General features: G+C 39.8%; 1 protein-coding gene, 1 long non-coding RNA gene and 1 other non-coding gene across 5 annotated transcripts; 2 read left to right on the forward strand and 1 right to left on the reverse strand.

The window, feature by feature from the left end:
* Window positions 1–15,461: 15,461 nt before the first annotated feature.
* On the forward strand, window positions 15,462–19,720 carry LOC138921715 (uncharacterized). The gene is made up of 2 exons (XR_011434540.1): window positions 15,462–15,594; window positions 18,448–19,720. It is a non-coding gene; the product is annotated as an uncharacterized lncRNA (long non-coding RNA).
* MIR223 (microRNA mir-223) lies at window positions 18,493–18,596 on the forward strand. The gene has a single exon (NR_033081.1). It is a non-coding gene; the product is annotated as a microRNA mir-223 (primary transcript).
* Window positions 19,721–21,334: 1,614 nt separating the features above from the next.
* VSIG4 (V-set and immunoglobulin domain containing 4) lies at window positions 21,335–45,975 on the reverse strand. 3 transcript variants are annotated; one of them, XM_070256722.1, is made up of 9 exons: window positions 45,707–45,934; window positions 39,652–40,008; window positions 38,616–38,917; window positions 28,786–28,891; window positions 27,792–27,854; window positions 27,202–27,267; window positions 24,626–24,730; window positions 22,424–22,445; window positions 21,335–22,083 (listed from the first exon to the last, which is right to left on the reverse strand). In XM_070256722.1, the coding sequence occupies exons 1-9, from the start codon at window positions 45,759–45,761 to the stop codon at window positions 21,846–21,848; spliced, it is 1,314 nt and encodes a 437-aa protein (XP_070112823.1). In that variant the 5' UTR covers window positions 45,762–45,934; the 3' UTR covers window positions 21,335–21,845. The 3 variants fall into 3 exon arrangements, with proteins under 3 accessions (XP_070112823.1, XP_005614287.2, XP_070112824.1); XM_005614230.4 differs by lacking the exon at window positions 28,786–28,891 and having other exon boundaries at window positions 38,636–38,917; window positions 45,707–45,975; XM_070256723.1 differs by lacking the exon at window positions 22,424–22,445.
* Window positions 45,976–72,089: the final 26,114 nt, after the last annotated feature.

A 72,089-nucleotide genomic window follows, 5' to 3' on the forward strand; every position in this document is an offset into this window, starting at 1 on the left:
CTACACCCAATTATAACCCCAGGTTGAGGCTCAGGTTTGTGCTAGCACTGTTCCTAATATCTACCCAGCTTGAAGGAGAAAATAGGAGAAGATGAAGGAGAGGAGGAAAGAAAGAAGAGAAGAGAAGGATGAGTAGATGAAGAAGAAAAGACGAGAGGAGAACAGGGAAAAGGAGAGGATAACCCCTCTTTTTGACTAGTAGGCTCACCAATCCTGCCTCACCATGAAAGCAACTACTCTGGGGCCTAAGGCTTTTTCCATGAAATAGTATTTGACCTTGATAAGAAATCAGCACTTTAGTTACCAAGCTCCTCAAGTCAATAACCTCAACAGAAATAAAGTGTATCTGCAAATACCCTGAATCTTTCAGAGTCCCTCAAGCCCACTCCTATTCCTACCAGAGGAGAGGGCAGAGCTCTTTGTACATAATAGTAGAAGCAAAGTGAGACCCTCCTCCTCCTCTCCCTCTACCTGAAGCAAAAGGTTACCCTGAGATTTCATCCAGTAAAATCAGCATATAATAGATTAGCCATCTGGAAGAAGTCCTTAACTGGACAGCAGCTTTCACTAATCAAAGTAGGAAAGAACAGGGCCCCACAAAAACCAGAAATTTTATTAAGGTGGAATCTCAAGAGGTCTGACTGTTAAGTGAAGCTGTAGAAGCCTCATCAACAGGATTAACTAATCTGCAGAAATAATGTACAAGGATGGGTGAGAGTTCTTCATGAACACTGGAAAAAAAATAGCAGCAAAAGCTGAAAGTTGTCATTGTATTCATGGTAGTATCTAAGGGACAGAGTAAAGAAATAGGTGAGCTTGACCTTCCTTTTCACCCCATCTTAGTTGAGGAGGTTTGGGGAAGGGGAGAATTGAACAAACTCATCTAATCTTTTTTGTCCTGTTTGTGTTCTCCTCAAGCAACTTTCTGATTAATTTAGCTTCCAGAATAGATTTTTCCGAGCAAGAGAGAAATTATTGTTCAGCCAACATGAGCATTCTCAGCTATTTGGGGGTTACATTTGCTCTGGAATTAAAACCAAAAAGCAAAATTAAAGAAACCCTCTGTATGACATCTGTTTCTTGTGAGTTTGACATGCATGAGTCAGTTCACGGAATATGGTCAGGTCATCTCAACGATGGAATTTGGAGGTCATATAAAACTGAACTCTGTGCCCTATGGTGAGAGATCTCTGCTTGAGAAGTAAGCCCACATCCTTAGAAGGCATTTCTATCTCACTCTGTAATGTCAAGGAGCCAAGCTTTTTATTTTACAGATGGGGACATTGAAGTCCAGAGATGGAAAGAAACCTGCCCAAGTGGATCAGTGGCAAAGCCAGTATCTAGGCCTAGGTCATAGCCTTGTCCTACCTAGGCTCTTGTCTATGTCTAAATTCTGTACTCTCTCTCTTAACTCTTATTCAGGATCAGGAGTTCTGTGAACTCTCAGAAAAATAGTCATTAAATCAATTGAACCCACTTACTTTTCTACTAACCCAAGGGGCTGAAGTTTTTGTACAACTTTGCCTTTTGACTTTAGATGACAGATTTCCTTCCTCCAGCACTCCTCAGCTTTTCTCCTTCTGATTTTCATTTTTTCCTCTTTCTTACCTAAGGTGACAAGAATGTAACCCTGATTGAAACTGTGTTTGCTTCTCTTCAAATTTTCTCCCAGTATGCCCATGGAAAGAAAGTAGAAGTTTGGGAGACAACTCAGTTGCTGTGTCATCACCTCCAGCCAGATCCTGACTTTAGGTGTTTTATAGAGCCTACTATGTACCAGGTATACAGTTAAGAAAAGAGACATCCCTGACATCTGAAGATATTTGGACTAGGGTAGGATTGGAGGTGGGGACTGAACATGTTTGGAAATGATCTTTCAGTAGGCATTTAACAAGAACTTACAGAAAGTCCCCTTCATGCTGGATCTTACTCTGAGAATCCAAAAACAAGTAAGTCAAGGCCCCTGCATGGTAAAGTTCGCTTTCTAACCATGTAAACAGATAACCTAAATTCAAGGTTAGCAGGCTATAATTGAGGTACATACAAAGTACATGGAGACTTTGTCTAAGGCAACAGGAGAAGTTTCCCAGAGGAGGTGATAATTGAGCTGGGCCTGAGAAACAAATGCAAAGTTTCCTGGCAGGATAAATGTGAGGGAGCCAGGAAACTTTCCAGGTCCACAGAGAAGCATTTGGAAAGGTCAGAGTTGCACTAGAATATTGGACATATTTAGTTGGAATATAGGTTGGGTGGAAAAGTATGAAGACACAGGGTGTGAGCTGGTTGTGAAGGATGCTGACCACCTAGCTGAGGCATTTTGAACTTTTAGCTTTAGGCAATGGGGAGCCAGTGATCTTTTTAAGCAGGAAAGTGACACCATCAGAGCTGTATTGCTAAAGATCATCCTGGTAATAAATGCTAAGTGTTTTATTTTTATATTTATTTATTTATTTGAGGTCACATTGGTTTACAACAGTGTATCAATGTCAGGTGTACATCATTATATTTTGGCTTCTGTAATAGACTGCACCGTGTTCACCACCAAGTCTAGTTGCCATCCATCACCATATACATGTGCCTCTTTACCCCTTTCACCATACCCCTGCCCCTTTCCCCTCTGGTAACCATCAATCTGTTCTCCATATGCATATGTTTGTTTGTTTATTCCCTACACATGCGTAAATTCATACAGTAATTGTCTTTCTCCATCTGACTTATATTGCTTAGCATAATACCGTCAAGGTCCATCCATGTTGTTGCAAATGGCAAGATTTCATCTTTTTCATGGCTGAGTAGTATTATATTGTATATATATACCACGTCTTCTTTGTCCATTCATCCATTGATGGTCACTTAGGTTGGTTCCAAGTCTCGACTATTGTGAGTAATGCTGCAGTTAACATAGGAGTCCATATATCTTTTTGAATTAGTGTTTTCATGTTCTTTGGACAAATACCAAGAAGAGGGCTAGTTGGATCATATAGTAGTTCTATTCTTAATATTTTTTTCCTTTTTCTCCCCAAAGCCCCCCCTCAGTAAATAGTTGTATATTCTTCGTTGTGGGTCCTTCTAGTTGTGGTATGTGGGATGCTGCCTCAGCGTGGTCTGATGAGCAGTGCCATGTCCGCGCCCAGGATTCGAACCAATGAAACACTGGGCCACCTGCAGCAGAGTATGCGAACTTAACCACTCAGCCATGGGGCCAGCCCCTGTTCTTAATTTTTTGAGAAATCTCCATGCTGTTTTCCATAGGGGCTGCATCAGTTTACGTTCTCACCAGCAGTGTATGAGGGTTCCCTTTTCTCCACATCCTCACCAACACTTGTTATTTTTTGTTTTTTTAGTAATAGTCATTCTGATGTGTGTGAAGTGACCTCATAGTAGTTTTGATTTGCATTTCCCCAATAGTTAGTAATGTTGAACATATTTTCACGTACTTTTTGTCCATCTGTATATCTTCTTTGGAAAAATGTCTGTTCATGTCTTCAGCTCATTTTTTGATCATTTTGTGGCTGCTGAGTTGTGAGTTCTTTATATATTTTGGATACTAACCCATTATTGGATGCATGATTTGCAAATATTTTCAGCCAGTTGGTGTGTTGTCTTTTTGTTTTGTTAATTGTTTCCTTTGCCATGCAGAAGCTTTTTAGTTTGATGTAGTCCCATTTGTTTATTTTTTCTTTTGTTTTCCTTGCCTGAGGAGACATGATATTCAAAAAGATACTAAGACCGATATCAAAGAGAGTACTGCCTATGTTTTCTTCTAGGAGTTTTATGGTTTCAGGTCTTACATTCAACTCTTTAATCAAATTGAGTTAATTTTTGTGTGTGATGTAAGATAATGGTCTACTTTCATCCTTTTACATGTGGCTGTCCAGTTTTCCCAACACCATTTATTGAAGAGACTTTCCTTTCTCCATTTCTTCATTCCATTTCTCTTGGCTCCTTTGTCAAAAATTTACTGTCCATAGATGTGTGAGTTAATTTCTGAATTCTCAATTCCATCCCATTGATCTGTGTGTCTCTTTTTCTATCAGTGTCATGCTGTTTTGATTACTATAGAATTGTGGTATGTTCTGCATTCAGGGAGTGTGATACCTCCCTAGCCAAAAAAAATAGTCAATAAAAAGAAATAAAATCATTCAGATTGGAAAGGAAGAAGTAAAACTGTCACTATTTGTACACAATATGATTCTGTATGTAGAAAACCCTAAAGAATCTGCCAAAAAGCTGTCAGAAATAATTAACGAATACAGTAAAGTTGCAGAATACAAAATCAATGTACAAAAATCAGCTGCATTTCTATACATTAAGAATGAACTAGCAGAGGGGCTGGCCCCGTGGCCGAGTGGTTGAGTTCGCGCGCTCCGCTGCAGGCGGCCCAGTGTTTCGTCGGTTCGAATCCTGGGCGTGGACATGGCACTGCTCGTCAGACCACGCTGAGGCAGCGTCCCACATGCCACAACTAGAGGAACCCACAACGAAGAATACACAACTATGTACCGGGGGGCTTTGGGGAGAAAAAGAAAAAAATAAAATCTTTAAAAAAAAAAAATTAAAAAAAAAAAAAGAATGAACTAGCAGAAAGAGAAATCAAGAACATAATCCTATTTACAATCTCAACAAAAAGAATAAAATACCTAGGAATAAATTTAAGCAAGGAGGTGAAAGACCTTGTAGTTTTACACTGAAAACTACAATATGTTGTTGAAAGAAATTGAAGAAGACATAAAGAAATGGGATGGTATTCCATGCTTATGGATTGGAAGAATTAACGTAGTTAAAATGTCCTTATTACCTAAAGCATTCCACAGATTCAATGCAGTCCCAATCAGAATCCTAGCAACATTCTTCATGGAAATAGAGCAAAGAATCCTAAATGTATATGAAACAACAAAAGACCCAGCATAGCCAAAGGAATCCTGAGAGAAAAGAATAAATACCAAACTTTAAGGAGAAAACCATTATTTACTGAAAATTTACATCATTTCATATTCTTTTTCATTTTCATCTTGATAATTAGGAACAAGGTCACCCTCTCCCTTACTACAGGCACTCTGTGAAATGACTTCATAACTCTTCACTCATTCAGCTAACATTTCCTAAGCAGTACCTTACTCTGTGCCAAAAACTGGGGATACAGAAATTAATTTATACATAGACCCTTGTCCTTGAGGGAACCCCAGGCTATAATGAAGGAAAGGCAGGAACATAAAATATCATGTTACAAGGTAATAAGTGTTATAATCAGATTATTAATAGAAATATATAATGGTGGTCAAAGATGACTGATCTTTCTATCTTGAATTCCCTCCAGGATGATGAGCAGGTTTGAGGTGTAGGGTCAGGGACATGAGGACTTAGACATTCAGGAGTATATGTTCAATATTCAACTGAATCTACAGATCTGGAAGTGGAGGGAGACAGAGAGTGAGAAAGCATGCAGACACACCCGTACACACAAAGAAAAATACAGAGCTCTGGGAAACATTAACATGTAATAGGGAACAGGCAAAGGAAGAGGAACCCATGAAGATAACCAAGGAGAGTGATCAGGGAGATGGGTGAATCAGAGGAGTATAGGTAAACAAATTCAACAATTATCGCTGAACACTACTCTGGATCAGGTGCTGTGTTAAGCCACTAGGGAAAGAAATGAAGAAGACAGTCCCTGCCATGAGCTAAGATCCTCTGGCAGGAAGTTGATCTTTCCATCTCATCTGAAGCATCCTTGTGTGGCTTTTGGTGGTAGAATTCAGTCTGAAGAGGGAGGATATCCTCTAAATCAGTTGATGACAGGGCTTTAAGAAAGAAGGAATGCCTGACAGAGCCATCTGCAGAGACATTGAGGAAGATGAGGGCTAGTAGAGAGGCTTTTGGCTTTGTTGATTAGGAGTTCATGGTAATTTGGTGACACCACATAGCAGGGTCACTGCAGAAATGGAGATAGAGAACAAATAAAAAGCTAAGTCATGGTGGATTAGGAGGTCAAACAGTGAGGTAATCTTTAGAAACTAACTTTTCAAGAAGATCATATTGAGTGAACTGAGGAATGATGGGGTGGACATTGGTAAGAGATGTTTTTTAAGTTGGTTGTGACTTCACCATGTTTATAGGCTGAGAGACCAACATATGAGGGACCAAATCGGACAACATCTGAGAAGAGCCCATCGGGTTGATGAGCTTTGTGAGAGCAGAGCCAGTGGAGCAGTGGAAGCAGGTGAGGTGGGAGTGGCCCTACTCTTAGTTCTGAAACCCCTCTGCTTGGCTCAGGAGTCAAAATGGGAGGTTCAAAAGAGGCACCAGAGGTTGGAGGCTGTATCTTGCAACTCAGGGAAGAATGTTTGTAGGAGAAGTAGGATAAGGGGAGAGGAAGTTGAATTAAACCACAACAGGCATGGTTCAGATGAGATGAGAGGGTCAACTTCCTGCCAGAGGAGCATAGCTCATAGCAAGAGAAGTGAGAGAATATCTATATTTGCAATCCCTCAGCTTATAAATAATTCTCCCTCTGATTTGGAATAAAAATTGATATTGTACAGCCTGGAGGCAGTGGAAGGTGCTAAAATGACTCTTGCAAGTGGCATGTGGTAAAAATGAAAGTAGGAAAATTGGTTTGAACACCAGCTCAGTTGCATACTGAGTGACTTGAAGTAAATTATTTGAACACTCCGAACTTCATTTTTCTCTTCTGTGGAAAGGGAAGAACAACCTCCACATCCTAGAATGGTTGTGAAGATTACCTGAGAAGATGTGCATACAGTATCCAGCACAGTGCCTGGGACACAGTAGTCATTAGTCAACTCTTGACTCCCTTCCCCCAAGCCCTCTATTTCCTTAGTCCTATCAGCATAGTGTGCTGGAGTCTCCAGATGGCCTCCCTTCTTCCTTCTGTTTATTCTTATAGATAATGAGAATATTGGAAAATCTGTGGATGCAAGGAATCCACTCCATACCGTCCAAGAGCTGACCATCTCCTGGATTGAGTCAAGCTGACCAGAGAGGCCTGCAAAGCACCCCTCCTTCTGCCTTAACTGCCAAGCATTGAGACAAGCCAGGCAGTTTCCAGGATGTCTGATAGCATCAGTTGGTCATAGATATGGGCCTAATATGTAGTTAGAGACATTCTCAGGCTCTGAAACACGTCTTTGCTTGTCAGAGACAGATCGTATCTGCTTCACACTGCTGAAGGTAGCAGCAGATCACCCTACAAGTCCCACAGAGACACAGGTTCAGGTTCAGGACCAGCCTCAAGGGGCCCTGGAGTGAAGGCCACCCATGGAGTCCCAAAGTGGTCCAGAGAAATCCCCAGCCATGTGAAAAAGTCATTCCTCACATTTGTATTATCATTTTATAGTTTAGAAAGTTTTTTTGACACATGCTAGGTGAAGATTTATACATATATGGGTATGCATGTTTAATATACTATAAATAATATTTTAATAAAATTATAAATTGTATATCATAACAACTATTTATTATAATAAAAATAAATGATTTATAATATAAATAAATGTGATATAATTAATATTACTATTTAATATATATTTTAAAGAACCCAAGGCCCAGAGAACTTTACTTAGTCTGGATCATCCTTCAGAGCTGTTTTAGACAGATTTGAAGAAAGACTTCCCTAAACTCTTATACCAGAAAAGATTTGCTATTACTTTCTTTCATAACATCTCATGTTTATCTTATATAATACTTAGATTTTTATTGTGGTATTGTTTGGTGAGTCCCTCTTTACTTTGTTAGAATGTAAGTTCTAGGAAGACAAGGTCCTGGTCAGTCATATTATCTTTGGTATCTCTATCATACAGACCATTTGAAAAATTCATGAATGGGAGAAGAGGGATCTTAAAGACCATCTAGTCCACCACATTTATAAAGAAGAACAAAGAAAGGAATTTTTCAACATCATATTACAAGCCTGGCATAGCTGGGCCTGAAACTCAGGTCTCCTGACACTCTGTCTAGGGCTTTTCTTAATGAATATTCAATCCTGATTACCTCTGGCTCAGAAGTCGTCAAGAACCAGGGACAAGGGGAGACCAAGGCATTCAGTATTTAGATGTCACATTATTTTCAGGCTTGCACAGCAGGAAGAAATCTTTTTTATCAACAAATATTTATTGAGTACCTACTATAAGCAAGGCACAGTTCTAGGCACTAGGGATATAGCTGTAAATAAGATAAAATCACTGCCCTCATGAATCTGTGTAGAAGACACAGACAATAAACAAAAGTATGAAATGCTCAAAGCAAAGTCAATAGGCAAATTATAAACTAGTAGAAATATTTGCAATTATTATTACATACAAAGGGAGAATCTCTCTAATATATGAAGAACTTCAAAAATCAACTAAGAAAAAGAAATCAGCAACTTAATAGAAAAATGGGTATAACAGACATGGTTCTTGCGCTCATGGAGCTTGGGTAGTGGCTGGGCTGCAGGGTTTTAGGGGGCCAAAGGAGATGGTGCTTTCTTGAGTTGCCCCTCTCATGCCTTCCTAGGGGCACAGCTAATAAAAGTTTGAATCTCACCTCTGCCACTTATTAAATATGTGACTTTGAGAGACGTTGCTTAATTTCTTTGAGCTTCATTACCCTCATTTGTGAAATGGGAATAATTTTTATTCTACAGGGCTGTTGAGAGGATTTAAGTGATATAATAGACATGAGAGTGCATGGTACATAATAAGCACTCAACAAAACTTTTTTTTCTTCCATTTTCCACTTCTCATTCTGCCTAAAACTGAGACTAGAGGAGCAGTTCTCTTCTATTCTTCTTCTTGTGTCAATATGTAGCTTTTTTGCTTCTTACCTTGTACTATCTGGCCTTGACAGGTGCTTCCAGGTATACCACTTTCCTGAAATCCCATGAAGTACCTATTTATTAGCTCAATTTTGAGGTCAGGAGTTGGATAGTCAGAAAGATTAGTAATTTGCCCAAGGCCCCACAGCTGGAAAGTAGCAAACTAGAATTCAAATCCAAGTCTTTGAGCTTCAAGCTTTTGTCACTATAGCACAAGGTCTTATGTGACAATTTGCAATGCCTGTCACCAGTCAAGAGCCCACTTTGAGCATCTTTGATAGTTTTATTTACCACTTAATCTAGTTGTAACACTCTTTAACAGTAAGACATATTTGACTATCTACTTCATAGCATCTGCTTTGGGGTTAGAAAAGTTCAGGTTAGGGTCCTGCCCCATGGCCAAGTGATTAAGTTCACATGCTCTGCTCTGGTGGTCCAGGGTTTCACGGGTTCGAATCCTGGGTGTGGACATGGCACCGCTCATCAAGCCAAGTTGAGGTGGCCTCCTTCATGCCAAAACTAGAAGGACCCACAACTAAGAATATACAACTATGTGCCGGGGGGCTTTAGGGAGAAAAAGGAAAAAAATAAAATCTTTAAAGAAAAAGTTCAGGTTATACATTGGAGATTCTGAACTACCTATTGCCATATAAATCATGGTGGCTGACACTCTTTAGATAAGCCTGTGGAAATCGACATATGCAAATATAGGAAGAACAATAATATAAAGTGTCATGGTGACTAACTCCAGAGAGAAGTATGTAGGAATTGACTGCCTCCTAAATTAGTGCTAAACCAAGTTCTAGCATCCTAGTACTAGAAGATGTTTAGTTGTGGTGTAAGCTCAAGGGGTTGGCCTAAATTCTCTTTTTCTTCCCCATCCTTGTCCTTCTTTCAGTCAGGAAAATGAAAATGGTCTGTATGTGCCAAATCAATGACACCAGGTGCACTCACCCCATTCTGAATTAGAGAATATATATTTTAAAGAAATTCAGTTTTGTTTCTTTCAAATATATGCAATGGACTATCTCAAATTGGTTCCGCTTTCTTTCCTTCCCTATCCATTTAAAACTATTGCCCAAGGGTTTTTACCCTTAGGTGGATCATTGTAAGAAACAGATAAGAATGGTTGGTTAGGGTCACTTCTGTTATTTCTGTCATAGATGGAAGCTTCTGAAGGACTCTGACTGGGAATAAGGTATAGGGAATGAAAAGTAGAACCAGTTTGCTTTTCTAAGTCTTTAAATAACTCTCTGGTACTGCTATCTTATTTACTTCATTTATTTGTTCTTTTTAAGAAGCTAACCAAAGTTCAGCTTCAGCCCAGCCTTGTCTAATGATCATAAATTGTAAATTAATTGAGGTTTTCCTGGATAAAACTGCCCTTGTAGACTGAGATAATAACTGACTTGAATTTGATACTTCTTAGCCAGAGTTATATATTTTTGTAGATTATGTCAAAATCCCTACCCTTTTTGAGTTGTTGTATACCATTTGAATCCTGCCTCTGCCATTTACTAGCTGTTTAACTTTAGGCAAGTGACATGATCTCCCTGAACCTCAGCTCCTCATCTGTCAAACGGGGATAATTATAGTATCTCCCTCATAAGGTTGTTGTGAGGATATTAAATAAACTAATACATGTAAAGGGCTTGAGGCAGTGCCTGGCACTTAGTAAGTTCACAGTATGTGTTCATTATTATCATTGCAGTACAAAATGAATCTCTCAGTAGGTCCAAGTTCTTTGTCCGTTTTCTCTCAGACACATTTGGTATGTTGGATAGGCCTTTGGGCTCCTGTGATTCTAGTACATCTATAGATATTCAAAGGTATTCTTAGGCTTATATTTATCCTGTTGATCAGCAGTTCCTTTGTTCATACAAACTCACCATGTTCTTTCCTACCTCTGCACTTTTACTCATGATCTTTCCTCTACCTGGAAGGCCCTCCTTTAACTATTAGTCTTATTATCCTTCAAGGGTCTTTTTAAATGCTACTTCTCTGACGTCTTTAGTCCAACCAGTTGGAATTAACTTTTCTTTCCATGGCATAGATTCCAAAATTCCTTGGCTTAGAGGTGAAAGGGCACTGCATCACCTGTACCTTCTCTGACTTCTCATATCTCATTGGCTAAGTTTCAAATCCTCAACATAGCATATAGACCTTCCTTTAGTTTGGCCTCCTGCTTACCTCTCCTATCTTGCTTTCAGCTATTCTTTTCTTTGCTGTCTGTATTCCAGGCCACATCAGCCTCTTTATCTTCCTGGAATAGGCCACATTCTTTTTCATCTCGGAGCCTTTACACATGTTGTTTCTTCTGCCTGGAATGTTTTCTTACCAATTGTGCACTTGTCTCATCCCTTCTCATTCTTCAGTCTCACTTCAAAAGTTACTTCCTCAAGAGGTTTTCTTGACTTATCCAAGTTTGGTGGATTAGATTCCCTTGCTATGTGTTCTCCCAGCTCTCTGTGCTTCCCCCTTTATTGTCACATTTACCTGTAACTATTAGTATAATAGCTATTTTCTACTACACTGCAAATGCCAAGAAAGCAGGCATCTTATGTGTCTTATTCATCTCTATCTCTTGAGCACCTCACACCATGCCTGATACTTAGAAAACACTCAACATATATTTGTTGAATGAATGAATCTAGTCCAACCTCATTGTACAGATGGAAATATGGAGGCCTATAGAGGAAGAAGGATTTACTCAAGGTCCCAAAGAAGTAAAGGCAGAGAAAAGAGTCTAGATCAGGTCTCCTGACTTCTGGTGCAATGTTCTTTTCCATACATGCATCTCTGCTATGGTACTTGTTCCTTGTACATGCTTATGTATCAATCTGGCTCCTGGACTAAGCTATGAATTCCTTGAGGACAGGGACCATCTCTTATACCTGTACTGTTCAATGTGGTAGCTACTAACTACATATAGCGATTTAATGTTGGAAGCATGGCTAGTCCAAATTGTGATGTACCCTAAGCGTAAAATACACACCACATTTCAAAGAACATAAAATATTTCATTAATAAAATTTTACATTGCTTACAGGTTAAGATAACATTTTAGATTCATTGTGTTAAATAAAATATATTAAAAAAATTCTTTGACCTATTTATATTTAAAATTTTTAATATGGCTATTAGAAAATTTGTGGCCCACATTATATTTCTATTAGATGTATATTATTGCTCTGCTATATATTTATTTTTTCCCTTGGTGCCAAGCATAGAGCTTTGCAACCAGTAAATGACCAATACACCCTTGTTGAATAAAGTTGAGCTGTAGTTGATAGGTTAATTGCTGTCACCTATCTTGTCAGTATCACTAGGTTTGTGGGGAATCTCACAGTGAACCCTCTGTCCTCAGGCCCAGATGTACATGAAGTTCTTCAATCCTGGCCTAGTGGTGCCCTATGCATTGCATCAGACTTTGCGTTTCCTTTCAAAGGAAGCTCCAGTGCAATCATATGCACTGCAATCACCAGGGTTGAGGTGGAGTGTGTGGACACCAGCCTCTTGCACAGGAAGTGGCCTCAGCTTTGCAATTTTCTTTGGGGCCTTTTCTTGACAGGCTTCCAATAGGAGGTGGGAATAGGGGAGAAGGGAGATGAACTTGAAGTTGAAGCGGGGCCTTCTCAGTTCTTTCATGGAGGTGAGATAAGCTAAGGAATGTGGGGACCTTGGGCTATGAGGTTTCCTTCATTTGGTTATGCATTTATGCATTCATTTATTCAACTCACAGCTGTGGAGCAACTAGTTCATTCCAGGCCCTGTGCAAAAATAAAAAAGTCATTCACAGTCCTTACTTTGGGCAGTTCTTAGTCTCCTGGGAAAGACAGACACATAAGTGCAGTGTGGACAGTTTTCTGAGACTAGAGGGGGCCAAAGCAGGGAGTGGGGTGGTCAGAGAAGGCTTTCCAGAGACAGTAAGCATCATTATTTTTTCTCTCCATCCTTTAAGATCTAACTAAAATCCTACTTTTCTAAGAACCTTGTAATCACCACAACCTCCTCTCCCCGTGTCCTGGAAAAATCATGCCTATCTTACCTACTCTTCTGATAGCACTTCATACCTTTGTCAAATCACTTGTCCCATACTATAGAAAGACTTAGTTCCTTGGGTGCGTGCCTGTGTCCCTCTCCCCCCCAGTCCAAGACTCCCTCAATATGATATGGTGGCTGAGGCTCAGACAGGCTGTGCGTGATTTTACAAGGCATATGGTTAATGAATTATAAAGCTGGGTCTATAACACAGGCACTATACCTTAAGGTCTAAGACGCAGGGACTCTGACTCAAAATTCAATATCTTTCCATTCCAGCACTGAGTGAATAAATGAATGTGTTTACAGTGTGGGATCCTGCCTGCCTTCTCTCCTCGCACTCAACTCTTCTTCCCCGTCCCCCTTTATAAGCACAGCCACGTCAAAGAGTATCCAAAATAGGAGGTCTCTGTGTCTTTTGGTTGTATAACAGGCCTAAACGAAAAGTCCCCTTTGTGCTGTGCTGCAAACTTGGCCCTACCCAGCATGCTTTGTGTTTGTGAGGTAAAGAGGAACTCCAAGAAGCCCAATTCCCTTTGCTCTAATTCAGGCCTTCTGCATAGGTGGCATGATTTGCAGGTTCTCCTGACTCCTAATGCTTTCTTTCATGGACCTTCCGTGGGACTCAAAGTGGCCACCATTAATTACTACTTTAAGTGAAGACATTGTCTCCAGAAAGCTCCTACTAAAAAGCCAGTAGAGTACCTCAATTGGTAGGTGAAAAAAAAAGGAGTGGGTAGTTGGACTTGAACTTACTCATCTCTATGGTGTGAGTAGGGAGGAGGGGGTTCCTCCCTAGGAAAGTACCCGCAGGACAACCCTGCTTCCATGCCAAGCTTCAGTCAGAAACCAAAAAGAAAAAGGAACTGAATCTTTCTAGCAGCCAGATCTGAGGAACCTGGTCTCGAGGACTAAGCCAATAAATTATTCTGGTAGAAGGAAGTTTTCTGCAAAGTAGTGTGAGTGCATGTGAATCCCTATCCCAGGCTGTCCCTAGAGCCTTTAGGCCCTACAACTACAAGGAAGCCCACAATGAGGGAGGAGCAAGGATGTAAGGGATAATAAAGGAACTAGGGAACGTTTGAGCTAAAGAGGCCACTAAAATCATCCAGTCCACCTTCTGTTGGTTTAATGGGAAACCAAGGCTAAGGAAGGAAACAGAGCTCGCAGATCTGGGACTAGGGCACAGGAGTCCTGGCTCCTAGTGTCTTTTCTCTTGAACATGAATTTATAAAACTCTATGTAACCTGCATAGATTATTCACTGAGGCTTGAGCACTACCCAGGGTCCTACTTTTGCTATGTAGACTAAGGACTGGTACTTGGACACTGCAATCATTGAAGGTGATCCCAAGTATACCCTGAAAGCACCACAGGAATTGCCTCTCCCATCTGCCATGTCACCAGGATTCATGATATAGAGCACTGCGCTCCTGGCTGTGAATGGGCACTGCCCAAGGATTGCAAACACAAAGTGTTAGGAAGCCATTCACTTTCTTCTCATACCTTTCATGTCCTTCATGAAGCCTGAGGGCCACAGTTAAACTTAAAGGTGTGGCACCATGTTTTCTTTCTCAAGGTCAACTACTTTCCTCTCTTCTCCTTCCAGCCAATGTGGGAGAGTAGAAAAAAATAGCATTTGGAGTTAGAAAGACCTAAGGGCAAAATCCTGCCCTCTCCATTGTTTCCTAGTTTGGCATCCTTAGGCAAGTCACTTTACTTCTATGTTCTTCTGTTTCCTCACCTAAACATAGGAATAATGATAATACCATACCAGAGAGTTGTTGATTAAATGTGATAACACATGTAATGCACATAATAAGCACTTTAATAGATGTGCATTTCCTTCTTTCTTTGCTTCCATAAGCCCTCTGGATGCCAGAATGTGACCTGTGGTCAGCAGGGCCAGCTTCATAGGCAGGTGACCTTTAAAGTTTCACAGGGCTTCATGCTTAAAAAGACCCCATACTTGGCTTAGTGGCCTCACGCTTGGCTTAGTGTGACCCAACCCCATACTGCTACTGTTACCATCTTGCAATTCTTAATTTTTTTTTTACAAAAGGCCCATCATTTTCATTTTGCACTGGGCCTTGCGAATTATGTAGCTGGACCAGGGGAGAAACTGTACCAGGGGAGGTAAAATGGATATTTCAGGACCAGGAGGCATTCTGACAAAGTGAGAGAACACATAATTTGGAGTTGATAGAAATGGATTCAAATTCCAGCTATGCCACTGATTTGCTTTTTCTATATCAGGCATTTCCTTTCACCCCTCAGAGGGTCAGTTTCTCACTTTTGACACTGGGGATTTTCATTTGATAATGTCTCAGCTCTGACATTCCAGGATTCCCTCAGTAACTCTGAGGAAACCTCCTTGGCCCATACGCAGAGCCTAGGGTAGCCAGGGGCTTTCTGCTCCAACTCTTTGCAGCTTGGGTATTCAGTATCTGTTAAAGGTTGGCTGGGAGTGGGCAGGGGGCATGGCAGTGGGAACTGTTGCTGCAGTAGTGAACCCTTTCACAATAGCACTATTTTGTCACTTTGCACCCAGATTTCCGTTGGCTAACCTCAGCCTTATCTTCCTCATTTTTGTTTCCTCTTGAAGACACCAAGGGCCCTTCAAAACACACGACCTTCTTGCTCACGGCATAAAGCCCAGCTCCCTCTGGCCTCTGCAGTTTGGCTCATCACCAGGGAACCCGTGCCTCCTCTGAGACCAAGGCATCACTCCAGTAACAGGTACAGTATCAATTTACTCTCTGTGCTTGGATTCCCAAGCTGTAGCAGTGTCTACAGCTACCACAGGTGGCTTGGACACCCCCTTCCCATTCTCCTTGAATTTTCCTCAGGGATCCTGGGTCAAGGGTGGGAGAGAAGAAAGTTCCATTGGTCTTCTGTCCTGGAGCTTTTAATGGTGAGAAAGGAGGATGACATTTCCTCCCTAAACAGGCTGTTTAGGAGACAGCCACATGAAAGTAGAATGTTTCCCGGTAACAGGAGTCAGGAAATTTGAGTAGCAGTCCTGGTTTTACCATTTACCCACTGTGTATCTTTGAGCAAGTCCTCTCCATTCTACAAGTCACATTTTGGGCTCTTCTGCAAAGAAGAGGAGGGGAAGGATTAGATAGATGGTGTCTAGAGACTCTTTTAGTTTTTATATCCTTTATTCTGATGATTGTTAGCCCTCTGTTGAGAAAGGACACAAAGGCCGTGCTGAGTAAATATATCTGGGTGGGGCTGAACAGGGGGCTGAACTATGCCTGAAAAAAAATCCAGACTATCTCCAGTATGAGGAGGACCAGCTGGGTCAGTTTCAGTGCAAGTCCTTCTATTTGATGTGTTAGAACAGGGGACAAGTGATAATATTTCACGTAGTATAACAGACCAAGAGAAGAGCTTTCAGAGTCCCTCAGTATCACTCCATGTAGATATCCACCTCTTCTTCCTACAGTTCTGGCCAGTCTTTCTCAACTGAACCTGCTTTTCTTATATACACTTTACTGGAGAGGCATAGACTAGAACATTAAGAGTGAAAATAAAACCAATCTAATTTCAGCTCAGTCATTGAATCCTTCTATTAATACTGGGGCAACATGTTCCATAAGGTTCTTCAGCTTCCAGTGTACTAAGAAGGAACTTTTAGCCCCATCATACCTCGCCTCCTTTTTGATGAAGTTAGAAAGGGCATTTAGGAGGCTGTAGACACTTCCAGTTTATCCAGGTCTTCTCACTGGAGCTGCTAGCCGATGAGGGTGATAATAGTAGAAAGGTACCAGTCCAGTTCTCTCTCCCCTGCCACCCTGAACTCAAATTCTATTAATTAGTTTGCTCAGCTAGCTTCTACCAACAGCTCCAAGGACTGATCCAAGGTATATGGGAGGCTCTGAAAAGCTCGCCAAACACTTTCCTAACAACTCTTCCAGGTAAGTCTTCTTGTCCCCATTTCCAGAAGGGTAACTGAAGTCCAAAGAAAGACTTATCCAACACTAAGATTGGCTAGTAGTGTCAAAGGCAGCACTAGAATGCAAGTTTGTCTATTCTGCCCACTATATCATACCTTATGACCATGATTGTTGCTTTGGCTGAAAAAGCCACACTTCTGGATGGCTTGGGATGGTTTGGGTAGGTAGAGAGGGGAATGAGGGGATGGAAAAGACAGTTTAGAGTCTTATATTTGAAGTCCCTTTCAGATCTCAAATTGGAGGGACATGTCACCCCCTCACCAACATGCATTCAACTAAGAGTTAAGATTAAAAAATAGTAACTTTGATTTTTTTTGCTGAAAGACAAGTCCCTCTGCCTTATCTTAGCTGAGACAGGGCCTTCTGTACCCATGGGACAATTTTCCATTCCTGATAACCTTGGAATATTTTCCACTTTTCATGCCAGTATCTAATATAGGCCAGATACTTTCTCATAGATCAACTGCCACAGCTGGGAAGGGAAGGTATTTGACACAGACAACCTGGAATTTTTAGCAACAGGATCTAGGTGTTGCCAAAGGAATTCTCCAAGAAGTTCCAGGCCTGACCATGCTCCTGGCAGCTTCCTTATTTCCTTGATGGTTGTAGGTTGAAGGATCTCAGTGCCTCACAGCCAAGTCTACTGTCTGTCTTTTGCCTTCCTTGTTAGCGTGTCTCCCATTTCTCAGAGAGATACACAGAGCAGGGAGGTAAAAGGACTAATGTGGAAAGCTAGAGGGCACAATGGGGTGATATAGGGCACAGCCCCGAACTGTGAACAACTTGTATGACCTTTAACAACTCTATTCCCCAATGAGCCTTCATTTCCTCATTTATAACATGAGTGAGTGAGACTAGATGATCGTCCTTTTATAGCTGCCATTCTTGAGTCATGAGGGGACAAAGGCATCATGTTAGGCAAGGCTGAGTCCATAAGAAATTCTTGTTTCATCTGTCCTGACCCTGTTTAATCAATTGTCAGTTGCCGTTGCTTTCCTTCTGGTAGCACAACCACCATTGTTTTTGAGCATTTGTTATGTATCAAGTACTGAACTAAGGGCTTTACATACATTATCTCATGTCATTTTCACAATAACTTATAAGCTAGATATTATACTTAAACCCATTTTGTGGATATACTAGAGCTCAGAGAGATAAAATGATTTATCCAAGGTTTCCTAGCTACTTAATGGTATAGCCAGGATTCAAGCCCATGCTTAACCTCAAAGCCTATGTTCATAACCACAAAACTCTGAGAACATAGCCTGGGAGGGTGGGAAAATGGGGGTAATGACACTGACTTTTGGGCCTGGTCCTTTTCTGGTGTCAGGGAGGCAGACAATGACCTAATTGTTTTCTCTCTGCTGCATAGAGGAGCCCACTGAAGCTTGGACCCCTAAAAATGCCATAGCTATAGGAGTCAGGCCTAAGAATCCCCTAATTGAGCACTGGAGCCTCAGCTGAAGTCTCAACTGGGCTTTCCCTACATACCCTCAAGATCCCTCTTATGTTTAGGATCCTTATACCTATTTTGCTCACTACCCTAATATGGTGCTTCAGCTAGTCTCTATAGCCTCTGCAGTTTCCCTGGGGCTCAGGGTGTGACTTCTTCCTTTCTTTTTCCCTCCAGGGCCACATCTCCCAGGAAGATCTGGACTCTCCACTGAAGCCCCTGGCCCAGCCTCCTGCAGTGCCACGCTCCGTGTATTTGACAAGCTGAGTTGGACACTCCATGTGGTAGAGTGTCAGTTTGTCAAATACCCCAAGTGCGGCACATGCCTAACAGCTCCAGGCCAGGACAGTTGGGATACAACAGAGTGACTTGCAGCTAGATACAAGAACACCCGTTAAACACCAACTAAGCTCTCCCAAGTTATTTTGTGTGACTTTGAGCGAATTAAAGCACTATATGTGAAGGTGCCAGGGGAAAGTGAAGCAGCTCTGGGAGCTACAGCCCTGGGCTGTGTCTACACACATTGTGGGAACCCAAGTGGGGCACAATAGTCTTGAAAAGGTATACGGGGCTCAAGGATGGAAGTGTTCCTTGATTCGTTATTTTCTTCCTTCATGTTTCTTTTCCAGAGTCTCTCAGCAAGGACACCACGATTCTTGCACAAGTGTTATGACAGGGTTTAGAAACCCACTTTCCTGACACTTGGTCCTGGCTTCTAAATACGCATTGACTTTACCTATCTCTCTCCTTTTCCTCATACCTTTTCTCCTTCTGAGTACACTGTCTCCATTTCTCTCTGTCCATCTAATGCTTTCCCATACTTTCTGGCTCAGCCAAAGCCCAGTCTCTCCAGGGACTTTTGAAAGTCAATCTACACTCTTTCGTTCTTCATTCTCAAAGCACTCCTTGCTTTGGTTCTTGTATAGACCCCTTTATCTCCTATTGCCTGATGGCACCTCTTCAATTGTTAGTGAACTTTTCCAGGGGATATTTTTGAATTCACCACTAGATTGTGAGCTTCTAGAAGACAAGACTATGTTTCCTTGATGTTATCTCCCCATTCTACCCCTACCCCAGCCCCTAGCACAGTACTTTGGTTACAGAAAATATTCAATACGTGTTTACTGATTGATTGACTTGCCACTAGTCCAGTAACCTTGGGCCTTTGGGCCAAATGCCATCTAGGAATTTTGAAGAAAAAAAAACTGTGGTCACCACAATGTTTAAGGTAATAGCCAACATTGAGGATTTTTCTTCCTGAGAAACAGGGTCAAGATCAAGGAGGAAGAGGGAAAAAAAAAGGCTCAGAGATCAAATGAGTTTTGGAATTACTTGGTAACACAAAGGCATCAAGTGCTTTATTATAGAATTTATCAGAACCTTTAATATTCTAATGTTGCATTAGAAATCCCCAAGAGGGAGCTATACAATAAAGCATTTCTCATTCCTATCTAATTGTGGAAACTTTTTTCTGTGTGTCATCTCCTGGGTTTAATGTTTCATGGAACAAAATTTGGGAAATTGCCCTAGAGGAACTTCATACTTTCCTTCTCTTCTGCATAGCTCCTCTTTTCACTCCTCCACTTTCCACTGAACAGCCACCTGCCTAAGATGAGTCCTATGTTATCATTCCATTTTTGTTTAGCCTATCTTGCACCTTTAGGCCAGCTCTATACTTAGGACTCTCTTGCTGGCTTATCTTGTGTGGAAAAAATTATCAATTTTTGGGCAAAGATGATCTCCAGAAATTTCTGGTTGCAATGAATATATGCTTCCAGGAGTTCACAGAGCTGACTTCTGGTCTCTGTTCTACCACTGACTTGATATGTGTGACTTTAGACAAGTCACTATTCCTCTCTGGGCTTCATTTCCTCATCTGTCATATTGGGAGAGTTATAATCAATAATCTCTAAGCTCTCCAAGACAAGAGATTCTGAGATATCCCTGGGGGTCCTCAGCTTCTATGGAGGGGGGTGTCCCTGGATTTGGAGCACCTTTTACCAATGGAAATACAATTAAGATTCTCTTCCCAAAGCCAGTAATTCCTTTCTCTAAGGGTAGTAGGAAGAGATAATGGCTGTTTTCAAAGGCTGTGGGGTCTGGACATAGAACTGTTTCATTAAGGTTTCCACTGGGTGGGGGGGGGGGGGCTGTTTCAGAGGCTTGTAAGCATGATGGGGAAGAAGTTGCTTCTTTCACCAGCTATATGAAGCTGGCATCTGGGGACGGGGAAATGCTGAGATTTTGACCATGGAATTGGCAGGTTGTTGGTGGTAAATCAGGGGAATCCTTATTCACTTTCATGTACTATTTCGACTTCTATAATTGTCCCAAAGGGGAGTAACTCCTGGTGAAACCTGAGCTGATCTTAGGGCTGCATTGGAACCAAAAGTGGTAACATGTCAGCTTCCTTGAAGAGTGAAGAAGTTGATTTGATATGAATTACATGAGGGAAAGGAAGCAGTGTTGACCTGACCCAGAACAGGTCCTCACAGCAGGGATTGATTGAAAGTCATATGTGTGTGTGCACATTCACAGACAAACAAACACACATGCTCACACTCCTATTCTTTATTCCGGCTTGAGGAGAAAGATTTCTTTGCTCTGACCCCATATTGTAAGAAGGGGCTAGGAGATAGAGATGACTTATGAAGTATACACCTACTCCAAAGATTTCAGGATTCCAGGAGGTAGAAATCTTTGAGGGTGATGAATCCATACTTTGGAAAGAAGGGAGCCCTTTATCTCTGTATCCATAGTCCCCTGAGACAGAAGAAAGGTTCCCCCTTTTCTAGGTTCCCAATTGACTTGGGAAGAGTCATCCAGGTGGAGCTGGCAAGATGAATATGAAGGGAATGGAAGGCGGCTGAGTACTATTTTACCAAAGACTCATTGTGTTCCAGCTGGGCCCACCTCTGAAGTGAGGAAAGGTTGGTATGGGTGAGAAGAATAAAGACCAGAAAAGCAAAGGTGCTGTTCATACTCCCAGGACCCCAACCATCTCAACTAGTCTCACTTCAGTTACTCTTGGTAGGTCCTTGAAAGAAGACCAAAACAACCAAGATTGCTATCATGATTAGATATTTATTGAGTACCAAAAGAGTATGAGAACACTAGTGCAGGGTAGAACTGAACTCTGGCTTGTTACATGACAATCTCAAAAGCTATCTGGCCCTAGAGAAAGGGAAGTGATCCTGGACTCATCTGGTGCACTGAGGTGGCAGAGCTGAGCCTCCTTCTGGTCTTCTGGTGGCAAGAGGCCAAAGGTGAGTGGTGTCTTGAGGCATGATGGCCAAGTCCTAGTGTTAGGGACACATCCCTCTGGTCTTTGGAGAGAAGAAGTGGAAGCCCCAGGCAGGGATACCAGAAGAGCCTAGGGCCTTACCCAGCAGCAGACCTGCTTGAGGTACTTATAGTAACTTCTTAAGCAAAGCCAGTTACTTCTAGGGGCCCTAATGTTGGCAAGAAAGACATGTTGCGCTATCCAGAAAGAAAGGTAGCAGGGAAGGGGGCCATGCAGAAGGCAGGGGCTGAATAGGCAAATATATCAGTAGGCCCTGGCCTAATAGGCATTTTTAGCAGAGTCTCTTTCTGTTGGTGGCCAGAAGCTCATAATCTGGGGGAACTGTGTGCAGCGGGTGAGTGTAGTCATTGTTGATCCGGGTGATGATCTGGGACTCCTGACTCAGGCAGCGTTCCTCAGAGTAGTCGTTGCCCAGAGTCCAGGAAGCTGGCTCTTCGCTGGAGCAGCCACTTGCAGAGATGGTCACCCTCATGGTTTCACCAGAGTCGTTGGCCTCCCTGGCATGCACCCTGTGGCCCAAGAGCCCACCACCCATGAGAAAGGACTTGAGTCCAGTACCCTGGTTTCCCACCATTCTGCCCCAGTTTTTGCCATCTGACCCTCAGGCTCTTGTCACCCAGGGATTCTTGGAATGGAGGGCTAGTGGACCTAAGTTATCCTGTGTGTTTTGTGGGCTAGGACAGAACCTCAGGAGGTGCTTCAGAGAGGTAAGAAAGCTGTGCCCTGACCCTGAAGGCATCTGGCCTTAGGATTGGGTCTGTGCCAAACCTCCTTTCCTCCATGCCAGTGACCAACAGAATTGAGGGGCAAGGAAGGGGTCAGAAGATGGAAGAGGAGAGGCTATCTTACCTGGCCACTTCATAGACATGCTCTAGAAAAGAAGGAGGAATCAGGTCAGAAGTCTCCACAGGGAGTGGACAAGGACCAAGCATGGACCCCGGATACCAGTAAAAAGGTGAGGGAAAGGGAGACAGAGAGGGAAATCTCAATATGTCTCAGCTTTCCAACAACTTGGAGGTATCGGGAAGGTAAGTTGAAACACAGGGATGCAGATTTCTCAGGGAAAGGAAGAGGAAGCACACTTGGCCACTGTCCTCTTTAGCATACTCTGGCTCAGTTGCTGGAGCAGTTGCTTGGTATGGTTGGGGAAGGGACCCAGGAATCTTGCCAAAGATTCCCGGGGAGTTCTTGTGGGAAACTTGGCAGCCAAGCCAAAGCCCAGGCAGGAGGTGCTGAATTAGTCTGATGTCATGGACCATTGTCTAAGCTATTCCCAAATGCACTGATCCCCACTCTGCACCCAGGAAAGGTCCTGGAATAGGCCACCATTGCTCCCTAGTGTCTGTGGAGGAGAAGTATCTACATTCTATGCAAGCCTAAAGACTCTATAGCCTGGTACAAAGATGGATGTCTCTTGGTACTGCCCTCTAGGGGTTTATAATCTTTCAGGGATGCAGCTGGGAATGAGTGCATTAAACAACAACAAAGCAAACACGACATGCTACAGGCCTTCTGCCTTGTGATAGAGCCCTGTATTTCCATGTCTTATCTCCTCCATTGGTCTAGTAGCTCCTATACTGAAGGGGTTGTGTCTTTTTCATTTCTATATGCTTAGCAACTGACTTGGGCGCTAAATAACTACATGTTAAATTTAATCGATACTTCAGCACTGTCTCTCTTATAGAGAGGTAGAAAATGGTAGTTCTTGGAAGGCAATCCAAGAAGGAAAAACATGTGAAGGTTTGAGGTGTACAGGCTATCTTTTTGACTCCAGTGACTGTAAGGGAAAATAGGTATAAGGAAGTGGTGGGAGTTGAGAAGATAGACTAGAACTACATCACAGAAGGATTTGAATGGAATGCTATATTTTAACCTCTATCTCCTGGACCATGAAGAGCCCTGGAGGGTTTTTGAGAGGGAAATAATCTAATACAGTTACCGTTTATACCCAGTCTCATTGAGATTATGATGAATGTTTTCCTTTTAGTACCCCTGGGATTTGTGGTCACTTGAGGTATCTCCACACCCACGTTTAGCCTCCTGGGTCATAGCCATGCTAACTGGCCAAGACCAGAACTTATAGTTGAGACCTGGGAGAAGGAGATACCCAAGACTCCCTTTTCTTCTTTTGTTGAAGAGACCCATGTGGAAAACAGGCTATTTGGGAGCAGGAGCTACTACAAGGAAGAGACACACTAATGCTAGGTAAAATGGCAAGTGCAGCAGGCATTGAGATATAGCTAGATTTTACTTAGAAATAAACGTCCAAATTTTGTTTCCTCCTCTGTTGTCTCACAGTTGTTTAATTTCCCTGATAACTACATCTTCATTATATCACTCCTCTGATTAAAGATTTTTGGTGATTTTTAGTGCCTTTGCAAAGCCTAGAGAAGAAAGTCCACATTCCTTAGCTTGTCATTGAAGACCTTCTATAATCAGGAATGAATTTTCCTTTACCCCTCTATTTCCCCATTACTCAGCTACATGAATTTTCTTTATTGATGACTCCATTAAGCTTTTACACCCTTACTCATGTAGTTTCTCCTTCCTGGAATACTGCCTGCTTCCAAATTGTTTTCACCCTCCAAGACCTGGTCTAAGTCTCACCTCCTTATGAAAGCCCTTGCTAATTACTCCAGCCGTAACTGACTCTCCTCTCCTCTGGATCACTTTAGCCTTCATTGTCTTCTCCAAGCTTTGAGTCCATAGCCTTTAGTGCTATTTATTGTTATTCATAAACTCCATGCTTCTACCTTGAATCCCCTAAATAAACTGTAAGCAACTTGAGGCCAAGGATTACGTCTGCTTCTCTTGCATCTTCATTAGACAACCCATTAGAGGGATGGCTGTACTAGGCTGGATACCAAAAATTTGTGAATTAACTTCTATAAGTTGTATTGTCATTGTTGGCTTCTATGTCTCCCTGTACTCCTACTCTCACTCTCAAACTAGGCTGGGAGCTCTTTGAAGTGTCTGATACAGAGTTTATGCTCAACTATAGTGCCAGAATGAATGAATGAACAGGAGCCACCAGTCATACTCATCACTCACCCTGTTGGGACGTCTTCCGGCAGAGCATGATAGAAGCCATGGTGAAGACCACCATACAACACAAGGAGATGATGAGAATGATGGCAAACATAGGCAAGCCTTTTCCTAGAAGGCAAAACAAGACCAAGTATATCTGATTGGAAATGAGTCCAGAAACAGAAACTCCAAGGATCATCCCAGACCAGCCCATATCACTTCCTTTTCCATTTCCCAACTTTCTTAGCTAGCCAGAGAGACAAACAAAACCCCAGGCCCATGAGAAAGACTTGAGAAAGGCTAAAGACTCCAAGTATAAACAAATTTTTCCAGATCCACTGGTTGATGGCTGATTGGCCTGGGCATTTGAACTAGTCCTACATACTTTCCATGAGGCCAAGACAAGAGGTTTTCACCTTGTCTTAGAGGGAAGAAAGTAGTACTCTGACTTCCCAGCTTCACAAAAAATGCTACCTTATTGAGATTCTGGTCAATTATTTATAGCCACAAGGATTCTTTCCTTCACAATCTCTGGCCTAATACCCAGGTTTCTTTTTCCTCAAAACATGTTTCTACTGGGTCTCCTGGGTTACCCCCCCAAATCATGCCTACAAGCTGAAGGAAACCACTAGACTGGGCTTCCAATCCTGGATCTGTAATTTACTTGCTCTTTGACTGTGGTAGGCAGAATAATGGTCCTCCAAAGATGTTCACATCCAAATTCTCAGAACCTGTGAGTATGTTATTTTACATTGTAAAGAGGAATTAAAGTTGCAGATAGACTTAAAGGTGCTATTTAGCTGACATTGAGATGGGGAGATTATCTCGAATTATCTGGAAGGGCTAATTGTAATCACAAGGGTCCTTTAAAAGTGGAAGAGGGGTACATAAGAGGAGGTCAGAGTCAGAAAGAGATCTGAGGATGCTACATTGCTAGTTTTGGAAATGGTGGATGAAGGCCAAGAGCCAAAGAATGTGGCTAGCCTCTTGAAGCCAGAAAGGACAAAGAATTTCATTCTCCCCCAAAACCTCCAGAAAGAATACAACCATGCTGACACCCTGATTTTAGCCTAGTGTACCAGACTTCTGAACTCTAGAAGTAAAGGACAATACATTTGTGTTATTTTAAGACACTAAATTTAGGGTAATTTCTATAGCAGTAACAGAAAATAAATACAGTGGCCTTAGTCAAATTCTTGATTAGGCCTTAGTTTTTCCATAAGTTCAATGAAAAGATTGGAGGATGTCTAATGTATTGTAAGCACAATATTCTGAATCTAGGGGGAGAGATCAGGGAATAGGAAGGGGTAGGGAAAGGAACTCCAGTGCCCTTAGGATTAGCTTCTACAACTGGCTTTGTTTTACGATATCCCAAAATATTCTGTCCTAGAAATTTGGTATTTCTAGAAAATTGGTCCTCAGAGCTCTGATTGGAGCTGAGAGAACCAAAGCTATAAACTGATAGAGATCACAGGAATAATCTCTCTTGAAGTGAGTCAAATAGTGAAAAGCTTGATAGACAATGTAGGACACAAACCCGACATCTGAGAATTTCCATTTCTCCCACGGTAATCTTCTCATCCTACCAAACCAACTTTCCAAGAGGGATCTTCTAACCTCCCTTCTCCTATTGGATATTGCCCTGGAAGAGGCACGGAATTATGGAAGCCTTCAAGTCAAATGTGACAATGCAAAGGTGGCACACAGAACAGGTTTGTACTATGCCAGGAGATAGCCAAGAAGCTCTGCAATCAGGAAGGGAGAAGTACAGGGGCATTAAGAAGTCCACCCTCAATGATACACAGCCAGAGGATGAGACCAGGAGTGATAGTCATCAAACTATTTAGCCCCAACCAATGAAAACAGATGCCTACTGTCGACCTGGAGTCTTAGAGGTCCCCTACTATACTAGGCACCAACACTTTTGTTGCAGGACCATGGAGTGGTCTGGAGAGTTCTGAGGGATAGACCAGGGAAGCCAAGGTGATAATGGAGAGGTCAGTGCTTAAACAAAGCAAATAATTATCGACTAGTATAAGAATATTTTATCGTTTCAATCACTGCAGTCATACCAGCGAATACCAGCTGACTATCAGCTCCAGGTGAAACATAAAACACTTTCTTTTTGGGGTTTGTATCTCTGAGACTGTGACTTAGGTATCTTTGAGACTTTGGAGGAGTCATAAATCAGCTGCAAGCTGCTTGGTGGGCCCTAGTGAAGATCTCAAGTAATGAGGGTCTGCTGTTACCATTACTTGGTCAAATGCCCATCTCCCTGGGAGACTTGGCTGAGGTCATGGTCTCATTCTTATTCTTTCTTAGAATGTTTGGGAAGCATATAACTATGACAACAGAGAAACAGCTAAGGACATGTATACCATTCCCCTTAACTCCACTCTGACTTTGCTCATCCTTGGATCTGTATCTCTTCTTCTCCATCCCACCCACACCGCACCTCTGGGGACTTTGACCACTGCCTGGCACATAGCAAGTAATGGTTTGTAGAGTTGAATGCCATAGAACAGCGTATACAGTAGGAAGTTTCAGTTGCAAAGTTCACAGCCAAGATGGAAGGATAGAAATTCTGGCATTGCTCTTACCTGACCCAGCACTGGTCTCCCCAAGATAGCCATCCACTTCAGTGGTCCAGCTCCAGGATGGGTTTACTATAGATGTTGCAACAACAATAGGGTATTAAGATCAGAGGCCTCTCTTCTAGCCAGGAACTGTGAGGTGGAGGGGGTTGAAAATGTTGGGGTCCTTCTCTAGGCATCTGTGCTGAGCTTTCCAGAATTCTTGGCCATGTCATTGACCACTAGTACTATGAGATGAGTTATAGTGTCTTACCACTGGTGGTGGAAAGAGGGCACATAGAGGGGAGGCAACATACCCAAAGTCCCACAGCTAGTTAGACTGGGGCAGAGATCACAGTTTTCTCTTTTCCCACTCTTACCATGGGACTATTCTAACTCTCTCCTTCCTTTTGTGTCAAAATTTTCATGAAAAGTTTCACTTCTTCACGATACATAAATCCTTGCTCTCTCTCTTTTATTTCCATTTCTTTATTATGTTCTCTCTGCAGAAACTAGTGACTTCTTGTTGCCCATCTAATGGCATTGTCTTCTTCCCTTGGGTTCCACGACACCATTTCATACCTCTCCTACTAGAGCAGAACTCTAGTAAAACTCACCTTCCAAAGGGGATTGCATGGTTGTAGGTGCTTCAGTTTTGGTCTTGAGTATCTTTGAAGAGTCTGAAAGGAAAAGCAAGCCCAGTCAAGGGCTCTGGCACACTTGAGTGAACGGTTGACTGTCCTAGGGAAATTGAGAAGTAAGTGAAGTGTTGGACCTATATCAACACTTCTCTCATGATACTGGAAAGTTGTGTGTTACTTGTTCTTCATTCACATCATTATAAGGCAGGATTGTTAACCCAGGGTTCACAGACTCCCAATGAATGTATAGCCAGATTTCAGAGGATCTTTCAACTCAGATGGCAAAAACGTATTTTGTCCTCACTAACTTTTAACTGAAATTTAGCTATTCATTCTCTTGAGAGGGACTTTGGAAGTATAAAGAAGGTGACTGTGGGTAATTTCAGTGGAAATGGTAGAGCAATGACTTCCAAATATTCAAGTCTTCACTAAAGCAATGAAATAACTAGCAATATTTTTCATAATCGAGTTTTTTTTCAGAATTTGAGAAATTAGTCAAAGATTTGTAGAAGAAAAACACCCTAGTCTTGTTAAGATCAGCAGTTTTGTGGCATGTTAACTCACCTAGCCCCATCATCCCTCCCCAGGCCTGTAGTAACCTTGAAAATAAACTCCATCCCAGGTACTGGAGTAAGCAGAACAGATTTAATTCCCAAGCAATTGTCATTATTTGACCTGTGTGGAGGTTCCCTGAAAGACCTGACTCAAAAGGCTTGTCTTTATTAGTCACTCAGTGCTAAAACTTTCCTTGGGGAGGGGGGAGTATTTGTCACATCACTGCCTGAGGCAATGGATAACAGTTGAGGGAAACATGAGACTAACCAAAAATTTAAAAGGAAAAAATGAGGAATGAGATGTCCATAGGGACTTTGAAAAGCTCTGACACATTTTTAGGAATCTAGAAGGCCACAGACATGCATAGGGCTGTATGCACACTCAGGAAAGACACGAGAAGGTAATAATCTCTTACCTCTGGCTAGCCTTGAGGCTTTGTATAAGCATGAAGTGAAGGCTATGGCACAGTTACAAACTGCCTGGGTGAGTGTTGAAGATATATTTCTACAGGCAACAGATCCCTTTAGTAAAGACAGAGATTCATTGGTTCTCAGTATTTAAGAAAATCCCTATTCAACCATTAACTAGCCACTAAGTTAACAAAGTAGGGACTTCAAGTGGCCATCTATGACAAAGAATACAGAAGACTATACAAAATTAGTTCAGAAAAGTCACTAAACAAATGACAACTAGTACAACAAGCATTGCCAACAAGCCCTAGAGAGAGAGAAGGAAAGTTAGATCTCCAGAGTTGCCAAATTATATTATTTAAAAAGTCCAGAGGCCATCCTTGTTGCACAGTGCTTAACTTCATACATTCCTTTTCAGTGGCCTGGGGTTCACCAGTTCGGATCCTGGGTGTGGACCTATGGTTTGTCAAGCCATGCTGTGGCAGGTGTCCCACATAGAATAGAGGAAGATGGGCATGGATGTTAGCACAGGGCCAGTCTTCCTCAGCAAAAAAGAGGAGGATTGCCAGAAGATGTTAGCTCAGGGCTAATCTTCCTCAAAAAAAAAAAAAAAGTCCAGTTTTCAACAAAAATATGAGATATGCAAAGAAATTAGAAAGTATAGCCCACAAACACATAAAAAAGCAATGAATAGAAACTGTCCTTGAGGAAACACAGATATTGGACTTACTAGATAAAGATTTTAAATCAATTATTTTAAATATGTTCAAGAAACTAAAGGAAAACATGTCTAAAGAACTAAGAGAGTGAGGATAATTCAAACCAAATAGAGAATGTTGATAAAGAGACAGAAATTATAAAACAGGAACCAACTAGAAATACTGGAGACGAAAAGTACAATAACTGAAAAGAAAAATCACTAGAGGGAAGAAAAATTCACTAGAGCAGATTTAAGCAAGCAAAAGAATCAGTAAATGTGAAGATATGACAATTGAAATTAGCCAATTAGAGGAACAGAAAGGAAAATGAATAAAGAAAAATGATCAGCACCTCAGAGACCTGTGGGACACCATCAAGTGTACCACCATATATGTAATGAGAGTCCTAGAAGGAGAGGATAGAGAAGAGCAGACAGAATAATTGAAGAAATAATGTCAAAAAACATTCCAACATAGTGAAAATCATTAACCTGCAAGTACAAGAAGCTCAATGAATCCCAAGTAAGAAAAATTTAAAAATATCCACATCTGGACATGTAATCAAAAGCGAAAGTCAAAGAGAGAATTTTGAAAGCAGTGAGAGAGAAGCAAGTCATCATGTACAAGGAATTCTTAGATTAATAGCTGATTTCTCATTGGAAACAATAGAAGCCATAAGGCAGTGAGATGACAATTCAAAGTACTGAAACAAATTCCTACCAAATAAGAATTTTCTATTTAGCAAACGTCCAAAAATGAAGGAGAAATTAAGGCATTCCAAAATAAACAATAACAAGGAGAGTTTGTCAGCAGTAGATATGCTCTATCAGAAATCTTAAAAGGAATTCTTCAGACTGAAATGAAAAGACTCTAGAGAATAGCTTGAATCAATGTGAAGAAATAAAGCACCAGTAAAGATAACTACATCTGTAAACATAGAGAGTACAAATGCATTTTTTGTTTGTAACTCCCTTTCTTGTACTTGGTTAGAAAGACAACTAAATAAATCAATAATTATAAGTCTATGTTGATGTGATTATAATGTGTAAAGATGCATTTTGTTACAATAACAGCATAAAGGAGGGGAAATGGAGCTATATAGAAATAAAATTTTTATATACTATTGAAATTCAGTTGGTATGAATCCTTACTAGATTTTAGTAAATTAAGGATCAGGGGCCAGCCCATGGCCAAGTGGTTAAGTTTGCACGCTCCACTTCAGTGGCCTGGGGTTTCACCAGTTTGGATCCCTGGCACAGACATGACACCACTCGTCAGGCCATGCTGAGGCAGCATCCCACACAGCATAGCCAGAGGCACTCACAACTAGAATACACAACTATGTATTTGGGGGCTTTGGGGAGAAGAAAAACATAATTGGCAACAGTTCTTAGCTCAGGTGCCAATCTTTAAAAAAAAAATCAATCATAATCACAAGGGCAAACACCAAGAAAATAACTAAAACATACAGTAGAAGAAATAACAAAAGAATTACGTGGTACATGAGAAAATATCCGTTTAACACCAAAGACAACAGTAATGAAGCAACAGAGTAATAAGAGAGAAAAAATATATAGAAAAACAATAGCAAATTGGCAGACATAAATCCTCCCTTATGAGCAATTATATTAAATGTAAATAGATTAAGTTCTCAAATTTAAAGGCAGAGATTTGCAGAATGGATATGAAAACATAATTCAACTACATGCTAGGTATACTTAGGCTTCAAAGATAACAAATAGTTTGAAAGTTTAAGGATATAAAAAGATATACCATGCAAATAGTAACCCAAATGACCTGGAGTGGCTATACTAATATCCCACAAAATAGACTTAAGAGAAAATTATTACTGGAGACAAAGAAAGACATTTTATAATTATAAAAGCATCAATACATCAAGAAGATACTACAATTTTAAACATACAGTCTCCTAACAGTAGAACCCCAAAATGCATAAAATAAAAAATGGCAGCATTTTAGGGAGAAATAGATCATTTAACAATAATGATTTGAGACTTCAATACTCCAATTTCAATTATTGATAGAACAACTAGACAAAAAATTATCAAGGAAACTTAAGACTTGAACAGCACTGCCAACAAAATGGACATAGTAGACATATACAGAACACTCCACACAAGGGTGGCAGATTACATATCCTTCTCATGTACATATGGAAAATTATCCAGAATAGACCATATGTTAGGCTATAAAATAACACTATGTGAATTTGAAACAATTGAAATAATGTAAATTGTGTTCTCCAACCACAATGAAATGAGACTAGAAATACATAACAGAAGGAAATTAGGGAAATTCACAAATACGTGGAAATCAAACAACTCCTAAATAATCAATGGGTTAAATAAGAAATCATTAGGAAATTAGGAAATACTTTGAGATAAAAACACAGCATACCAAAACTTATTGAATGCGGTGAAGGCAATGCTCAGGGGAAAATTATAGCTGTAAATACCTACTCCAAAAGGTAAAAAAGATCTCAAATCAATAGCCCACTCTTTTACCTTAAAAAGAAAACTAGAAAGAGAAGAGCAAACTAAACAGAAAACAAACAGAAGGACGAAAATAAAGATTTAGCAGAGATAAATGAAATAGTAAATAGAAATCAATAGAGAAAGTCAACAAAACCATAATTTCGTTATGGGGAAAGATCAATGTAATTGACCATCCTCTAGCTAGACCAACCCAGGAAAAAAAAAGACAATTAAAATTACCAAAGTCTTTAATGAAATGAGACATTCCTATTTACCTTGTAGAAATAAAAAGAATTATAAGGGAATACTATGAACAACTGTAAGACAATAATTAGCTAAGATGTAAAAGACAAATTTCTAGAAATTCACAAACTACTGAAATTAACTGAAGAAGAAATAGAAATCTGTCTAAGCAGAGTTTCAACAAGTAAAAAGATTGGATTGCTAATCAAACAACTTCCCTCTAAGTAAGGGCTACACCCAGGTGGCTTCACTGGTGAGTTCTACCAAGGATTTAAAAAACTTCATACCAATTCTGTACTAATTCTTTCCAAAAAATAGGTGAGGTAACACTTCCCAACTCAGTACATGAGACCCGTACTATCCTTATACAAAAGCAGATAAAGACATCAAAAGGAAAGAAAACTAAGAACCAATATCCCTTATGAATATAGACACAAAAGTCCTTAACAAAATACTAGCATGCCAAATCCAGCAACACGTTAAAAAGATTATGCACCCATGACCAAGTAGAGTTTATCCCAGGAATGCAAGATTGGTTCAACATAAGAAAATGAATCAATGTAATACACTATTAATAGAATAAAGGAGACAAAAAGAATACTATCATCTCAATAGATACAGAAAATGCACTGGACACAATCTAACACCCTTTCATTATAAAAACACTCAAGAAACTGGGAATAAAGCGAAGTTTCTCAGCCTGATAAACAGCATATACCAAAAACCCACAGCTAATATCATACTTAATGGTGAAAGACAGAATCCTTTTCCTGTAAGATCAGAAACTATATAAAGATGTCCACTCTTGCCATGCCTATTCACCATTGTACTGTAGTTATTAGCCAAACCAATTATGCCAGCAAAAGAAATAAATAGCATCCAGATTGGAAAGTAAGAAGCAAAATTAGTTCTATTTTAAGATGACATAACAATATATAGAAAATTCTAAAGAATCCATAAAACAATGATCAGAGCTAATGAGTTTAACAAAGTTATAGGATATAAGATCAATATATAAATATCAGTTGTATTTCTCTACACTAGTGATAAACAATCCAAAAATGAAATTTTGAAAATAATTATGTTATACTAGCACCAAAAATAATAAAATACTTAGAAACCAATTTAACTAAAGAAGTGCAAGACTTGTACACTGAAAACCACAAGACATTGTTGAAAGAACACCTAAATAACTGGAAAGACATCTCATGTTCATGGGTTGAAAGACTTAATATTGTTAAGATGGCAATACTGTCAAAAGCAATCTATAGAATCAACTCAATTACTATCAAAATCTCAATGACTTATATGCAGAAATGGAAAAGAAGATTCTAAATAGATCAATATAGATTTCTATGGAATTGTAAAGGATCTCGAATAGCCAAAACAATCTCGAAAGACAAAAAAATTGGTGGACTCATAATTACTAATTTCAAAACTTACTACAAAGCTATGGAAATCAAAACAGTGTAACAGTCAAAATATAATATCATTGAGAGTTCAGAAATAAATCCGTGTATCTTTGGTCATTGATATTTGACAAGAGTGTCAAGATCATTCAATGAGAAATCATGTTTTCTTCAACCAATGATGTTGGAACAATTGGATAGCAAATGAATAAAATTGAGCCCCTACCTCATGCCATACACAAAAATTAACTCAAAATGGATCAAAGACCTAAACGTAAGAGTTAAAACTATAAAACTCTTCAAAGAAAACAAGAGTAAAGCTTCATGACCTTGAGTTTGGTAGTGGATTCTTAGTTATGATACCAAAAGCACAAGCATCAAAAGAAAAAATAGATAAGTTGGACATCATCAAAATTAAAACCTTTGTACATCAAAGGACACTATCAAGAAAGCGAAAGGTGAGGCCAGCCCAGCAGTGTAGTGATTAAGTTTGTGTGCTCTTGTTTGGGGCCCAGAGTTTGTGGGTTCAAATCCCTGGCACGGACCTATGCACCACTCATCAAGATACGCTGAGGCAGCGTCCCACATACAAAAAAATAGAGAAAGATTGTCACGGATCTCAGCTCAGCGACAATCTTCCTCAAGCAAAAAGAGGAAGGATTCACAACAGATGTTGGATCAGGGCCAATCTTCCTTACCAATAAAAAGAAAGTGAAAGGCAACTTATAGAATGGGAGGAAATATTTCCAAATAATGTATCTGAAAAGGGTCTAGTATTTAGAATATATAAATAATTCTTACAACTCAACAATAAAAAGGCAAACAACCAAATTTAAAAATGTACAACGTATTTGAATAAGCAGTTCTCCAAATAAGAAAGACAAATGGACAATAAACATATGAAAAGATACTCAACATCATTAGTCATTAAGGACATACAAATTGTAACCACAACGAGATACCACTTGACACTCTCTGTGTGCAATAATTTAAAAAATAAAATAGAAAATAACAAGTTGGTGAGGATGTGGAGAAATTACAACCCTCATACATTGCTTGTGGGAATGTAAAATAGTGCAGCTAGATTGGGAAAGAGTTTGGCAGTTACTCAAAAAGTTAAACATAGTGACTATATGACCCAGTAATTCCACTCTTAGCCGTATATCCAAGAGAATTGAAAATGTATGTCCACAGGAAAACTTTCACATGATTGCTCATAGAAGCATTACTCAGAATAGCCAAAAAATAAAAACAACTCAAATGCCCATCGACTGATGAATAGTTAATAACGTGTTATATCCATGCAATGGAATATTATTTTGCAATAAAAATAATGAAATAGTGATACATGCTATGGCATGGATGAATTTTGGAAACACGCTAAGTGAAAGAAACCAGACACAAAAAGTCAAATATTCTATGGTTCAATTTATATGAAACATCCAGAATAGGTAAATTCATAGAGACAGAAAGCAGATTACTCATTTCTAGATGCTGGGGGAATGGGAAACTGAGAGTGACTGCTTAAGGGGTACAGAATTTCCTTTTGGGATGATTAAAATATGCTGGAATTAGATAATGGTGATGGTTGCACAGCCATATGAACCACTAAACTGTATACTTTAAAATCTTGAATTTTATAGTATGTGAAGTATATTTCAACAAAAAAAGATGTCAGTGAAAGATTAATAGAATTTCGTTAGGTTAAGAAAGAGGAAGAACATTGTAGGCAGAGGAAACAGCATTTTATGTTTCAGATGTGGAGAGGCATGTTAGATGATAAGGCTGGATACATAGACTGGGGACAGACTAAGGGAGTTTAGGCTTTGTTCTTTGATAGAAGGGTCCATGGGGAGTAACAGAAAATTTCTGAGGAAGGAAGTAAACACTGCCCAATCTAAGTTTGAGAAAAATAATTCTGACAGCATGGTGGAGGTTTTGAAGGTTAGGGAGTGGCATATATTGTCCACTCATTGACAAACATTCATTAAGTGTCTCCTATGCACTAGGCACTTTCCTGGACTATGGAGAACCAGTCATGGATTTTATATCTAGTGATATAAAATAGATATTCAATAAATGCTGAATAAGTTGATGGTTTGGTGAGGATTTATGGACATGTGGAGATCATTTAAAAGGCTATTGAAATTGTTCAGGAAAAAAGATGATGAAACTATGAGGGTCTGGGGAAAAAAGCTAGGAGCATAACAAGAGTTGATTCAGTAGTTGAATTCACAGTACTCGATGATTTTGATGATTGGCAGGTGAAGAAGAGGGAGGAATCAAAAATATTGCTGAATCTTCTAACAGCTTTGAAGAGCTGGATTAGTGAGTAAAAGGTAAGTTCAGTTTTAGACAAGCAATATTAGAAGTGAAGCTGTCCAGAGGTAACTAGACATTTAGATCTAACACTCAAGAGGGAAATTAGGAATAAAATTATTGACTTGAGAGTAATCAGCCTAGAGGCCTTATTTGAAACCACAGAAGTGAATAAAATCATCTGATAAAATGCTATAGAGCTACAGGAAGAGAGCAATGAGAACTAAGTCTTTGAGAACATTTAAAATCATGGGATGAATGAAGGAAGAGCCAGCAAAGGGGTCTGAGAAGGATGAGTCAGATAGGTCTTAGGAGAGCCCAGAGATAATAGTGGTGTTGATACTAGTGGTTGAATGGGCTTTAAAGAGGAAGGAATGTTTAATAGGGTCAACTGCTACAGGGAAGTTGAGGAGGTCTTGGACTTTTGTGATGTGAAGGTCAGTGATGACTCCAGTGTACAAAGTTATGTTATAGTGAATTGGGAGGGACAGACAGGGGAAACCACCTTCTTTAGAAGGTTGGTAGTGGCCATAGAAGAGATATGAGGTGGCGGATGGGGAGAAAGATTTTTAAAAATAACATATATGTTATTTACATATATATATATATATATATATATAATAGGCTTGCATACATATATATATACGGATGTATTATACATACATGCATACATATATATTAGGCTTAAGTAGAAGATAATTGGTGAAGCAGGAAGTTGGAGTAGCTGAGGTTAAGAGCTCAGGTGGAAGGCTTGCTGTGGAGAGAAGAAAGGCACATCTTACTCTGAGCCAAGGGGGAATGGGCAGGGAAATGTCAAGGCAGAGAGGGTAGTTGATAGAATTCACATCTGAGGGGGGTCTGGATCTTCTCAGAGAAGGAGAAGGTGACCTCATCTGGGAGCAGGGCTGGGAGCCTGAAATAAGGTGGAAAGTGTTCTAAACAGCCGCTATAAGGAATGGCACAAAGATAAGCAAATTGATTGGCAAACAGCATGGGGACAGGCAGTGGCTGTCACAGAGCACGGAACTGAAATGGGAAGAATGCACCTCTGTGCTGTTTTTGTGAGCAGAGCTCAGCAGTCCAAGAGCATGGGCCAAGTCATGGCATACAGGGCTATCCCAGAACTGAGGAACAGCAAAGAGGATGAGGTGGAGGGATGAGGGGCTAAGTGCTATGTCGAGTAGAAATGAAAAGGAGACCAGACTTATGGGACCAAGTTGAGGTGGAGAAGGAGGCAGGTAGAGAAAGCCAAGAGAGAGTAGCTTGACTCAGAGAGCAGGGAAGGGTGGAAGGCTGAGAATTGACTTCTCTGGGCCCCAGTTTCTTTACCTGTCAGTAGAGGGCAATGGTGAGCACTGCCTAAGAGTTTAGTTGCCTGTAAGACTGGACTGTGATACGGGTTAGGTTGATTTATTATGGGCAAGGTCCTGTCCAGAAGGGCTAGGAACTAACTCATGGAAAGGTGAGAATGTTCAACTTGTCCCTCTATGAAGTACACATTTCTCGGACTTTCTGGTTATGCCTTGCTCTCTCTGCTTGACCAGATTGTCAATTCTCAGAGAGTTGCACCAGTGTCCACATAATTCCCTCAGAGTGAGTTTGCCCTTGTTCCTCAAAAACTATCAGACCAAAATGTACAGCACATACATCCTCACCACAATTCAACTTTGGGGAGCACATCTCTCCAGGCAAACACAAGAGTCTCAAACCAACCTCACTTTCCTAACCCAAGTGGTGAGAGCCAGTTTGCTCACTTTCCTTATGTAGAAGTACTCTCAGAGGATAGTAACTTTCAGGTGGCTCTGAGGATAATTCCCTAGAATCAATTCCAAACATGTTTGGGCAATGGCAGCCTTGTTGGAATAAGTGGCTTCCTTTCCAAGGAGATGTGTTAGAAGGCAACAAGACTTATTTGGACATATCAGTACTGGGTTGTTCATTTAAACCCCAGCCTTCATTCTTTAAGTACATGGTTTTTAGTGCTCCCAGGATAATGCTGTAGGAAATAGCCAAACCTTGATTAACCAGAGTCAATCTTCATCACGATCTCAACCAGAATCTGTATTTGGTTTTAGGAAGAAGGGAGGCAAATTTAAGGAAAGTATACAGAGATCTGGGCTTATTTCATAAAGCAAAACAAAACATAATCAAACAACAAAAAACTTCACCAAACAAAACAAAACGAAAACAAAGAGAGAAAACAAATAAAAAGGATTTCAAAGGGTTCCCAGAGCTAGTACAGATTCAGCCATGACAAACCATCAGACATAGCAGAAAGAGCATGAAATCTGAGTGCAAATCCCAACTTAAACTTTCTAGCTCCAAGACCCTGGGTGAGTAGATTTCCCTTTATGACTCTCAGTTTTCTCTTTTGTAAAAAGAGGTTAATGATAACCTATCTCATGAGATAGTTGTGGAATTTAATGAGAAGATGTGTGTCGAGTGCTTGTGCATTTTCTCTGGCAAATACTAGGTACCTAGTAAGTGTCACTTTTCCCTTTACCATCTTTGTCTACTTAATCTACAACATGACAGGCATTGTTCGCAATCCAGACTTTTTATTTCTTTGTGATTGTACAAGCCAGGACTCAACCCATAAACCTGTCTTCTCTGGAATAAGGACACTATACTGAGGTATCTCTGGTACAGTGTGATCTGTTGAAATACTCACCAGGAGAGAGGGTTGCTCACCTTTGACCACAAGCTTCACAATGTCACTGCGCTGCTCAGAGCCCACCCGGCCCTTAGCAGTACAGAAATAGGAGCCTGAGTTGGCCACCACTGCAGGCTTGAAGAGTAAGGTACTCAAGGCTGCTACTTTGATGGGTTCTTGGTTGTTAATCTGTTCCTTGTACCAAACATAACTGATGGGAGGAGAACCACGAGCTTGGCACTGAAGGCTAATCCTCATTCCTTGGGGCACTGTGAAGCCATAGCCACTGCCAGTTGTCACTGTGGGCTTGGAAACAGAGACTGCAAAGACAAGAGAGGAGGCTCTGGGAAGTTATAAGGATATGGGAACACAAGTCTGAGTCACTCTTGTTGGGTATAGGGTTATGTATATATCTGCAAAGGGAACTAAAATGGACTCAAGACTCAGGAAGGAAGAAGGGAATAGAACAATGTAAATAAAATACCATCCTTTGGAAGATTAGGTACTGTTTTCTATTATCTGGGGTTTTGGATTATCTATGGTTAAAAATAAACTGACTTTAAAAAAATAATATAGTTTTTTTAGGCTCAATTAGAGTTTTTGGACTATCTGCAGTTTTAGATTACCAGGGCCAGATCTTTGTAAAATTGTCAAGCCAGCAAAGCTTATCTTGGTTAACCTCTGCATCCCTTTCCCCAGAGCTTCTCTGTCAGCTATTGACTCTCCAATATCTTGATAATACATACTCATTTTTATGAGTTTTAAGACCCAGAGCCCAAGGAGGGCAACCAGGCTATGGATGCTGGAATTTATGGGACACTTGAATGAGCAGATATTTGAATGCCAGGAACCCTTCTCGAGACTTAAATTCTGCCATGAGAGTGATAATTCTGAGGATCCTCTGTCTGACCACTTCCTCTGATTAGTATATGTAACTGCAAAGAGATTGTGTACAGGTAAACAAAGGTCTCTGGGTTTCTCAGGATTTTCTAGGATTACAGTCCTCTATCAGATCTTTGCCTATCAGTGCTTTCCTACCCCTATAGTGACTCACGTTTCTGGACACGGAGCTCAATGATCTTATCTCTCACTACTTGGTTGCCATCAGGGTTATGCCAAGTGACTTCACACATGTAGTGGCTCCGGTCATCCATCTCCAGAGTATTCAGTTGGAGGGAAACATCTCCTGGAACTCCATGGTTCACATGCAGGCGGCCCCGGTACTTTGCTTGTTGGATATGGTCTCCAGAGGAGTCACGTAGGAAGATGGTGACTGGGTCTGAACCACGTTGTACCAACCACTTTACCAAGACTTGAGTGTAACCTTGCAGAGGACTATAGGTGCAGGGAATATTCACATCCCCTTTCCAAGGCCCTGTCACACTCTCAGGTGCTTCCAGGATGGGAAGACCTAAAGAGGGGGAACAGAGGAAGAAAGCAGACATAGACGGTACACTCACCTGGGAGCTAGGGTGGCAGTGGCAGGCCTCACTAGGCTTCTGAAAAACACTGCTTAACTTTCCTTCCATCATACTTTCAGATTCCCTGTGCCATTTTGTTCTCTGCCAGCATTCCCAACAATCAGAACCAGACCTCAGAAGGAAAGCCCTCAACATTTTTAGCTCTTGTGAATTTCAAGTCCTTTTCCAGTCACTGCATTGCTGTGAGGTGACCCTGGGTAAGTCACCTTCCACTATGGACGACCCATTTTATTCATCTATAATGTAGAAAGTTTGGATGGAATGATCTCTAAGGGTTCTTCAAACTCTGACTCATGGTTCTGTAAGTCAATGAAAATAACTTCTTTCAACATTTTCCAAAAGAGATGTGGGAACAAATGCTGAGCAGTTGAGTCTGGGCTATTTTATTGTATGTAATTATGTACCCAGAAAAATGTGGGGGCTGCAGGACTCAGAAAGAAAGGGCCAGCTGCACTGCTTAGTCCCTGTTGCTCCCTCAGAAAGCCTCAGTGATTGAGTCCTCAACCCTAAGCTCTTCTCCGGAAAAGAGGAAGGAGGCAGATAAAGAGCAATTCGAGGGTGGAAACTTGTGTGAGATGCATTCTTGTTTAAAAAAATCATCAGTTATTTTTAAGTTTGAAACCTGCACTTTGTAAGCGTTTTTTCTCTTTTCAATTTCTCTCCTTTCTTTGGTTATTTCTCTTTTTGTTTCTCTTAGTTGTCAGCAAAATTATACTGAAAAATTCTATCTTGAGGAAGAATGGAAAGGAAAAGATCTGGAGAGAAAAAGGATCTGAGTAAAATCCTAGAGCTGGCTGTGGTAGGGATGGTGGTAAGACCGAAAGAAGATTGCTCCTTGGCATGCTTGGATGGGAAACCCAGGGGGAAAATGTTGGGGATGTTGAGAGAGTCATCACCTTATATAAGAAATTTCCATCTATGAGCTCATATTTTGAGGGTTTTGTGTATTATTCAACTGGGGCCAGGAGTGAAGGATTGTTTAGTTAAAAAATATCTTTATGTGTCTCCTAGGAAGGGTGGTTTCAAAGTTAAGCTATTACTGAATAAAAGAATTTTGTGTAGCCCAGGATTCCCAGGCTTCAGTCAAAAAGATGTAAAGTGAGGTGGAAGAATGCTTTCTAGCTCCCAGAATGTATTGCCAAATACCAGGACTTCTATCAATGGGAAGACTATAGTCAAACTTCTGGCCTGTGCCTTCACCAGGGACTCTTAGAACATCACCAGCATATTTTGGCCAAGATAAAGCCTTGAGTAGAAAAGAATAAATCAACATGAATCCATGTCACTAAATCCACCACTTTCTGGAGAGCTTCAGATTGGGCAGGGAGCAGAAATTAGACCCACAAATGGGGGGATAATAGGGCCAGATTTTGGTTTGCTCTAAAAATGAACTTTATAATTAATCAGAGCTGACTATTGATGGACTAAGCTGTCTAGGAGAAGTTCTGAGCTTTGTTTAGGTCTTGGACAGCATTACCCTTTAAAGTCTCTTCCAATCCTAGGTGTTTCAGTGTTAATAGACTGTACTGGAAACAGAAGTTAAATAATTACACGATCTAGCTAGTGGCAAACTTTCACCAGATAGTGAGTTTCACTGTGCTATTGATAGTTCATGTCTCCATATGCATGCAGATAAAGCTTATAATTATCATGGAAACACATGCCCATACGTATGTTTGGTAATTTGCAAGCACAAACATACCAGCCTTAGCTCGACGAACACCATGTAAGCCTTTCAGTTTAATGTTCTCTTTCCCACTAATTTTCCTCCAACCCTCCCATATCTCCCTCCTCTCCTTTGATAAGAATTCTCATACTCCCCTCCTGGCCAATAAAGCAGCATTCTGCTGTGAGGACATCTGGAGCAGCTGAAAATGCCTTCATCTATGCATATGTATATCTTCCCTCTTATCTTAAAAGAGCTGCCAGGTCTGCCTCACGTTACCCTTCCTGAGAAATTCCTGGGGATTCTCACTTAGCCCACTCTGATCTTTCCAGAACATGAACAGCCAATCCCAATTTTCCAATCTCAAAAGTCACTTCTAGAAGTATATCAGGCTTGACTCCTCCATCCAAGAATAGGGGCATGGGACAGAGTTAGTAACTAGACCTCCAAGAATGGTATTTTTTTCCCTTTTTACTTTTATTTCTTCCCCTCTCCTTCCTTCCTCCTTTCTTCCTTCTACCTATCCTTCCATATTACTCCTCTTCCTCCTCCTCCTTCTTCTTTTTCTTCTCTCCTCTTCCTCTTCCTTCTTCATTAGTAGCATAAAGAGAAAATGTATGATAGGCACAGGGCATCACACAAAAGAGAACATTGTATTGTTCCTCATGTACTCTGATCACCAAAGTGAAGGTAATTTCAGTAGCATTGACTTACACCTTCCAACTATCCCTGTGTTGCTCAGAGAGCCTAGAGGAACACTGACTGAGTAGGAGCACCTAGTGAGATCAACAGAGTGGTAAGGGACTCCATGATGTAGTAAGAAGGATAATACAAATCTAAATCCAAAGTCTGCCTGACTGTATATCTGAGCTTCAGGTCATTATCAATAAAATGGAGACAATAATAAACCTTCCATAGAGGGTTATTGTGAAGATCAAATGAGCTCATAAGTGTGAAAGCATCTAGCATAGAGGCTGGCCTTCAGTAGGTGCTGGATAAATGCCAATCTTGCCCCACTCCTCAAGAGAAAATTCCCATATTTGTATTCATTCTTCTTATCCTGTAGAGTTCCTCAATATGTCTTCCCCAGGGTAGACAGATTCATTAAGTTGTATTATAATCAGTCAGCTTTAATAATGACCTGAAGGAAAAATTAGCATGTGAGAAAGCAAGGAGCTAACCTTCCCAGCCTGATGGTTATGGGCAGGTAATCTGCCATCTCTGGATTGTAGGGCAGCCAGAGAGGGCAATGTAGCCTGTACCTCCAGCAACAGGGCTGGCTTGGCAGCCAATGTGAAATATTGGGTAAATTAAGCAATACTCTTGACTTTCCTGGAAGATTGGGTAGGGAAAATCAATTTCAGGAAAGCCCCACCTCCTTGGGGGGATGCTCTGCCCATTATGGACCCATGAAAACAACCAAATGGTGAAGTACTTGGTACAGCAGGGCTGGAACGTACTTTAAAAATGACTTAGTTGCATTATCTCATGATATATATGAGCAAGCTGAGGCCCAGAGAGAGAAAGATGCTTATCCAAAGTCACACATAGCAGGAGCAGAACTAGGCCTGGAGGCCTAGAATAAAGGCTTTCAGATGCTACACTGCTTTCTTACCTTCTTAGCTTATTAAACCACTAGCCACTGAAACTGAAACCGGCAAACCATTACCTGGGCCTACTTGACACGGTTTAAGGGATGTTATCCTAAGGCTGAATAATATCTCTCTGAATGCCTGGAAAAGAATTCTCCCATATGCTGGCTACTATCTGAAAAGCCTTTCCAAGAATTTCAGAGCCTTGCTCTTTTCCCACAGGGAAGGATTGAATTTCCTTCAAATATTGCCCTTCTTTAAGAGAAAGACGAGGGCTGGCCATTGATTCAAGAGGCTTTGTTGATAAAGAGTCTGACTTGAGAAAGAGAGGACAGTCCTGTGGTTTACTCTGGTCCTGGGACCTGGCCTTAGGAAAGCAAAGGTCTGAGGCCTGTGTGATGGTCCTAAAGAAAGGAAAGGCCTAGTTTTCTGGGTGTGGGCCCTTTTATAGGAGCCGTTCTGGGTCCCTTTTTGAATCTTTTTCCTCCCACCATCAGACAGAGGGTGAGAGCTTCTCATGAACCCACACTCCTGTGTCTGGCCTCTGTCTCTTTCTTGGGCTGCTTCCTGGATAGAGGATTAGCTTAGATAATAGGTGTTTATGTTTACAATGTTTATAAAATGCAAATGTTAGGACTTATTTTTATTATGCTTATTTCAACATGTGTCTTAGATCTGATAGCTGATTCTGGTTGCTAGAGGCTTTTTAGAAGTGAAGCCACAATCCTGCAGAGCTGTCCAGCTGGCAGAGCCCTTTATGGCCAGCCAAGCTGATCTCCTCACTGTACAGATGAGTTGGGGACACTGAGATCCAGGGAGAGGGAAGGTGTTACTGGCCATTCAGTGTGTCTTGAGCCTTAAGTCTATAATGTAAGACCCTCCACACAAATGGTGTAAAAGGCCTTACAGGCTGGGGAGGGAACAATACACATGTGAGTGCTCACATGCACACACATGATTCAAACTTAACATTTACAAAATGTTCCCCTGAGCCCCAATCCTGCCACTACAATTATCAGCTCAAACCAAAGGATATGGAAAAGATAGAGAAGCACACTCTTAAACTTGTTAGAGAAGGAAAATCTTGTAGTTGTACAAAAACCACTCTTCTTAAGGAGCATTAATTCTGCCACTAATGCTTTGTGGCCTGGAGCAAATTCTTTTCTCTCTCAGGTGACTTAATTTAGTATCACTTTTAGCTTTGAGATTCTAGAATTTGATGGATCACAGAGCCTCAGGATGGAGCAGCCTAATCTGAGTCAGCTATGAAAAGCTGAGTTATTTATGACCACACAAAGGATATCAAGCTAACACCCATGCAGTCTCTCCCTCTAAGGATATGGAACAAGCAAGGGAGCAGTAAGAACCCCTTTGCCTTATCTTGGACCTCACTTAGCTATTACTCAGACTGTTTTCTAAAAGGCTATCTCAATTCTCAGGGGTATAAATGAGGATGAATGAAGATCTAAAGAAATAATGTTTCTATGGGATAGTCATATCTCTTTTAGGATATGTGTCCAGCATTAGGCTCCAACAGATAGCGCAGACAAACTGGGCCATTTCCACAAGGAAGTGAGTTACCCTAGGAGGTGGTAAGAAACCAACTCTTGTGAAGACCAGTTGAAGGAGCCAGGGTTGTTTAGCTTGGAGAAGAGATGAGTCAAGGGGACATGATGTCTGTCCTTAGAACTCCAAAGTGCTGTTGCAGCCTAGAAAGAGTAGATATGTTCTGCGTGTCTACAAGAAACAAAGTTGGATCCTTTGGATGGGAGCTACATGCAAGGAATTTGGTTTAATACAAGGAAGAACTTTCTAACAACTGGAACTGCCCCTGGGCAGACTAGATGGTCTGGGGAAATAATGAACTCTCAGTCACTGGAAGTATGTGAACAGATATTCTGAGCACTTGTCCATAACAGTGAAAGATGGGTCTAGGTTACTTTTAAGGTCCCACCTAGCTCTTAGACAACATTCCTTCTTTGGGGGCTGTATATCTTAACAGATATCAAAGCCTGGAACCAGAGAGATTAAGGTATAATGGTAGAATTTCAGGTGAAAGACAGCAGGTGGAAGAGTGACTTGGGTGGTATTGGGCATCTTCTTAATGTCCCTGAGATATGACAAGTACTAGAAAATCATGTGTATGTTTTCCAAGAGAGGATCCTTTTCAATTTCTACCTAAACTTATTCCTGGCTTCTTCAGCAGGCTTCAACTACCTCCCTCCCTTTTACCCAAAGCTGAGAGAGTAACAAGAGACAATTCTCACCTACTCAACAGAAATAGACTTTCCTTAGTAGGCATTCAATCCCAACCTCCCAGTCTTTTGCCTGTGCCAGTAGTGGCAACCAGGCCCCCACTTGCTGCCTTACCATAGGTGACCACCGTTAGGTGGCCCAGGAGTAGGAGGCCCAGTAAGAGCCCCATTAAAGCCAGTGCCACTTCTGTTCCTTCTTCCAGTCTCCTGCTGTCAAAGAAGCTTGAACTCCTGATGGCTGCCAGCGTCTGTGCCTGCTTATTTCCCTTCCTTCCCTATATCTCTCACTGGGACTCCTAGTCCTACCTCACATTCCCCTTCCTTCCCTATTTCAGCACAAGTCATGTGAAGCACCCCCCCCCGCCCCCTCGCTGCCTGGGGTTTGAGGTTCCAGGGTGAGTGAAGCAATTCTTCCCCCTGCTAGAATATTGATTTGACTTTCCCTGGAGCCAATAGGGCTTTCTGGTCTTTGATCTCCCATGTTGTGTTTATTTGGGATTTCCTCCACAAGGCACAGATGTTGGGGGAGGGCGACATTTGGGATGTTCTAGTTCCTCCAGTATGGGGGTATTTTCCTTTCTGGTGGGCCCAGGGAGAAGATATCAACTCTGCTGGTCTATGCAATATTCAGCAGTCATAGTGTTAACACTCGCCTGCTCAGGTTATGCAAATGAACAGACTGTTGAGGTGGGTGCTTGTGGGCTTTACAATATAAGATATTAAGTGTATAAAAGAGCTTTCTACACATCAATGCTTAAATAATTGCCAAGCTCATGGATAAGGCTGTTATGTAGGAATATACCCCCATAGTTTATATTGGGAAAGCACTTTGAATCACTTTCTCCAATAGCTTCACCTCTTTGATGGTAAGGGTTCCTACTAGTGCTCATAAGGGATCTATTATTTCTTTTAAGGTAAAGTTAAGTCTAGAATCCACTGTACTTGCCCATTGACCTGATAGTACTATGCTCTATTAGGCTGAACATTTCAATGACTTTCCATTTGTACATACACCTAACATCTAAAAGAGTGACATTAAGCCTCTTAGAAAGCTTAATTCCTTTTCTTCACATGCCCCAGAGTGACTATAAATCCACCAGCAGTCTACCTCTAAGTTTGGCTCTGCTCACAGTCTACCAAAATTTGAAAATATAAACACTTTCAAAGGAGAAATACATCCAACAAATTCATACTGAAGTGCAAGTAACATTTAAGCTTGTCTTTCTTTTTAATTGGCAGGATAAGAAAGGCCTTGGTCGAGGGAGGGTTGAGCTTTGCAGAGAGGGAGGAGTTGGACGCCAAAGAGAGACATTATCTCCTCCACATGCTTGCCAAGGAGTAGTTACATACAGTTGATTTGGGGCTATGCAAGGGCTAAGAGGAGATTCCAGTATTTCAGGCTCTGGCATTATCACATGGAATTCTGTCAAGCCCCTCTACTTCTAAGATTCAAGTCCTCTTGTCTGGTTGTCCCTTTCTTTTTGGTTACTTCATTCAGTCCACCTCACTGGAACTTCTAGACATTCTTTCTCATTGGGTCCTCACACAGGGAATCCTGAACTTTGGAGAACCCTAATTTTATGTTGTCTAAACAACACCCTACCACCACTACCACCATACACACATACACACACTCATACACACAGACACATACATTCCCCCATACACTTTCTTGATAAAGAACTGTAAGCCCATGCCCCATTAAACTCACATCAGTGTCTCTCTGGCCTGATGACTGCATATTTTTTGAACTGCATCTTGCTTCTTGTTAGGACCTCCTGGATCTGAAGATAAAGAAATGTCCTGGGCAGCATGCACAACATTTCTCTGGGGAAGACTTCTAGTCCTTCAGTGGGCTCAGTAGCCATGTTGAGCAAAAGAGCATTGAAGAGGAAGTCAGGAAGCCCAGAGATGAGACTGACTCTGCATCTACTTCATTGTAAGACTTTGGTCAAGCTAAATCTCTCTAAACCTCAGCTTCCCCAATTGTGGCATGAGCACTGTTAGACTTGATGTTTATGTCTTTTTATATTTTTTAAATATCAAACTGCACTATACATACAATAAGAACTACAGCAATGATAGCTACTATTTCTTAATCCTTTACCCTTCCAGGCACTGTACTAAGCACTTTGGGTGGATTATTTCATTTGATACTTAGAACCCCTTGGATGGGTATTATTGTACTTACTCTTGTGTCTCTTTTGTTACTCTTTACTCCCTTACACTGCTTTTCTTTTGCTTCATAGAACTCACCACTACTTTGCATATTGACTTACTGGTTTACTTGTTTGTTGTATGTCTCCGACTCTATGGGAGTGGAGACATTCCCATAGAGTCCATCTTCATCCATGAAGGCAAGAAATTTTGTATTTCATGTTCACAGCCATATACTCAGTTCCTAGAACAGTGACTGATGTATAATAAATATTTTTAAATGAATGAATTAAATAAATCACCATTTTACAAATGAGTCTGAGGCCTAGAATAGTGAAATCGCTTACCTGTACAGAAGCTGCCTAGACAAGATCCAAACCCGTATCTGTGTGTCTCCAAAATTGATACTGTTAAGTGCCACACTATTCAGCTTCCTTCATATCTTTAATGAACACTTATATTTATAGACCCTCTCTGGATGCTGTACGAGAGAGAAGAAATGTTAGACATGATCTTTGGCTTATTGAGATTTTAGTATAGAGTTAAGATACACACATATGGTCACGCCAATGGGCTCGCACATAAATTTACACAGTGATACAAGGTTAATTATTAATTGAGCTTTAAACTTTGTGGTTAAGACAACATCTAGTGAGTAGTGTGGAAAGATTTCAGAGAGGAAGTGATACAAACACTACCATCCATAGAATTCCTGCTCTGGGCTGGACACATTATCCCTAGGTGTTACCTTGCAAGGAAGACATTATGAATCCCTTTCTCTGGTAGAGGAAACTGAAGTCTAGAGACACCAAAGGACCTGTCCACAGTCACACAGCTGGTAAGTGTCAGAAGGGAGATTTCCACTTCAAGCTGATCTGTTTCTAAAGACTGTGCCTTTCTTCTCCGTTCCCTAGGGCTATACTTGAACTAAGCCAAGAAGATGAGATTGAAGAGGAGAGGGGAGAGAGATGCATAGTTGCCTTAATCCAAAGAGTTCACCTTTTCCTTATCTTCAAACCCAATGCTTCCTGAGATGATGGTATATATGTGGTAAGAGCTCATAGATTTTCTTTGAACAGCAGAGAAAATGACCCGTATCCTTTATAGCCCACCTTCCTAGGAAAAAGCTGAAAGGGCAGATTGAAGCAATTCATCAGTGTGCAAACATTAGTGGAGACCTTCCTGTATGCATATGTACCTTGGACTTTGCTGAGCTGGAGGGAAGCAGTGGTGGAAAGAGGAAATATACACAGGTCCTACTCAAGAGCACACACACGAACACACAAATACCACATATAAACATAGATGCAGGGATACATATAGATACATATAAACATACTTATATGTATTTGTATAAAATAGTGATAGACATAAAATATTAGCCCATTGACACACAACACAAAAAATATACATGCAGAGGTACACAGTACACAGCACACATACATATAAAATAGTCACACAGACACACAAATATACAAACACATGTATGTGGACATACAAAAACCAGCATTGAAACACTGATCCATACACCTGAGCAGAACATAAGCACACAATACATGCATATAAGCATATAAACACTCATATAAACACACAAGCAGACATATAAACATTAACTCAAAGATATATAAAGATAAGCAGATGTGTTTTAAAGAAAACTAACAATAGCAGGCCTCACATACTAAGGGACAGGGGAATGACAGAAATTCACTTGTACAATGGGAGTACAGAGGTGGTAACAAACCCCACAGACTTCAGTAGTCTAAGAAGGCTTCCCAGAGGAGCTGGAGTGTGGGCTGGAACCTAAGATTTGGTTAATAATGGCTAGGCAAAGAGGATGTGGAAGGAATTCCAAGTAAGAGGTAGAGGGAGAGAGAGAACCAAACCCTAGAGGCAGTGAGGGCAAGAATAATTCTAGTGAAGAGGAAGAAAAGCAGTTAAACTTTAGCTTTGGGTATATGTAGAAAGATAGGGAGAGGAAAAGCTTGGCCATATTGTGGAGGATCTTGAAAACCAAGCCAAGATGCCTAAAATTGACCTTATAGGCTTCTATGGCAGCCACAGAAGGTTTTAGAATGGAGCTGGGACCTGCTGCTGCTGCTGAAAGAAGTCTTTTAGGGCCAAATCTGTTGGCAGAATACCAATGGAATACAGTTGGAAAATTGGAGGCAGGGGAATGTGACATTAATTGGGGTATCAGCAGCATAGAGAAATGGAAAGAGCATTGGAAACAGCTTTAGGAGGCCTGGATTCATCCCCTTCTCTGGGCCTGAGTTTTCACATCTGTACCCTAAAGATGTCATATTCACCCATGGATCTTTAAGCTATGTTCTGGGAATCCCTAGGTGTCCTGTAGGGGAGTCGTTGTAGGGGGGGAATTGTGAGGGGATGGGGAGAGTGAGGTTTAGATGACTATTTCAATCAATGGGGTGCTGGAGCCAACTTGAATTCTGAGAGCTGATTGTGCACATTTCTTCCCAAATCCGTGTTTAGTGATATCATGTTGGTAGCTTGAAATTAGCCATGATAGGAATATTTACACTGTTAAAATCAGCAAATGCCTTAAGCCAGGACTTCTTTTTTCTTTCAGAGGGCAGGTTTTTAAACATTTACCCACATACTACTACTTTCAAATTTCCAAACCCACGTTAACCAGAACAACTCTGATTTTATCTTCTAGATCTATTGGGATTCTAACAAGTCATTTGCCTGAAAGGAGTCTGTAACTTGAATGATTTGAAAGTCACAGATGTAGCTCATCATTAAAGGCCCTGCTAGGTTTGGCTTTACAAGGTTCTTGTACAAGAGCCCAGGCATGAGACTAGGCACATAGCAGGTACTGAAAAAATACATATTATGTACCTTCAATGTTTCTGACACTGTTCTAGGTACGGGGGATATAGTAGTGAACTAAACAAACATGGAGCTTACTTTCTAGTGGAAAGAGATAGATATTAAATAAATAGCAAAACAAATAAATATGGAAAGGAAAAGTTAAATTATATGTGAAATGGCTGAGACATGAAGCTCCAGCAACATAACCACCAAATCCTGCTCTCACCATCAAAATTATCTATGAATTTATTGGGAGAATGGGAAGACAAGAATCATGCATGAGTGCATATGTGCAGGATTGGGGTGAATGGAGGTAGGTGAGCAAATGAGAGCTAGATTCTCATTTTCTGTAGAAGATAGAAGAAAGAGTAGCAATATAGGAATGTTATAATATAATCATGTTATATGACAATATAAATTTATTGAGTCAAAACCCTCAACAATCAGTTAAAAGGGCTGAAAATGATTCTCTGAGGAAGGAGAAATGTTTTAACAAGCATTATAGAATTATTGGACTTTTAAAATTGCACGCATGTTTAACTAGAAAATATGTATATTGTATATAATGTATCAGGTGGTGATGAGTACCAGGAGGTTAAAATAATGCAGCACGATGAAACAGAGAATATGGTAGAAAGAATACTGGAACCCCCAAAATGTCCACATGCTAATTCCCGGAATCTGTGACTATGTTAGTTTACATGGCAAAGGAGAATTAAATTTGCTGGTGGAGTTAAGATTGCTAAATCAACTGACCTTAAAATAGAAATTATTTTGGATTATCCAGGTGGTGTCAATGTAATCACAAGTGTCCTTAAAAGTGGAAAAGGGAGGCAGAAGAGTCAGAATTAGAGGAAAATATGATTATGGAAAAAAATTCACAGAGAGGTACAACACTGCCAGCTGTGAAGATGGAGGAATGGAGCCATAAGCCAAGGAATGTGGGTGACCTCTAGAAGCTGAGAAGGCCAAGTACGTAGATTATTCCCTAGGGCCTCCAGAGAGGAAGGTAGCCCTGCTGACATCTTTATTTTAGCTGAGTAAGATCTGTGATAGACTTCTGACTTCTAGAACCGTGAGACTGTAAATTTGTGTTGTTTTAAGCCACTAAGTTTGTGGTAATTTGTTATGGCAGTGATGTAAAACTAATACAGAGAGTAATAAGGTGGCATGTACTCTCTGATGAAGTGACATTTGAACAAAGACTTGAACAAAGTGAGGGAACAAGCTTGGCAGATATCTGGGGAAAGATCATCCCAGGAATGGAGGACTGCAAGTGGAAAGGTCCTGAGGATGGAGCATGCCTGGCATGTTCAAGTAGATGTGGTTGGATCAGAGCGAGTGAAGGGGAGAATTGGTAGAGGATGTGATGGGAAAGAGGATGGTTGAGGGAGTGTACATCATGTAGAGTCTTGCAGGTCATTTAAAGTATTTTAGTTTTCACTCTGAGAAAAGGAGTGATTGAAGGGATCTGAACATAGGGATGACATGATCTGATTTGTGTTTTAAAAGGATCGCTCTGGTTTCTCTATGGGAGACTGCAGGGGTGTAAGGATAGAAGAAGGGGAGACCAGTCTGGATACTTTTGTAACAAATGAATAAATGTTAGACAGTGGTGGTGAAATCAGAGTAGAAGGAGTAGATGCTAGAGACTGGGGAAAAAAGAATGGCTAAGACTTGGCTATGTGTCAGAATGAATCATGGCTAAATGGAAAGCACAGATACTGCTCCTGTGGTAGATCAGGGTGGCCTGCTTGTGGTAGCTCAGGATGGTCTGGGCAACAATAAGGCCATAAATAGAACTCAAGAAATCCTGAATGGGAGAGGCTATTTTTAGCAGAAGATAGTTTGGGACCAGCCACATGGGAATAGAAGTGATGGGACTCCTATATTGTGACGTCCTCCTAGGGAGAACATGGTAGGACTGACGTTCAGAAGAGAGGTCATGGCTGGAGGGAGATCTTTGACAATCATTTAAGGAGAGGTAATGGTGAAACCAGGGGAGCTTGTCATAACCTTGAGAAGAGGCGAGTAAAGAAAGGAGTGGAGAGCCGAGGATGGAGAATTGAGAGTTCCAATAGGACACCCAATTCCCCCCTTTGCCACCAATTCCAGACCCATACTTAGAATCACTGAAAGTCAGAGAAAGCCTAGAGAACACTTTGAGATCACTATGGATCCGACTTTGCCTCAAGTGTACAGATGGGGAAAACTAAAGCTTAGAGAGAGAGTGGAATTTGTTCAAGGCTACACAGTGAAGGTACACAGAGGCAGGACTAGAACTCAGACTACTTTTAACTACATCACACTGCCATTCAATCTTCCATAGCCCATAATTCTGCAGTTTATGCTCAGCTACCCTCAGAAATGTATTTGGGAGAGGTCCCTTCTAGACTGGGCAGAGTGGAGTGTTTTTGTCCTTACTGGGCCCCAGTTTCTCTCCCTAAAGGATAAAGTCAATAGAAATGATCAGTCTACTAGAACAACCAAGAATGTACTTAAAATCAAGACTGGATCCATTGGTTACATGCCTGTACACAAAATAGGAAACAAACAAAAAATGAAGTGTATGCCACCAGCTCTTTTTTTGATTTAACAATGAAAACCAAAGTTTCTTAAACTCTGATTCTTAAGGTGACAGGAACAAAAAAAAGGAATTGAGATAGTTGTGGTGACCGTGAGTGGGTGGATGTGATATCTGGAGGATTTCAAGAAGGTGTCTGCACCCATATTGGTAGGTAGAAACAAGCCAGCATTAAAAGTTCTTTAAAAAATAGACAAATGTATAGAGTCAGAATACAGATTAGTTGTTGCCTAGGGCTTGGAGACAGGGGGGTATGAGGAGTGACTGCTAATGGCTACAAGGTTTCTTCTGGGGGTTATGAAAATATTCTAAAATTGATTATGATGATGGTTGCACTACTTTGTGAATATACTAAAAATCTTGAATTGTACACTTTAAGTAGGTGAACTTTATGGCCTGCAAATTATATCTCAATAAAGCTGTTAAAAATTCATTATAGTTTTGAAAGAATCTTTAGAGGCCTGGAAAAAATTTACAATACAATGTTCAGCAATAAAGCAGAATATGAAACTGTACATAAGTCATAATCTCAATTAGGTTAAAAATATGATGGACTTGCATAGTGTTTAATTTTTTCTTTTAAATTTTCTGTATTTTTCCAATGATCATATATTTTCTTTAATAATTTGTTTCTATAGTTATATATGTGGAACATAAGCATCACACGTTAATACTTGTTTTTAATGAGTGGGATTAAAATAAATTTTTTTGCACTTGTTACTTTTCATTATTTCCCAATTTTCATACAATTAAAATGCATTATTTTAATAATAGACAAAACTAAAGCATTTGAACATATCGTAAAATATCCGTTGTACATTAGTGTCCACAAATAAATAAAAATAATTTAAATGAGCCAATGGAAAAATGAGAAATCATTAGGAGACAGCTTTCACAAGAAGTAATACATTTGACTAGCAAACACATGGGAATGTGCTAAGCCTCACTTACAATAGATGAAAACAGTTGTACTGTCTATTGTTGGTGGAGATGTGGGGAAAGAAGCACTTTCCCACGGGGATGACTAGAGGGTAGACTGTGGTGCCACCACTTTGGAAGGCAATTTGGCAATATCTATCAGGATAAAAAAATTTACTGAGCTATAAAATTTTTAGGATATTATTCTACAGAAACATTTAAACAAGTGTACAATGAAATACAAAAGAGGATGTGTATTGCATCTCTGATTATATTATGGAAAAATTATAAGCAACTTAAATGTCCATCAGTATGGAAGTGAATATGTTGATTGATATGGAGTATAATTTAGAATTGTTTAAATAAATTATAGTTCATTGATATAATAAGGAATACTGTGAAGCTTTTAAAAAGAATGGGATAAGTATGTACAGATACAGAAAGATGTCTACAAAATATTCTTAATTGAAGAAAGCAAATTTTAAAAGAGAATTATGAGTCTAGTTTAAAAAACATATAGGTTAATACATTCATAGGACAATTCTGTGCAGGGCAATTAACAAACTGTAATCTATGGGGTGGATTTATGGAGGACTTTCACTTTCTACAAAGGAAGAGGATTGAGTTTTAATCCCAGATCTGCTACTTACTAAGGTATGGGACCTTATATAAGTTATTTCATTTCTCTAACCTCAGTTTTGTCATATGTAACAGAGGTAAAAGTTGTACATATTTCATAAGGCTATCTTGAAGATAAAATGTAAAACGCATGTAAGTTCTCAATAAATATCAGTTATTCTGCTTTGTATTGTTCTATTTTGTAATAATTTTCATGCATTGTTTCCGAAATAAGGAAAAATGGTAGAGAAGAAAAATAGACAACCCACATTCTGATATTGGTTTGATGATTTTGTCTGAGTAGCAAGCAAGGTCAGCAGAAATTGTCTAAAACCTCCCAGTGGGGAGCAGGATATCTGGTAACCTGCAAAGGAGCTCCCTGGATGAGGAAAGACTTATATATCTCTGTTCTTAAAGTTTATTGGAAATTGAAGTATTTTTTACATGCGTTATCCCAATTCTGTCCATTATGATCACTTTGTAGATGGAACAGAGGTTCCAAAGGTAAGTAACTTGCTCCAGGTCACACATAGTGGAACCAGGAATCTTAACTTGTTCTCTGTGACTCCAATGTTGTGCCCTTTCATACTGCACAACACTATCCAGATTAATCCAAGTGGAGAGTGAGTAAACTTTCCTTGGCGCATCCCCTTAGTCTCTTCCACAGTCATCACCTTTCACATACCCAGATTATTTCTTTGCTTTAGGGACTGCAAAGTGGAAGTGAAACTCACTATGTTCTGTTTTGAGACATTTCCGGACTGAGCCAAGAGTAGCTATGTGTCCTGCTAAGTCATGGGCTTTCACTGATCAAAGAGGTTGAGAACACTTGAGCAAACCAAATTCTTCCATCTCACTGGTTTGGGAGCAAAGCAGAAGTGCAAAAGCTGACAAAGCCCAGCTGAAGCAGGGATGTCGAAATGGACACAAATAACATGCCCTAATAAACATGACCAATATAAATGTTCTAAACTTAATTCTGCTATGCTTATACTTTCTCTTATCTTATCCCTAATCCTAAAGGTACTGGGTACTCTTCCTTTCTCTTTTCTCCCTCTTTCAGGTGCCTCATTGCACTGTTTTCTCCTCTTTATTCTTATAGGCAAATTTCTTCTTGAGGTTCTGTATAGCTCATAGCTGGACTACTCAAAGCTTCTCCTCATGGACCTAGCTATCTCAAATTTATCTTTAAATTTATACCAAACATTCTATCTTGGCCATCTTTTCTCAATCCTCAAAACTCTTCACCAACTCCTCCTCCTCATCTAGCCTTGTTATCCAACTCTTTAAATATGGACTTAAATATCCCAGATATTCTAGCAGAGGTCAGGTAGGAGTGGCGAAAACAAATATAACTACTTTCTAATTTTTATTGTGTGCTAGAATGTGGGCTCCATGAGGCAGGGATTTTGTGTATTATATTTACTGATAGGTCGATTCACAGACATTTGGTTCTATGCGAAACGTCCATAAGATATGCAAAAGGTCCATGCCAAAAGGTCGTTGACATTTGGTGCTGTCCAAAATGTCCATAATTATGCTTAGTCCATGTCAAATGATTTTAGACAGGACCAAATCTTAAGGACATTTTGATATGGACCAAATGTCTTCATGGATGTTTTGGACAGGACCCAATATGAGCAAATATCAAGGACCTTCTGGCATGGACCAAATGTCTTATTGACTTTTTGGACAGGACCGAATGTCCCACAAGGGATATGTCATAAGTGCCTAGAACAGTGCTTGGAAGCTATTTGGAGCTCAATAAATATTTGTTGAATTAATGAACATTCTAAGATCTTGTAGTTCATTCTCTTCCTTTCTAGTGCTCAAATTAAAATCAAAAATGCCCCTAAAGCTTAGAGATCACATATTCTAAGAAATAAGACTCTATATTTTTCTCCAAAAAACCTTTCCAGTTTCTAAAGCTACTCGCTGCTAGAGTTCATTCTTGTGTTCATGTACTCATTCATTCCGTTCCTGAGTGCCTGCTATGTACTTGATTCTGAGCTGATGACAGAAGCACAAAAATGAGTACAAAATTTTCCCGCTTTCAGGAAACCTGGAATCCAGAGTGGGACATAGATACAAAGCAACTAACAGGACTTCTAGGCTGCATATAATAAGTCTCATATTATGTATACTAAATAGTCCAGGAGTGGAAAGAGGAAAGATTACATTTAAACTCCAATACAGGATATTTTTCCTGTGGTAGCTTAAATCCATTAAAATATTAGCAGAAAATCTTTAAGCGCCATTTAGCATAGCTTCCATGACTATTAGCAAAGATGCCCCCTCCCATTAATACTCCTTATTTCAGCTTTTTCTTCTCTAAGATATATAATCCCAGTTCCATTAGCCTTGCTTTACAAGTTATAGTTTCATGACCTTAAGCACTTTTTGAGAGTCCTTATTAGGTTTTCTTCCTAATGACTATTCTAGTAAGCTATGATAGTCAACCTCATGAATGGAAAGTTGGGAAATTAAAGCACTCTCAGAAGGTGGCTGACTGAGATGGAGAAATACCCTTGATGGTCTAATAGTGAAATCATCCCGCCACTTCCATAGAACATGGAGCAACTAGGATGATGTAACAATAGGTGAAGTTGGGGGACAGAGACAACAGGTAAAAGGAACAACCAAGACAGATGTAAGTCACCAGAATGCCCAGAGTTGCAGAGGTCACCAGCACTTGCGCTTCCTTGATTGGGTTGGTCACTGTCGCCTAGATGAAGAGTGGTGATATTTATTACTATGCTACTTTGTAAGCTTGGCACTACTGAGGATGAGTCATAAACAGATAGATCTAAAGTCTCTCTACCTGTGACAAAACTGGCTCAATGGAATTGTACTTGTGCTGTTTCATATGAGGGGGTACAAAGTGTCCAACGTAGATGCTGCTTTCTGAAATATCCATGAACCACGTAACAACTCAAAGACAGCTTCCACTTTGGAAGCAATTGCAAGGAAATATCTCAGTGCCTTGCCATTAATGATACTTCCGTCTGTTTGTTTCTCTTTGTTTAGTCTCTCAAAGTGAGAGTTATACATCACTGAAATATTTTTAAAAGGCATTTTCAAGAGTACTTTATTTTTCCAAAGGATTGGTAAACATTTTAAATCTTTTAGGTACTAGGAAGAAACATGTACTTCTCATACTATCATGGGGCACATATTCATGCTGTTGCTGGTTGGAGGATCTTCAAGGGTTGGTTTGCTTCAAATTACTTTAGGAGAAGTTCTCAACTTCATGGATTCAGAAAGTCACTATTATCAACTCTGATGAGTGCTGTCAAGTTAATCAGATATACAAAGCAGTGTTTTTCCAATTTGATTACACTTTATAATCATCTGGAGGACTTTTTAATGTCCCAATACCTAGATATTACCTCATATAAATTAAATTGGAATCTTTAGGCCGGGTCCCAGAAGTCAGTATTTTATTAGACTCCCCAACTGATTCCAATGTGGAGCCAAGGTTGAGAACCACTGCATTAAAGTACTCATTGTATAAATCCAAATGTAATTTGAGATACTGTGATGACAGATACAACTAGTAAGATTTCCAGAGATTACTATTTTTTCTTTCTTCCACTTTTTTGGTATGGTCACACATAAGAAATACTATCCTGGGATATCAAACTAAGTATCACCCTTGGTGAGCATGTGATCAAAGAATAGAGCCAGGGGCTCACCAGATATGAAAGGAATTCTTATAATTTTGGAAACTGCATAAATGTAATAAATGGTAAGGGGAGATCCTCAAATTAGGTAACACATCTCAAATACCCTCCCACTCGAGCAGGTTCTAGTATTACTATTATGTAATACTATCCTGTATGTAAAGGAATACAACCATATTAATCAGTTCTTTGGTAAGTTTTCTACTCTATTATTTCACTCTGTGATTTATTTCTTTAATGGAAATCAATGTTACTTAATTTTCTTTAAGAAATTCATTTCCTAGTCAACTTTATTGGAATACATATGTCATAAGACAGCAATAAGTGTGCTTATCAGGATAAGACAAAAACCATTAAACCTGGAGACAAATGAAAATGAAAACACAATAGACTAAAACCTATGAAATGCAACAAAAGTGGTGCTAAGAGGGAAGTATATAGCAATACAGGCCTATCTCAAAAAACAAACAAACAAAAAAACCATCTAACATTACACCTAAAAGAACTAGACAAAAAAGAACAAATGAAGCCCAAAGTCAGTAGAAGGAAGGAATTAGTGAAAATCAGAGCAAAAATAAATGAAATAGAGGCTAAAATGGCAATAAAAAGGATTAATGAAACTAAGAGCTGGTTCTTTGAAAAGGTAAACAAAATCGACAAACCCTTAGATAGACTCTCTAAGGAAAAATGAGAGAAGACTCAAATAAAATCAGAAATGAAAGAGGAGAAATTACAATGGATACCACAGAAACACAAAGGACTATAAGAGAATACTATGAAAAACTGTATGCCAACAAATTGGATAACCTAGAATAAATAGATACATTCTTAGACTCATACAACCTCCAAAAACTGAATCAAGAAGAATAGAGAATCTGAATAGACTAATCACAAGCAAAGAGATTGAAACAGTAACCAAAATCCTCCCAAAAACCAAAGTCCAGGACTAGACAGTTTCTCAGGTGAATTCTACCAAACATTCAAAGATTTAGTACCTATCCTTCTCAAATTCTTCCACAAAATTGAAGAGGATGGGACATTTATGAACTCATGTTATGAGACCAATATTACCCTGATACCAAAACCAGACAAGGGTAACATAAAAAATGAAAATTCCATGCCAATATCTCTGATGAAGACAGATGCAAAAATCCTCAACAAAATATTAGCGAATCCAATATAACAATACATTAAAAGGATCATGCTCCATTATCAAGTAAGATTTATTCCATGGATGCAGGGATGGTTCAACATCTGCAAATCAATCAATGTGATACACCTCATTGACAAAATAAAGAATAAGAATCACATGGTGATCTCAAAATATACAGAGAAAACATTTTACAAAGTTCAACATCCATTTATGATAAAAAAAAAAAAGCTCAACAAAATGGGTATAGTAGGAAAATACCACAACATAATAAGGGCCATATATGACAAACTCATAGCCAGCATCATAATCAATGGTAAAAAACTGAAAGCTAATCCTCTAAGATCAGGAACAAGACAAGGATGCCCATTCTTGCCACTTTTATTCAACATAGTGTTGGAAGTCCTAGCCAGAGCAAATAGGAAAGGAAAAGAAACAAAAGACATCCAAAATGGAAGGGAAGAAGTAAAACTGTCACTATTTGTGTATGATACGATTATATATGTAGAAAACCCTAAATAATCTACCAAAAAACAATTAGAAATAACAAATACAGTAATGTTGCAGAGTACAAGATCAACATGCAATCAGTTGCATTTCTATACACTAGCAATGAAGTAGCAGACAGAGGAGTCAAGAACATTATCCCATTGACAATTGAAACAACAAAAAATAAAATACCTAGGAATAAAAGTTAACCAAAGAGGTGAAAGACCTGTACACTGAAAACTATAAAACGTTGTTGAAAGAAATTGAAGAAGACATAAAAAATGGAAATATGTTCCATGCTCATGGATTGGAAGAATTAACATAGGTAAAATGTTCATGTTACGTAAAGCAATCTATGGATTCAATGCAATCCCAATCAGAATCCTAACATTTTTCACGGAAATAGAAGAAAGAATTCTAAAATTTATATGGACCAGTGAAAGACCCTGAATAGCCAAAGCAACCCCAAGAAAAAAGACCAAATCTGAAAGTGTCACACTCCCTCATTTCAAAATATGCTACAAAGCTATAGTAATCAAAACAGTATGATGAGCCAGCCCTGATAGGCTAGTGGTTAAAGTTCAGAGTGGTCCACTTAGGTGGCCCAAATTCAGTTCTGGGCCCTGGAACTACACCACTCATCTGTCAGTAGTCATGCTCTGGTGGAGGCTCACATAAAAGAACCAGAAATACCTCCAACTAGAATATACAACTATGTGCTGATGCTTTGGGGAGGAAATTTATAAAGCAGAGAAGAATTGGCAACAGATGTTAACTCAGGGGGAATCTTTCCCAGCAAAAACAAACAAAAAAACAAACGGCATGGTACTGGCATAAAAACAGACACACAGATCAATGGAACAGAACTGAAAACCAAGAAATAAAGCCATACATCTATGGACAACTAATTTTCCACAAAGCAGCCAAGAACATACAATGGAGAAAGGAAAGTCTCCTGAATACATAGTGTTGAGAAAACTGTACAGCCACACGCAAAAGGATGAAAATAGACCATTATCTTACACCATACACAAAAATTAACTCAAAATGGACTAGAGACTTGAATGTCAGATCTGAAAGCATAAAACCTCTAGAAGAAAACAAAGGCAATACACTCTTTGACATCAGTATCTTTTTGAACATGATGTATCCTCAGGCAAGTGAAATGAAAGAAAAAATAAACAAATTAAACTACATCAAACTAAAAAACTTCTGCATGGCAAAGGAAACTATCAACAAAACAAAAACACTACCTACCAATTGGGAGAAGATATTTGTAAATTTTATATCCAATAAGGGGTTAATATCCAAAATATATAAAGAACACATACAACTCAACAACAAAAAGCAAACAATCTGATTTTAAAAAATAAGTAGAGGATATGAATAGATATGTTTCCAAAGAAGATATACAGATGGCCTACAGGCACATGAAGAGATATTCAATATCACTAATTATTAGGGAAATGCAAATCAAAACTACAATGAGGTATTACCTTGCACCTGCCAGAATGGCTATTATTAAAAAGATAAGAGGGGCTGGCCCAGTGGTGCAGTGGTTAAGTTCACACGTTCCATTTCTCAGCGGCCCGAGGTTCGCCAGTTTGGATCTCGGGTGTGGACATGGCACCACTTGGCAAAAGCCATGCTGTGGTAGGCATCCCACGTATGGATCAGAGGAGGATGGGCATGGATGTTAGCTCAGGGCCAGTCTTCCTCAGCAAAAAGAGGAGGATTGGCAATAGTTAGCTCAGGGCTAATCTTCCTCAAAAAAAAATAAATAAATAAAAATAAAAAGATAATAAATAACAAGTGTTGGAGAGGATATAGAGACAAAAGGTACACTCGTGGAGTGTTGGTGAGAATGTAAATTGTTGCAACCCTATAGAAAACAGTATGGAGATTACTCCATAAAACAAAAATAGAACTATTGTATGATCCAGCTATTTCCCTTGATATTTATCCAAAGAACTTAAAAAACTAATTTAAGAAGATATATTCACTCCTATGTTCATTACAGCATTATTCACAAGAGCCAAGATTTGGAAGCAACAAAAGTGTCCATCAATGGATGAATGGATAAAGAAAATGTGTTGTATCTATACAATGGAATACTAATCAACCATAAAAGAAGATGAAATCTTACCATTTGTAACATGGATGGACCTTGAGGGTATTATGCTGGATGAAATAAGTCAGAGAAGGACAATTACTGCATGACTTCACTGATATGTGGAAGATAAACAAACACACAGATATAGAGAATAGATTGGTGGTTACCAGAAGGGAAGGGGGCAGGGGGGCAGAGGTAATGGGGCACATATATGTGGTGATGGATGGCAACTAGACTTTTGGTGGGGAGCACAACGCATTCTATACAGAAGTTGAAATATAATGATGTAGACGACATTTATATAACGCTATAAACCAGTATGACCGCAATTAAAAAAAGCATTAGAATAGGAACTTTCTGGGAGGATTCAGATGGAGCTCTCATTTTCCATTACTGCAGTGTGGAAGAAATATAAAAAGATAAAGGAATAAATGAATATTGGAAGGCAGAAAAAGGAAAGAACATAAAATGATTAATAGCATTTCAGTCACAAAAACAAAGGTAGACTTTCTTGCACAATATGTGGATGGCCCACAATGAAACATAACAGGTTCAAGCTCTCCAAAAGAGATGGAATGGCCTATTGCTTTATTTCAAGTAATTTCCTCAGGCATATTTCTTGGTTCTGAGTAGAATGATCCAGACTGTCCCCTTTAGAAATTTCATTGGATGTGGAAGCACTCTGTCCCAAGATCTTGTAGTTCTGTCCAAGCACTATGAACTGCTCTCTCTACTCAACAGAGAACTCATCTGATCGTTTATCTATTTAGTCACTCAACAAACACATGTTGAGAAGCCACTATTGTCCATGTTCTGGGGACACAGGGAGCAACAAGATAAAATCTGTGCTCTTGGAGCTTATAGTATAGTCGGAATGAAAAATAAACTTGAAAACAAAATAAACCTCTTGTCCGCTTTGCCTCTTTGTGTTTAACACAATTACATACTTATGTGATTAATATGACCCCCCCCCAGTAGACTAAGCTCAATGAATGCTGGGGCCGTGTCTGGTTCACCACTGTATCTCCAATTCTTGGTACAGAGCAGGCACTCAATATCTGTTAAATGAAAGGCCTCACAGCAATAGAAAAGCAAGTGGTGGTTTATCATCTTTTTAATTGATGAGTTTTACCACTTTCTTCATTCTACTCTGTCTTTGTCAATAGCACAATAGTCAAATAGTCATCAAAGACTTATCTATACCCAAAGAACTTGTATCTTGATAAAAACTTGAGGAGAAGGAACTGAGATCTTCCTCCATTGTTCTAAAATCAGAAGGATCAGTTCTCATTTCTGAAGGACAATGCCCTGGGCTCATGCAAAGTAAAATAAGCTAAGGCTTTTGTTTGAAAGATTTCAGTTGAATGAGATGTACCTTTTTATATTTTAATATCCCAGGGGCAGCTGTTAGTAGCTTCTAAGTCTTCATTAAGCAACTAAGTTAATACAAAAATACATTTCATTATACATTTCAGAATGAACATGGTGTTTCTAATTTTGGGGAAGTTAAAGCCCTCTATGTAATGGAGATTTAATCCAATGAGAAATTTGAAACTTTTTCAGATATGTGCCCTTATAGGAGTGTCCATGAAAGCAGTTGAACACTTGCCTGAACGTGACTCTTCTGGGGAAAAGAGAAGCAAGGCCTACATTCTTGGAATTTACTTAGTGATCTGGTATCAGGGTAATTTTCCCATATTATTTTTTTATGGTCATATAACTCAGTATAGTGATTCTTTTTATTCTATAGTTGTTCAAAGCAACACAGTGATAAGGTTAGAAAAAATGTTACCAAAACAAATGTTGGGAGAGTGAAATCAGCAACATGATGGAGTAAGCAGTTTTCTTCTCTCCCCCTTTGAACTACAACCAATTGGACATTCATTGATCAACAAAGGATATCCACACAACACCTCAAGATGCCTGAGAGACCCAACGCTGCTATACATTGGAAGGTGGATGGATTACCCCCAGAGAGAAGGTGGAGATAGGTGAAAACTCTCCAGCGCCCAGACAGCCTAGTACCTGTGAGTGACTCTTTCCTGGCTGACATGCTCATAGCACTGCCATGGCACCAAGGGTGGGTGTGTGCATCAGCAGTGCAACTGTGGAAACATGTGACTAGAGCTCTAAGCCCACTGTGATTGCTCCTTAGTCCCGTGGGAAAATCCACAGTCTCACAGAAGCTGCAGGGAAAGTCTCTGGTTGGCCCTAGCAGAAAGGCACTGCCCACCCAACAAAAAGGCTGGGAGGACTTGGGGCAGCAGTGGCTTAGCTGGTTGAGCATTCAAAATAGTTATCATTAAAACCCTCAATGAGTTAAGAGAGAATACAGATAGACAGCTCAACATGTTCAGGAGCTATGTCACCAAAGAGCTTGATACTATAAAGAAGAACCAATCAGAAATGTTGGAGGTGAAAAACACAATGGAAGAGATTAAGAAAAATCTGGACTCTCTGAACACTAGGGCTGATAATATGGAGGATAGAATTAGCAATTTGGAGGATAGGAATATAGAAATGTTTCAGATAGAGGAGGAGAGAGAACTAAGACTAAAAAGAAAGAAGAAACTCTCCAAGAAATATCCGACTTAATTAGGAAATGCAACGTAAGGATTATAGGTATTCCTGCGGGAGAAGAGAAGGAGAAGGGGGCAGAAAGGCTGTGCAAAGAAATAATGGCTGAAAACTGAGGAAAGCACTGGAATTCCATGTAACAGAAGCAAAATAGATCTCCAAACTTTGTCAATGTAAAAAGACCAACCCCAAGGCATATAGTAGTGAAGCTTGCAAAAGTCAATGACAGAGAAAATATTAAGGGCAGCAAGGCAGAAGAAAATAACCTACAAAGGAACCCCCATCAGGCTGTCAGCAGATTTCTTGGCAAATACCTTACAGGCTAAAAGAGTGTGGAATGATATATTCAAAACTCTGAAGGTCAAAAACTTGCAGCTGAGAATACTCTAGCCATTGAAAATATCCTTCAAATATGATGGAAAAATAAAAGCTTTCCCAGATAAACAAAAGTTACGGGGATTCATTGACACAAGACCTGCAGTACAAAAAATGCTCAGGCAGACTTTCATACCTGAAGAAAAATAAAAGGAAAGGGGTTGCAAAACCCTGAGCAAAGGAGATAAGTAGAAATATACAACTATAAAATTGCAGCTCTCCATCAGGAGAGGTTATCAAATGCTTTAGCATAACATTAAAGATAAAAGGAAGGGAAACACCAAGAATAAATATAATCTTGTCATTTTCATCACAAACTGACAACACAAGAAAGAAAAAAAATCTGACAATAACAAGCTAAAAGAGGGAAAGGATGGAAAGTCTTAATCTAAGGATATAACAGGCTATCAGAAAATGGACTATCTCATCTATCAGATGTTTTATACAAACCACATGGTAACCACTAAACAAATAACTAGAACAGAGACACAAATTACAAATAAGAAGAAAACCAACATAGAAAACTACCTACCTGAATTGGTAGTCCAAAATTCATGGGACGAGAAACAAAGGAAATGGAGGAGAACCAGAAAATGAGAGATAAAAAGTCAGCATTAGGCCTCCACATTTCAATAATCACTCTAAATATAAAAAGATTGAATTCTCGGGCTGGCCAGGTGGTGCAGCGGTTAAGTGCACACGTTGTGCTTCTCAGCAGCCTGGGGTTCACTGTTTCAGATCCCAGGTGCAGACATGGCACCAGTTGGCAAAAACCATGCTGTAGTAGGTGTCCCATGTATAAAATAGAGGAAGATGGGCATGGATATTAGCTCAGGGCCAGTCTTCCTCAGCAAAAAGAGGAAGATTGACAGTAGTTAGCTCAGGGCTAATCTTCCTCCAAAAAAAAAAAAAAGATTGAACTCTCCAATCAAAAGACACAGAGTGGCAGGATGGATTAAAGAACAAGACCCAACAATATACTGCCTCCAGGAAACACACCTCAGCCCCAAGGAAACACAGACTCAGAGTGAAGGGATGGAAGACGATACTCCAAGCTAATAGTGAACATAATAAAGCATGTGTTGCCATATTTATGTCAGATGAAGTAGACTTCAAGGCAAAACAGGTAAAGAGGGACAAAGAGGGGCAGTTTATAATGACAAAAGGGACATTCCACCAAGAAGACATAATACTTATAAATATATATGCACCCAACACAGGAGCATCAAAGTAAAGCAACTATTAACAAAACTAAAAGGAGATATCAACAACAATACAATAATAGTAAGGGACCTCAACACCCCACTAACACCAATGGATAGGTCATCCAGACAGAAAGTCAACAAGGAAATTGTAGAATTAAATCAAAATCTAGACCAGATGGACTTAATAGATATCTATAGAACACTCCATCCAAAAACAGTAGGTTACACGTTCTTCTCAAGTGTGCATGGAACATTCTCAAGGATAGACCATATGTTGGGAAACAAAGCAAACTTCAAGAATTTCAAGTGGATTGAAATAATATCAAGCATCTTTTCTGACCATATTACTATGAAACTAGAAATCAATTACAAGAATAAAGCTGGGAAATGGGGCAAAGATGTGGAGATTAAACAAAATGCTACTGAATAACCAGTGGATCACTGAAGAAATCAAATATTATCTGGAGACAAATGAAAACATGCCACACCAACTCATTTGGGATGCAGCAAAAGCAGTCCTAAGAGGGAAATTAACTGCAATACAGGCTTACCTCATAAACAAGGAAAATTTCAGATAAGCAATCTCAAACTACACCTAACAGAATTAGAAAAGGAAGAACAAACAAAGCCTAAAGTCAGTAGAAGGAGAGAAATAAAAATTGGAGCATAAACAAATGAAATTGAAACAAAAAAGGCAGTAGAAAGGATCAATGAAACAAAGAGCTTGTTCTTTGAGAAAATAAACAAAATAGACAAACCCTTATCTAGGCTCACTAAAAAAAAGAGAGAAGACTCAAATAAATAAAATTAGAAATGAAAGAGGAAGGGCTGGCCCAGTGGCGCACCAATTAAGTTCCCACATTTGGCTTCAGTGGCGTGAGGTTTGCTGGTTCAGATTCTGGGTGTGGACATGGCACGACTTGGCAAGCCATGCGGTGGCAGGCATACCACATATCAAGTAGAGGAAAGTGGATTTGGATGTTAGCTCAGGACCAGTCTTCCTCAACAAAAAGAGGAGGATTGGCAGCAGATGTTAGCTCAGGGCTAATCTTCCTCAAAAAAAAAAAAAAAAAGAAATGAAACAGGAGAAATCACATTGGATACCACAGAAATAAAAAAGATTATAAGAGAATACTATGAAAAACTATATGACAACAAATTGAACAACCTAGAAGAAATGAATAAATTCTTAGACTCTTACAACCTCACAAAACTGAATCAGGAAGAAATAGAGAATCTGAACAGACCAATCACAAGTAAAGAGATTGAAACAGTAATCAAAAACCTCCCCAAAAATGAAAGTCCAGGACAAGCCGGTTTCTCTGGAGAATTCTACCAAACATTCAAAGAAGATTTATTACCTATCCTTCTCAAACTATTCCAGAAAATCGAGGAAGATGTAGCACTTTGTAACACATTCTACGAAGCCAACATCATCCTGTTCTAAAAACCAGACAAGAACAACACAAAGAAAGAAAACTATAGGCCAATATCACTGATGAAGATACATGCAAAAATCCTCAACAAAATTTTGGCAAATTGAATACAGAAATACATTAAAAAGATCATTCACCATGATCAAGTGCAGAGAAAGCATTCGACAAATCCTCTCAATAAAATGGGTATAGAAGGAAATTAGCTCAACATAATAAAAGCCGTATATGACAAACCCACAGTCAGTATCATACTCAATGGGGAGAAACTGAATGCCATACCTCTGAGAACAGGAACAAGACAAGGTTGTCCACTCTCACCACTCTTGTTCAACATAGTACTGGAGGTTTTGGCCAGGGCAATTAGTCAGGAAAAAGAAATAAAAGGAATCCAAATAGGCAACAAAGAAGTGAAACTCTTGCTGTTTGCAGACAACATGATCTTAGATATAGAAAACGTCAAAGAATCTATTGGAAAACTATTAGAAACAAACAACAGCTACAGAAAAGTTGCAGGGTATAAAATCAACCTACAGAAATCAGTAGCATTTCTATATAATAATAATGAACTAACAGAAAGAGAACTCAAGAACACAATCACATTCACAATCACAACAAAAAGGATAAAATATTTTGGAATAAATTTGACCAAGGAGGTGAAAGACCTATACAGTGAAAACTACAAGACTTTCCTGAAAGAAATTGATGATGAAATAAAGAGATGGAAAGACATTCCATGCACATGGATTGGAAGAATAAGCATAGTTAAAATGTCCCTGCTACCTAAAGCAATCTACAGATTCAATGCAATCCCAATCAGAATCCCATTGATCTTTTTTACAGAAATAGAACAAAGAATCCTAAAATTCACATGGGGCAACAAAAGACCACGAATTGCTAAAGCAATCCTGAGAAAAAAGAACAAAGTTGGAGGCATCATAATCCCTGACTTCAAAACATACTACAAAGCTAAAGTAATCAAAATTGCATGGTACTGGTACAAGAACAGGTACACAGATCAATGGAACAGAATTGAAAGACCAGAAATAAAACCACACATCTATGGACAGCTTATTGTCAACAAAGGAGCTGAGGGCATACAATGTAGAAAAGAAAGTCCCTTTAACAAATGGTGCTGGGAAAAATGGACAGACACATGTAAAAGAATGAAAACTGACCATTCTTTTACATCATTCACAAAAATAAACTCAATATGGATCAAAGGCTTAAAGTGAGACCTGAAACCATAAGTCTTCTAGAAGAAAATGTAGGCAGTATACTCTGACATCAGTCTTAAAAGCATATTTTCAGACACCATGTCTTCTCAGAGAAGAGAAACAATAGAAAGAATAAACAAATGGGACTTCATCAGACTAAAGAGTTTCCACAAGGCAAGGGAAAACATGATTTAAACAAAAAAAAAACTCATCAATTGGGAAAAAATATTTGCAAATCATATATCTGACAAAGGGTTAATCTCCATACTATATAAAGTACTCACACAACTCAACAACAAAAAATCAAACAACCTGATCCAAAAATGGGCAGGGGGCAGAACAGACATTTCCCCAAAGAAGATATATGGATGGCCAATAGGCACATGAAAAGATGCTCATCAGCACTGGCCATCAGGAAAATGCAAATAAAAACTACACTAAGCTATCACCTTACACTCGTTAGACTGGCTAAAATAAACAAAACAAAAAATAGCAAGTGTTGGAGAGGTTATGGAGAAAAAGGAACCCTCATACACTGCTGGTGGCAATGTATACTCATGCAGTCACTATGGAAAATAGTATGGAGTTTTCCCAAAAAATTAAAAATAGAAATACCATATGACCCAGCCATCCCACTACTGAGTATCTATCCAAAGAACTTGAAATCAGCAATTCAAAAAGGCTCATGCATCCCTATCTTCACTGCAGCATTATTCACAATAGCCAAGATATGGAAGCAACCTAAGTGTCCTTCAATTGATGACTGGATAAAGAAGATATGGTATATAGATAAAATGGAATACTACTCAGCCATAGAAAAGGATAAAATTGTCCTATTCACAACAACATGCATGGCCCTTGAGGGTATTATGTTAGGTGAAATAAGCTGGATAGAGAAAGATAATCTCTGTATGACTCCACCCATATGTGGAAATTAAACACGTGGACAAAGAGAACTGATTAGTGGTTACCAGGAGAAAGGGGGGGTAGGGGGTGGGCACAAAGGGTGAAGTGGTGCACCTACAGTATGACTGACAAATAATAAAGTACAACTGAAATTTCACAAGGTTGTAAACTATCATAATCTCAATAAAAAATAAAAAGTAAAAAAAATAGAATAGAATGAAGAGTGATGTCAGCAAAATGGCAGGATTAGCTGACCTGGGACTCTCTCCCCTCCAAACTACAACCAAAACCAGGAACAACTGAATTTCAACCAATAACTCTAATACAGAGATCATCAGAGACACACAGCAACAATACGATGGAGGTCGGAGAGGCTGGAACCACCCTCAGAGGAGCTGGAACGGGGTAAGAGAGAACTTCACTCCCGCCCCTAGAGACTGGGATCGCTGCTGTGGGTGAGGGAAGGAGCAGGGGAGGGGCCATGCTTCTGGAGGATCATCCAGGACTCCCACCACCAGCACAGCAGAAACCCTCTAATGGGGGAAAGCTTCCAAGCATGGGGACCCCATCAAGACAGGGCCCTGGGAAACCAGAGAGTGAGAGCTGATCAGAATCCAGGTCGGTGTGCAAGAGAAAGTGTCCCTCCTCCCCCAACCCGTGCTGCCTGCCGCCATCGTGGCTGAAGGCAGAGGGCTCAGAATGCACTGATCTCGACACCATCTAGTGGCGACAGGCTGTAACTGCAACTGAATAATTCCATCATGAGCAAAAACAGCTCTTCTAACATTCAGCAATTTATAAAAGCTCCAGACCAGAAGGAAAACAATAAAAACACAGAATTAAGTCCTGAGGACTTGGAAATAGGTAAAATAAGTGAAAATGAGTTCAGAGCAGCTATCATCAAAAAAGTCAATGAGGTAAGGGAAATATAGTGAAACCACTCCAACGAGTTCTGGAGTTACTTCACAAAAGAGATAGAAACTATAGAGAAGAATCAATCAAAAATATTAGAGATGAAAAATACAATGGATTATATAAAACAGAATATGGATTCCCTGAATGCATGTGTAGACACCATAGAGGAGAAACTTAGCATAATCGAAGATAGACAGGCTGAATGTTTCCAGATAGATGAAGAAAGAGAACTAAGAATTTAAAAAGATGAAAATAATCTCTGAGAAATAGCAGCTTCAATGAGGAAATCCAATTTAAAAATTATCGGAATACCAGGGGGCATGGAAAAGGAAAATGGAGAAGAAAGTGTGCTTAACGAAATTATAGAAGGGAACTTCCCAAATCTAGGAATTGAGGGAGAAATGTGTGTGGAGGAAGCTTTCAGATCTCCTAGATTTCTCAATGTAAAAAGAACTACTGCAAGGTACATAGTAGTAAAATTGGCAAAAATGAATGACAAAGAAAGAATACTCAGGGCAGTGAGACAGAAGAAAATAACTTACAAAGGAACTCCTATAAGACTTTCAGAAGATTTCTCTACAGAAACCTTACAAGCTAGGATAGACTGGAATGACATATTCAAAACTTTAAAAGATAAAAATGTTCAGCCAAGAATACTCTATCCAGCAAAAATATCCTTCAGATATGAGGGAGAAACTAAATCTTTTCCAGACAAACAAAGGTTAAGGGAATTTGTAACCAAAAGTCCTCAACTACAAGAAATCCTCAAGAAGGCTCTCATGCCTGAAAAAAGAAAAAAGGGAGAAAGGGGTCACAAAACACAGTGTAGGGAGACAAATAGATAGGACCAGAATAGGATAGCAAATATTCAACTATAGCATTAGGATAAAGGGAAGGAAACCACCAAAGCAAAGACAATCTTATCACTCTAACCACAAAATCATAACACGAGTTGGAATAAGAAATGAAAATAATAATTTAGGAGGGGAAGAGGAAAGGGACTAAATCAGTCTAGGCCAAGTAAGGAAGAGACCACCAGAAAATGGACTATATTGTACATATATATGTACATATATATGTATATATTCTAAATACAATTTTCAGGGTAGCCACTAAACTAAAAGACAGAACAGAGACACAAAACATAAACAAGGAAAAATCTAAGAAACCCAGCATAAGAAATTGCAGGAGTCAATGGGTAGGCTAAAACACACAGGATGAGAAACAAAGGTAACACAGGAAAACCAGATAACAAGCGACAGAATGACAGCATTAAGCCCTCATGCATCAATAATGACCCTCAATGTAAACGGATTGAACTCTCCA

This window comes from Equus caballus, chromosome X (assembly GCF_041296265.1).
Source record: "Equus caballus isolate H_3958 breed thoroughbred chromosome X, TB-T2T, whole genome shotgun sequence".
Taxonomy (NCBI): Eukaryota; Metazoa; Chordata; class Mammalia; order Perissodactyla; family Equidae; genus Equus; species Equus caballus.

What these genes read in the sequence shown, in the direction of transcription:
- VSIG4 (XM_070256722.1), bottom strand. Translation starts at nt 45,761, where the DNA reads ATGGGGCTCTTACTGGGCCTCCTACTCCTGGGCCACCTAACGGTGGTC. An exon ending in GGAGACCAGTGCTGGGTCAG is followed by an intron (nt 24,731 to 27,201) that starts GTAAGAGCAATG and finishes TTTGCCTTCTAG; the next exon opens with GAAAAGGCTTGCCTATGTTT. An exon ending in CCGGAAGACGTCCCAACAGG is followed by an intron (nt 22,446 to 24,625) that starts GTGAGTGATGAG and finishes CTTCTTTTCTAG; the next exon opens with AGCATGTCTATGAAGTGGCC.